This window comes from Monodelphis domestica, chromosome 1 (assembly GCF_027887165.1).
Source record: "Monodelphis domestica isolate mMonDom1 chromosome 1, mMonDom1.pri, whole genome shotgun sequence".
Lineage (NCBI taxonomy): Eukaryota > Metazoa > Chordata > Mammalia > Didelphimorphia > Didelphidae > Monodelphis > Monodelphis domestica.
The window spans coordinates 475,202,914-475,275,002 of record NC_077227.1 but is presented as its reverse complement, the minus strand read 5'-3'; the positions used below and the strand labels follow the sequence as shown (position 1 = coordinate 475,275,002).

General features: G+C 35.1%; 1 protein-coding gene across 1 annotated transcript; it reads left to right on the top strand.

Moving 5' to 3' along the window:
* Positions 1-38,277: 38,277 nt before the first annotated feature.
* Positions 38,278-47,958, top strand: LOC103095354 (trichosurin-like). Its single transcript, XM_007475351.3, has 7 exons — positions 38,278-39,069; positions 40,274-40,407; positions 43,725-43,795; positions 44,475-44,582; positions 45,903-46,004; positions 46,207-46,251; positions 47,748-47,958. Exons 1-6 carry the CDS (start codon positions 38,986-38,988, stop codon positions 46,227-46,229), a joined length of 522 nt encoding a protein of 173 aa, XP_007475413.1. The 5' UTR covers positions 38,278-38,985; the 3' UTR covers positions 46,230-46,251; positions 47,748-47,958.
* Positions 47,959-72,089: the final 24,131 nt, after the last annotated feature.

Below are 72,089 nucleotides of genomic sequence, written 5' to 3'. Positions count from 1 at the left end.
CAACAAGATTGAAAAGCATCCCCAAACTCTTATTCATCATAGCATGAACCCATAGACCAGTTTCTACATCTATAAAATACAGGGTTGAGCTGTATAATGACACAGAACTCTAACTTTAAAATGCTGAGATCGTGAGATGCTGTTCATTCAGACAGAAGCTTAAGCCCATAAATTACAATTCAAACCTATCCTCTCTGCTTCTGATTACAATAGTAAATGAGATGATGAATCCCAGACAGTTCCATTTTCTGACATCAAATCTGTCTATAGGATTCACATTGTAGTATGACAACTTTCATTCTGTACATGTGCTAAGATTAGATGCCACATGAATTCTGCCATGAGGAGTCAACTAATAACTAGACAGAGAAGAGAGAAAAAGAATCCCTCCAAACCACAAGTGATTAGAGTCAGAGAATGGACAAAAGTTTTTCATAAGAAATAAAAGAGAATTCCCATTAAGACCCAAATACAGAGCTTCCCTGCTCCTGTGGCAATTTCTCCCTGGTTCCTCAAATATTCACAGAAATTATAATTCATATTTAAGTTTAATATACATGTTAAAAATAAAGAAAATAATATTATCTCTAGGATAATGCCTGAAACACATAGTTCAAATATAATTTCACTATTTGGAGAGATGAGCAAACCAAGGCACTGAAAAGTTAAATAATTTGTCAAAGGTCTCAAAATGATTTAGTATCATAGCCAAAATCAGAACTCAAATTTCCTAACCTAGTCTTCTGATCTTTATTTTATACTATTGAAGATAATATAGGATCTACATAGGTTTGGAAGTAAGGATATAATTCACCTTTGATTCCTCATTTTCCTCACTTGTAAAATGAAGGATTTCAATGATGATCCTTCCTAAATCTAAAATACTTTAGGCCTATTTGACCAATGATTTCTTTTATTAATTTCCATCCAAACTCTTTTTACAGCTTTCTGGAGAGTGGTATACAGTTGCATTGTGTTCAAATGTGACATCTAAGATTGAGAAAGGAGGCAGCTTGAGGATATTTGTCAAAAATATTAGTGAACATGATAATATGTTAACTGCTATCTTATTGAAAAGGTAAGTGTTTCCTATGTTAGTTGGTAGATATAGAAGAGGGGACAAAACGTAGGCAATAGTTCTGGGATCCTTTAACTCATACAAGCTATCCCTAGAATTAATTAGCAACAAAATTCCTAGTATGTAGTTGGTTTTATGAACACTAAGAGCAACTCTTGAAGGAAAAAAAAATAGGCTATACACCCTTGAACTTTCTGTGAAAGGGTGAGAGAAGTATTGATTTAAAATATTTTATAAAAATTTTAGATCTTTTTAATCACCAGCTGGGATAACTGCTATTTCCTTTCTATTCCAAATCAACCTGTCAATAGTCTTCACTTTGAGTAGAATGAAGATGCTAAAAGTCTTTCTAAGAAGACAAAAATAAGATTGAGAAAAAGGCAATAAAGATATTCACTTCACTTTGACATTTTCTGTAGCTTATTTAGCTATTCCCCAATTGATGGGAATCAACATGATTACCATTTTTCCAACTACAAAAAATATTAAAATATTTTTCCATATGAAAGGGTCTTTCTTTAAATTATTGACCTCCTTAAGATATTAAGGACAAAGGGTATGGAGATTTAGCCATTTTCTGAATAGTTGTCATTTCCTCTATCTTTGCACAACTTTTAACCGAACTATTCCTGTTTCTTATCATCTTTGTCACATTATTAGGGATGAAGTGAATCCTCAGTTATATTAATTTTCATTTCTTTTATTATTAGTGATTTTGAGCATTCTTTCCCATGGTTGATAATAGTTTGTACTTTTTTTCTGACAATCTTTGTTAATGTTGGCAGGTAGAATTTTGAGTGGTTTAGGGGATGGAGTACTATGACAGGAATCAGGAAGTCCTAAGTTCAAAATTGATCTCAGACACTTAACAGCTATATGACCCTGGTCAAATCATTTTAACTCTGTTATTCAGTTTTCTTATCTGTAAAATTAAAATAATAATACTATTTCTCAATGTTGTTGTATGGATCAAATAAGATAACTTTTTAAAAGTAGCCAGCAGAATGCTGGTGCCTAGTAAATACTCTGTAAGTGTTAGCTCATTAATAATATGTTTTTATATCTTTCATTTATGAACCCATTGGTAAAAGACTTTGGGTCTTACATTAACATATTTCTGTTAGTTATCTTCATATCTTGGGCATCTTACAATTAAATATATTTGACCCAAGGGTTTTATTTTTATTTCCCAATGGAATCCTTCCCTTCTTATTCTCTTTCTATTCTATTTATTTTATTTTGTTCAAGCAAAAGGTTTTTTATTTAACATAATGGAAAATGTCCTCTTAGATATATTTGTGAAATGTGCTCAATATCATTTTAGTTCATTTTTAAAATTACCATTAATATTCAATCATATATCCCTTCTTCTCTCTGTTCATTAACAAAGTTCTTTTTTCAGGTCATTCATATTCTGATTCTTCCCTTTTCTGTCTTTTATCATGATCTATTTTTCTATATTTTAAAAGACAATTTCAAGTAGTTTAGATTAATTCCATCATATAGATTAGGTAGAGACAACTACCATTTGCTCATATCTTGAGATATTATGAGCTTAAATACAATAAAAATTGCTCATATTTACAGCTTTCAAATTAAAAGTGGCTATAGGTTTTCTCTACATTGAAAATTTTGAAAAAAAATGAACTCACTTTATTCCTTCTGAAATATCATGTCACCTCAAATCTGGTTTTGTTCATAATATTATTGTAAGATGAGAAAAATAATTTGTATAAATTTAGTGGACATAATTCAAATTAATAAGATAAAGGTAAAAGTGTTTTAGGGTAAATGTTTCTATGCAAATTCGGTGTTATCGTACTTCTAATTTTTATTTCCAGAGAAAATGGCAAATGTGTTCAGTTCTTGGTGACTACACAAACAGGAGATGACAGGCAAATGTACTTTATGCATAAGTATAAACGAGGATCTTGAAGTCTTTGAGTATAATATGAAATGAATTAATGGACACATTAATGAAAAAGGAAGTAGCTAATAATTAGACAGCAAACAATGTCTTTAAAGTAGAGGAAGGCCATCTTCAGTCTTCCACTGCCCTGTCTTAATTCCATCATGACTACACTGTGCAAAAACTAGATCAGATGCTCTGATCTTCTCACTAGTTCTTTACAAAGTTGTAGAAACCTGATTAACCCTTATGGGAATAAAATTGAAACTAACTCATTATATTACTTTGCACAAGTCTCCTTCCCTCTTCTGGCTAACCATAAAGTGAAGTAATTGGACTAGATGGCCTCCAAAATTCTGTTTCTAACATTTTTTAATGTAGAGGCATATTGCAGTAATGCTGACAAAAGTAGAGGCTTGTCAGTAAAATAGCAGTCTCACTGGAATGTCAGAGGTTATGATAGAATTGAAGTTTGCAGAAATCCCTGGGAATGTCTTTGGCAGAACATTCAAATACAAGTAGGTCTCTAATCCTTGAACTTGTTCCTATGGTATCAGAATTATGACCTGATCTTTTGATGCTTTCACAGATGATGGACTTAATGAATTCTCCCTTCAAAGCCTGGGCCCTAATTATGCTATATTTATGAACTATAATCACAAAGAAACTGTGACTGTTTGGGGAGAACTCTATGGTATGGATAATGTCCCAATTTTCTCCCCCTTCCCTTTTTATGATAAAAGAAGAGTTATGAAGGAAAAAATTTCATCACTGTAGCTTTGGGGGTGCTCCAAAGTTTGACTGTAATATACAATACCTGAGATCAGTGAAAATGACTCCCAGGACAGCAAACTGTCCATTCTGAACTTCCTTCAGGAACTTCGAAAGGCAGTTCTGATTCTTCAATAGAATTCAAGTTTTTTTGAGAGCCAGGTCCTTTATGATTTCTGCTTCATATCACCATTAGAATAGTATTTGGCATAAAGAAGTTGGTTAGAGAGAGTGAGACAGAGAGAGGTTCCAATGCAAATCTTTCTCTCTGCTCAGGAAAGTGGTAAATATTAATAAATAAGTCTATTTTGTTCACTTCCAAGGCTCTAAAGCTAAAAAAAGTTGGAGTAAGAGGTCGCTTGCCTGATATTGAATTATTAAATCTATTTCTCTTTGCACCTGGGTGCTCCGTTATTGTTGTTTAGTTCTGGACTCATTGAATGATTAATATAGATTAACAATGGAATGGCTAAATATGTTTCCCATAAAATCATATTTTAAAAACTGAGAAGCAGAAATCACAAATTTTCTAAGAAATAGAAATGGAGTTTGGGAAATATGCATTTTTCCTTGGAAGAGATAAAGCAATGTAGAGATGAGTACTCGCCAGTTTACATCTCAGGAGTTCCATCTGTCAGCAATGAAATCCTGTCCTATGTTTCTTTTCTTTTCATTGTTCTACCACGTGGTCCTGGCATCCTAGATTCACTCCTCAAGGCTTGCAGTCTCTCTCAATGTCTGCAATGACTTTTGGTCCTGGTGGCCCATCTCTCTCTGTATCTTCCATCTGCCTGGCATTTTTGGCTCTGACAAGCTATCTTTGTAAGGCTTCCATTAGCTAAGAAGGGGCTAACACATCAGTCACAGCACCCTCAGTAATGCTAAGAGAATTCTACACAAAAGGTTCTTCTCTTAGAGTATAATAGGGAAGGAAAATGTACATACATAAATATAACACAAGGCAAGATATGAATGTGCAAGAAACAAGATGTTCAATATATTCTGACAGTTCAGAGGAGAATTACCTATGACTGAAGGTATGAGGTGCTGTTTCATGGAAACGGTCACATCTGAACTTAACCTTGAAGGTAAAAATTGGAGGAACAGGTCTAGTAACAAGGGTGTACCAGGGGATGACTACAGTGTGAATCTAAAGACCAAACAGTGAATCATTCACAGACACAAATTAACAAAATAAAATAACTAATATCTATATAACATTTTGGCTACAATATCTCCTCTCATGCCAATAACAGGCATGTAAGAAAGGTGATTTAATTATTCACATTTTACAGATGAGGAAGCTGAGGAATATATATTAAGTGACTTGTCCAGTCACACAGCTACTTAAAATCAGTCCAGATTTGAACCAAGGTCCTTCTGTATCAAAGTCTAAGACTATATTCTCTAGAGTAGTTAATTTCCTTATGAAGAACTGGTTTCTGGTCATAACTAGTCAGAGGTCTTTTTTTCTGTTATCTTTTTGTTCTTTGTTGTAAGGGATGACTCCCTAAGTGAGTGAAGGACAAATATATTCAGAAATGAAGATAGTATCAAAATAGGAAGCAAATGACTTTTACAACATCATTAAAAATGCTTAATAATAGATCAAAAGGAGATGGTTAGGAGTGACTGTTTTTTCTCAGAATCTTGACTTTGCAGCATATGTATTATTCTAAAATCTGTATTCCTGGCTATTCTTTCTTCCTTAGTTATCCATGATACTTTCCTGCTATAGTACTTAATCTTCCTTATAGGGTCATTCTTCACATTGCATTGAAAATATGTTGCAGAATTTTCTCCTGGACCCTCTTCTCTTTTCTTCTTTCTGCTTCTCTCTATTTCTCTTTCTGTGTGTGTGTATATATGTATATATATAATCACATCCGTTTTCATTAAACTCAATAAGATATTTCATTATCTTTCCCCTTAAACCCACCCTCTCTATGTCTTTCAAGAACACCATCATTCTTCAATTCTTCTCAGTGCTGTATCCTTCAAAAGTACTTAATTCTTCTAAATCTTCTTACCCCTTTAAAGTTTCCCTTTGTTTTTATCTTGTATATTTTCTGTGTGAGCAGTGGTTGCACCTTGTAACACTAGGGAGTCACACTTGCATTTATTTATGTGTGAAAATGTTATTTCTATCCAGAAAATGTAAATTTCTTAAGAGAAAGAGCTAGCTTTCCTTTCTCTTTGCAGTACTCATAATACTTGGTTCATAGTAGGTGCTTAATAAATGCTTGTTAATTGACTTTTTTATCATCAACAAACACTTTCCTCTTTTATAACTTATTGCATCAAATCCTGGAGCACATGAGAATTTCACCCAGATCAGGTGGATAGGCACCTTACCCATGTTTCTCCATGTTACAATCATCTAAACACCCTCTTCTCTACATATTTTTGTAAATAATCTGCGAGACTCAGTGATCATTCTCACTCTCACCCTAACTAAATACAGGTCATACTCCAGACCTGCCAAATGACATAAAGGAGAAATTTGAGGAAATATGTGAAAAATTCAGAATTAGGAAGGATCAAATTATAGACCTGACCAATGATGGTAAGCTCTGCACCTCTCCTCTCTCTTATTCCCCATTTTTCCTGGGTGACTAGGAGAAAAGAATTCTATTGAATGGAAATACCCTCGGCTTGATTCCCTTTGTCCTCAACTAGACAGTGTTATTTCCCTTTCCTCTGGGTCAGATATAAAAATGTTCTGATAAGTATTCATTTCTGAGAACAACTGGTATTCTGTTTTGTCTCCACAGATCGATGTGAGAAACTTAGATAAGGAAGTTCACCATGGCATGAAGGTCTGTAAACTTTGATAATAGTATTTTTGCCTGAAAATCATGTTTCTTTAGTAAACCAGAGGGAGATGTTCTGGTGTTCTACTGCATAAAGTGATGTATATTTATATATTTATTATATTATTTTATATATATATATATATATATATATATATATATATATATATATATATATATATATATATATATATATATATATATATATATATATATAAGCTTGGGGAAACCATACTGGTTTTCAAATAATGTTAGACTTTTCAGCAGTGGCTGATCTCTCCTTGGTCATACTGACATTTCATGGTAAAGGACATGCTTAAAGTAAAGGAGTAAAAGTGCTTCACCTTCCTTTGCTATTAAGGGTTATTTTAATTTTGTCCCCTCCCTCTTTTACTATATTCTAAAAGTTGATGTATATTAAATTAATGAAAGCATATGGAATAGTCAGAAGTCAGAAGGCTAAATGGGATAAGGATGTAGAGGGGTATATATTATATATATATAATAAATATATATTGCATTACATGATAGAGAGAATACCCCAAGACCTGAGAGAAGAATAGCTCTAATCGGTAAAGAACTGGCGCGATATAACATCGACATTGCAGCCTTAAGCGAAACACGCTTACCAGAAGAGGGATCACTCAGTGAACCCACCACTGGATACACCTGCTTCTGGAAAGGTAGAGCCTCAAATGAAGACAGAATCCATGGTGTTGGTCTGGCCATCAAGACAAGTTTGCTGAAACCGCTGCCAGACTTGCCTGTGGGCATCAGCGAGAGGCTCATGAAGATCCGTTTGCCTCCCAACAACAACATTAGGGTTCACTGTAGATGAAACTGCACAAAGACAATAGTCATTCTCGATCACCGAGAGACTACCACTACTACTACTACTATAATAAATATATATATATATATGTAAATATATATATAAAATAATCTCTGTCTGGGTATCAGAGTTAAGCAATAGACAGAGGGTGTGGGTAAGGTTTTTGGGTGGAGGTGGAAGTGATATTGGATTTGTAATTCATTCAATCTAATTCATTTAATGAATCCAATTAATTTGAGGATTTTTCAATTTCTCAATCTCCTAAAAATAACTGTCCCTTTCCCCTAGACTAATAGTTATAGGAATAAGAAGCTTTGTTCTGCTTTTCATCCTTCTCATCAATTTACAATCGCAGTGGGCTTCCCACCTACTTCAGAAAAGATTATTGACTATTCTAAAGACTATTCTTCCTTAGCTACTTTTTCATGTGTCAAAATTACCTTTATGATATGAATTTTTCATCTTTGTTCCAAGTTCTACCCCCCCACACACAAGTTCCTAAGTCATTTTCTAAACATTATATAATCAAGATCTTTTAATTGTCTCACAGGAATTCCTAGAATGAAATAGCCTTATGCTTTGGGGAACTACATCTACTTATTCCAAAGCATTATTAATATGAATTATGAAAATTCCTACTGGATTTTTGTTCCTCTCTTCCAATCTGCTGGGGGATTTTTCCCTGTCACTGTGTTGCATCTTCACAGAGAAGAATATTGGGTGAGACCTTTACTGAAAATATCTAATAAATTATTAATCCATTAGACTGTATCCTAAATATTTTCAGGAATTTGTGAGGTATTGGAGAGATTTCAGAGCAGCAGTAAGAGGAAGTATTGTCATGTTTGTAATAATTCACATAGTCACTTCAACTAACTGATTTTTAGCTATAGATGATACTGATAGCTTTTTTAAAAACTAAAAACCCTTACCTTCCATCAGAGAATCAATACTGTGTATTTGTTTTAAGGCAGAAGAGTAGTAAGGGATAGGCAATAGGGGTTAAATGATTTGCCCAGGATCACACATCTAGGAAGTGTCTGAGGCCAGATATGAATCTAGAACCTCCTGTTTCTAGGCCTGGATCTCAGTCCACTGAGCTACCCAGATGCCCCTGATACTGATATCTTTTTAAAGAAATAATAGTTATTAATGGTTATCTTGTACTCCTCAACCTGATGGGTCTTTCTTTACTACAAAGTATATTATGCCCTTTAGGATATTTCCCCAAGTTATTACTAAAAGGACTTTAGGGCCTTGCCTTCCAGAGGTGGAGCTAAGATGGTGGCATAGTAGCAGGAACCTTCTGAATATCCTTCCAACCAATGCTTACAAAGTATCTCAAAAGGACAGTAATCAAAATAAGATGACTAAAGGGGCTTTCCCACTGGATGCAGCCTTAAAGGCAGACTATTTGGGGGGATGTCCATGCTATAAGGAGGCAAAAATACATTTATCAAAACACAAGCTGATCACCTCTCCCCCAAAACACCCACCACACAAGAATCAGAGCATGGGCAAGAGCAATCTCTAAATTCTCAGGAACTGGCTAAAAGCACCACAGATCCACAGATATACCCATGAGGGCAGTACAAGACCTTGGCAGTAAGATTAAAGACTCAATGCTGAAGAGTATGGAGCCTGAGCTTCAGAGCATGGAGTTTGGGCAGAAGATTGCAGCTGAGGCAGCTGGGACTAGCCTCAGAGCAAAACACTTTAATGCACACTACACAAAGAAGATGACAGATTTATGTGCCTTCATTCAGGCTTCTAACTGGGAAGGGAAGATACTACCAAAGCAAAATCCTACAAGACAGAAGTTAAGAAAGCAATATCCACCAACACATTGGAATTGAAATCCACAAGTAGCAAAAGAAATAAATAGCAACAGAAGGAAAATTTGGACCCTACATAATTTTTGAAAAAAAGAGCAAAATACAGAAGCAACAGAAGAGAGTGACAAGCAAACATGTCTAAACTTTCCCCCTCAAAATAGAAATTGATCACAAGCTCTCAAAGAACTCAAAAAGGAGTTCAAGAAACAAGTAAGAAAGATTGAAGAAAAATGGGGAAAAGAAATGCAAGTCATTTAAAAAGAAAATAATAGCTTAAGAGACAAAATTGCCCACACAGAAAAAGAGGCACAGCAATCAAATGAAATAATAAACAAATTGGTGACCCAAATTGACCTGCTACAAGCCATGAAAAGTAGGATAGACCAAACCAAAAAGAAAAATCATAGCTGAAAATCAGTCTTTAAAGATTAGAATTGGGCAAGTAGAAGCTAATTATCTCACAAGACAGTAAGAATTAATAAAGCAAAATCAAAAGAATGACAAAATAGAAAGAAACATGAAATACCCTTTTGAAAAGATAACTGACCTAGAAAACACATCCAGGAGAGACAATTTGAGAATTATTGGTCTACTGGAATACCTGGAACAAAATAAAAGCCCTGACATCATATTACATGAAATTATCCAAGAAAACTGTCCTTATATTTGTGAACAACAGGGCAAAATAAACATTAAAAGAATCCATAGATCATCCCCTACATTAAATTCCCAATAGATAACTCCCAGGAATGTTATAGCCAAATTCAAGAGCTTCCAGGCCATGGAGAAAATGTTGCAAGCATCCTGAAAGAGACAATTAAGATATCAAGGAGCAGCAATCAGGATTACACAGGTTCTGGCAGCCTCTACACTAAAGGACTGCAAAGCTTGGAATATGATATTTAGGAAGAGAATAGAATTGGGTATACAACCAAGAATCATCTTCCCATCAAAACTGATTAAATACTTTAAGGGGAAAGTATGGGCATTTAACAAAACAGAATATTTCTAAGCATTCCTAAAGAAAAGGACAGAACTAAATGGAAAATTTGATATCCAAATCAAAATTCAAGAGAACCATAAAAAGATAAATGAGAAAAAGGGGGGGGGGGTTAAGGATTTCTGTAAGGTCAAATTGATTAGATTCCTATATGGAAAAATACCTTCAACTCTTAAAAATTGTGTTCATTATCAGAGTAGAAAGAATATTATTCATAGGCAGAGAAAAAAGAAGGTAAAAATTGCATTCATAATATCTCACAAAGCCAAAGTAAAAATAGATCTGATTAAAAGAGATAAGGAAGATAATTCCATCCTGATAAAAGACAGTATACACAATGAGGAAGTATCAGTACTCAACATGTATGCACCAAATGGTATATCATACAAATTTTTAAAGAAGAAACTATTGGAACTTAAGGAGAAAATAGATAGTAACACTATACTAGTGGGGGCATCTCTAACTTCCTCTATCAGATCAAGATAAATTAAATTTTAAAAAAAGAAAGAAAGAAGAGATATGAAAAGAATCTTAGAAAAATTAGGGTCAATAGATATATGGAGAAAAGTAAATAGGGATGAAAAAATACTACATCTTCTTTTCAGCAGCACATGGTACATTCATAGAGATTGAGCATATACTAGGGCATAAAAACATTGCAAACAAAAAATAAAAGCAGAAAAAAAATCAATGCAACTTTTTCAAATTCTAATTCATTAAAATTATAATTAGTATAAGTACATAAAGAGGCAAATCAAAAATTAATTGGGAAAATAAATAATCTGATTCTTCAAAACTGGTTGGTTAAATAACAAATCATAGAAACAATTAATGATTTCATTGAAGAGAATGACAATGAAGAAACAACATATCAAAATGTTTGGGATGCTGCAAAAGCAGTGCTTAGGGAAAAATTTATATTCCTGAGTGCCCATATTAACATCCCCCCCAAAAAAAAGATAAAAAGGAGATAAACAAATTGGATAGGCAACAAAAAAACAACAACAACAACTAGAAAAAGAACACATTAAAAACCCTCAGATAAAGGCCAAATTGGAAATCCTAAAAATCAAAGGAGAAACTAATAAAATTGAAAGTAAAAGAACTACTGAACAAATAAATAAGACTAGGAGGTGGTGTTCTTAAAAATAGATAAAGTATTGACTAATCAAATTAAGAAAAGGAAAGAAGAGAAACAAATTAAAAGTATAATGAATGGAAAGGGTGATCTCATATCTAATGAAGGGGAAATTAAGGTAATTACTAAGAACTATTTTGTCCAATTATATGGTAATAAAAATTTTCATTCTAGGTGAAATTTGTGAATTTTTACAAAAATATAAATTGCCTAGATTAACAAAAGAGGAAATAGAATATTTAATAATCCCATATCAGGAAAAGAAATTGAAGAAGCCATCAAAGAACTCCCTAAGAAAAAATCACCAAGGCCAAATGGATTCACAAGTGAATTATGTCAAATATTCAAAGATTAAGTAATCCCAATACTCTACAAACTATTTGACAAAATAGGTAAAGAAACCAAAAATTTTTAATGATACAAATATGGTACTGATTCCCAAGCCACGAAGATGAAAAACAGAGAAGGAAAATTATAGAATAATATCCTTAATGAACATAGATGCAAAAATATTAAATAAAATACTAGCTAAAAGGCTATGACAAGTAATCACAAAAATTATTCCCTATGACCAGGGGTAATTCATACCAGGAATGCAAGGATGGTTTAATATTAGGGAAACCATCCACATAATTGACCACATCAACAACCAAACTAATAGAAATCACATGATTATCTCAATAATTGCAAAAAAAGACTTTGACAAAATATGACACCTATTCTATTGAAAACACTAGAAAGTATAGAAATAGAAGGGTCTTTCCTCAAAATAATAAACAGGATTTATTTAAAACCATCAGTAAGTATCATCTACAAAGGAGATAAGTCAGATGCCTTCCCAATAAGATCAGGAGTGAAGCAGGAATGCCCATTATCACCACTAGTATTTACTATTGTACTAGAAATTCTAGTAATAGTAATTAGAGACAAAAAAGAAATTGAATGGATCAAAGTAGGCAATGAGAAGACAAAACTATCACTCTTTGCAGATGACAAGATGGTATACCTAGATAATCCAAGAATCCAAAAATAACTAGTAGAAACAATCAATAACTTTAGCAAAGTTGCAGGGTAGAAATAAACTCATGTAAATCATCAGCATTCTTATACATTTTCAAATAAACCCAGCAGTAAGTTAGAATTAGAAACTCCATTTAAAATTACTCTTAAGCAAATGAAAAATGTTCTAAATCACTCCTGATTAGAGAAATTCAAATGTAAACAATTCTGACAAAGGACCTTATTCCAAGCAGACTGGCAATTATGATAGCAAAGGAAAGTGATAAATGTTGGAGATGTGGCAAAATTGGGACACTAATATTCTGTTGGTGGAATTTTGAACTAGTCCAACCATTTTGGAGGACAATTTGGAACAATACACAAAGGACTTTAAAAGAATGCCTACCCTTTCACTTGGCCATAGAACTGTTGGGCTTGTAACCCAAAGAGATAATAAGGAAAATGACATGTACAAAAAAAAAATTATAACCATGCTCTTTGTGGTGGTAAATAATTGAAAAATGAGGGAGTATCCACAAATTAGGGAATGGCTGAATAAATTGTGGTATATGATGGTTACGGAATATTATTGAGCTGAATGGAATGATGAACTGGAGGAATTCCATGTGAACTGGAATGACCTCCAGGAATTGATGCATAGTGAAAGGAGCAGAACCAGGAAAATACTGTATATTGTAAAAAATAGACTCGAATACAGGACTACAATCCCCATGAGCCTTTGCTCCACTTCCCCAGAATGCCTTGTAATCTCACCTGGGCCGAGATCGAGAAGGTATTTAAGTTGATTGATTCAAAGGCTTTGGAGGGCTCTCGGCTCTTTTGGACTTCCGTTTTGGAGCAGAGGCGTCTCTTCCATGATGTGAGGTTATTTTGTCTAGGCCTCTAGCCTAGGCACATGTTTCTTACTTGTATATTTTTTAATCTTTAACCTTTAATAAACCTCTAAAAAATATAATACTCCTTGCAGAGAGAAACTAATTTCTACCTGCCTCAGTCTCCCCATCTCCCCAAAATTTTAACTGTTACAGATGGCGACCACTAGATTGGATGAGAACTTCTCAAAATTTTTTTAGCCTAGAGAATTTTTTTTTAAAGCCAAGGTTCTCCGAGATGCTCTTTAGAAAACCATCTTGATCAGCTCCTGCCTGCGGCCCTCTCCAGCTCCTGCTTCTGCTCCTGGCCTCTCACCTGGTGCCTGAGCTGTGCTCCAGCTCCCGGCCGGACCCACCCCGGCGGTCAGTCTCTCACCCATCTGGCCTCCGACCTAGCTGACTCATCACCCAGATCCTCGGAGCAGATCGCTCAGGACTCATTGCCACCAGCTAGTAACAGTATTGGCCACGTGGGCAGAGGGGAGAGACGAGAGGGAAAGGAGAATGGGCAATTTTCCCTTAGGCTAAGCCTCCACGTGGCTGGGGGTATTGGCCACTGCGGGATCAGAGAGGGGAAAGAGAGAAAATCCTAGAGAGAAGAAGCAGACTTTTCAAACAGAAACCTAAAAAGCAATGGGCTGTTTAAAAGGATTTTTGACTCTTCTGACAATTTCATTGATTTTACCTGCCTGTCAGGGAGCAGACTCGGTCCAAAGATTCAACTTTAACTTTGGGGAGGAAAATGGGTGGCCCAGCGAACTGGAAGCCAGGCCCAGAGACGGGAGGTCTCTAGTTAAAATCTGGCCTCCGATGCTTCCCAGGTATGGGGCCCTGGACGGATCCCTTGAACCCCATAGCCTAGCCTTTACTACTCTGCCTTTGGACAATAGACATTTAAATGGATAATTAAAAACAAACAAACAAACAAAAACCCCAAGGAACTTTGAAGAGACTAAAGGCTATATTCTAAGGCATTTCAGACTCCAATGGTTTATAAAAATCTCTGTATTCTATTGCATTGCTTTGTTTAAGGTTTAACTTTGTGATTTTAAGTTCATATATTACTGGATTGAATATTATTCTGTGAACTGAAGGTTGATTGAATTTATTTTGAATGTACTGAGTTTTAAAATTCTGTTGTTTTTTCCCCTATGACGGTGTTGAACAAATATTATTGTGAATAAGCCCATATATGAAAAAAACAGCTTTTTTCTATTTTGCTGAGGATAGATGGACTTCAGAACTGGTTATAATTGTATTAACAACCTTTGGGATTTTAATGTGCTAAATACCTCAAATGATTTGATTTTAAGGGTTTTTTAAATATGATTTTTGGAATTTTTTTTAACAATCTAGTTATTTTTGCCTGCCCCTACCACGAGGTAAGGCCCATTATAGTAGCTGAAGTGAAATGTATTTTATAACCCCCAACCTTCCCACATGTGAATGGAAGTTGGGCAGTTAATCTCAGGGCATTTGTATCCCTATAAGCCTCCAAGAAAAAGGAGCACCCCTTTATTTATGCTCTTCAGCTCACTATTTTACTTCTACCAGAATGATATATAGATTTCTTGATTATGTTCTAAACCCAAGATGAGTTTTACTTTGTTTTAAAAAAAATATGTTTAAATACCAAGGTTGAAGGATTGCTATGTTTGTAAAAATTGTGACAAATGTCCATCAATTCATAGGTTTTAAAAATGTCATACAGCAACTTATGTGAAATATGAAAGTGTGTTTGTTTACTATTGTAATTAATTGGGCTATTGAGAATTTTGGGGATTTTGATATCTACATATTTGTACTACTATATTTTTAAAGATGAAAAAATTGTTAACCTTGTTCAATTCATTTGCCTTCTACTCACAGTGATCATGGCCAGATACAAAGAGGAAATGGATCTCATTCTTTGGTGAGAAAGCCTTGCATTTTATATTTTCTTAGCTGACACAGATTGTCAATGATTATAAGCTATATTTTTGAATTTTTTAAAGCTCTTTTATTATTATATTTTTCTTGCATGTGCAATATACTTTTTCAGTTTTTTTATTATTTTTTCTCTCCTTTTTATATTTGAAGCACATGTCACCAGTATTAAGATTTTCTTTAACCTTTTGATTTTCAGTGCTACAAGTTTAAGATACACTTGCTAATGCATGCCCTAAAAAGCTTGTGACTATAAAAATGATGCCACTAATTATTTAAATAAATTATGGGACTTTGCTTAATGATTCTGTCTGATTCCAGGACAAGAGATACACACAAGAGCCATTTCATAGGGCCAAAGAAAGGCCAATCTAGGATGGATTTATGCACTTCTAGGCCAATACAAAGGTCTTGAACCTAGTGTGAAGACTCGAGGTTACTATGTTTAACATGTGTTAAGACATAGGCTTTCCTTGTATCCACACTCACTCTGAAGATACTCACAGATGAGTATCCCCAAAACCTTGGCTCCTACTTGGCTTCTATAATCTGGTCCCTTTCTTTTCTGCCTCTCATAGTGTGGTACCTTTATGTAGTCCTGGCACTGACTGGGTAAATGCATCATTACTTAGATCATTTTGATTGGGCCCTGATTGAAGGACCTGTTATAGATTTATTTTTCTTCTACTTGGAATTTTTACACATAAGACTTTGATAGTCTATATTTTCATCCAGAAATTTTTCTTTCCTTTTGATTTTTCTGATGTCTTTTTAATATCTCTTGCCAATTGATTCATATACCTCATACCTCAGCCATGCATCCCTAAGTGATCCCTTTTTTTTTATATCACCCTCTTAACGGGGGGAATGTAAAAAATTATCATTATTTAAATTGCAAAGTTTAAATTCCTTTTGAGAAGAATTTTAGGTAAAGAAGATGCTACTTCCCTGAATTCAGAAACTGAACTGTTGGAGAAGCCATCATGAAGAAGCCTCCAGACCACGAACTGCACAAAATGAACTTTGGGTGTGGTTAATGAACATTTATTTGCATGCATACTTTCATGCCAAAGGGGACTGCCCCCTAACTGGCTTTCTGTCAATGCGTCCAGTAATTATTGGTTTTATTCTTTTCTTTCTCTTATCCTCAATTATTGTAATCTTTAAATTGATTATGTTTTCATGATCCTTTGGAAAAAAAATTAGTTTTTTGCAAACGATCATAGGGGGGAATGTAAAAAATAGACTCGAATACAGAACTACAATCCCCATGAGCCTTTGCTCCACTTCCCCAGAATGCCTTGTAATCTCACCTGGGCCGAGATCGAGAAGGTATTTAAGTTGATTGATTCAAAGGCTTTGGAGGGCTCTCGGCTCTTTTGGACTTCCATTTTGGAGCGGAGGCGTCTCTTCCATGATGTGAGGTTATTTTGTCTAGGCCTCTAGCCTAGGCACATGTTTCTTACTTGTATATTTTTTAATCTTTAACCTTTAATAAACCTCTAAAAAATATAATACTCCTTGCAGAGAGAAACTAATTTCTACCTGCCTCAGTCTCCCCATCTCCCCTAAATTTTAACTGTTACAATATAGAGACAGATACATTATGGCACAATTGGATGTAATAGACTTTTATACTAGCAGCAATGCAACAACCCAGGAAAATCCAGGTTAACTTATGAGAAAGAATGCCATCCACATCCAGAAAAAGAACTGTGGAAACAGAAATACAGAATAAGAACCTATGAACAATAATGTAGTTCAATAGGGATATGATTAGGGTTTTGATGTTAAAAGATCACTCTTCTGCAAATGTGAAATAGGTTTTGAACAATGATACATGTATAACCCAATAGAACTGCTTGTCAATTTTTTGGGGGGGAGGGAGAAAGAGTGGAGGGGGAAATTATGAATCATGTAACCATGGAAAAATATCCTAAATAAATTAAATTAAATTACACTCAACCAGATAAAATACCTGGGAATCTACTTGCCAAGTCAAATTCAGGAATTATATGAACATAACTACAAAACACTCCTCACACAAATAAAACTAGAACTAAACAAATGGAAAAGCATCAATTGCTCAGGGGTAGCATCAGCTAATATAATTAAAATGACCATCATATTGTAAAATTTAAATGAATATCCAGTAACTCCAAGTATTATATTTTATAAGATTTATTAATAATCACTTGAAGTAGAAGAAAGAAAATAACAAAAGCATGAAAGCCAAAGTAAATTCACATGAGAAAAATTCTCCTGCCTGGCTCTGCCCCAACCTACACCAACTGTGTTTCTGAGAAAAAAGAGTGAGCGGTGAGTTACATTAAAATATATCCTCCCTGTGTTAGCATGTAGCTAAACATGTAAATGGCATGCTGGGAAAGAAAGTTCTGGGGTATAAATTCTAATTACACAATCCCTCCTGTGATTCCATTGGGAAATGAGCATGTTGAAATCCCCCAGATTTACATGCCTAGTTTCCCTAATGAATCGGTACATATAACCAAAATATCTTTAAAGATCTTTAACTAGAGGTACATGCAATATTGTGCTTTCTAAGGGTAAATTACAATAACTTGGGGATAAAAGGGAAATAAAAGAGAAAGAGAAAAATACTAAAGATTGCTAAGTGCATTGATGAAAATCCAATAAGTGCATTCCCACTTTGCATAAGAGTGTATGTTCAAATCCCCACAGTTCAATTCACTATATCCCAAAATTCATTCTGGATCTTTTGGTGCAATGTGTGGTTTATGCAGGCTTTTTTATGCCACCTTCTCCAAACAATTCACTTTCTTGATTTGGAGAGATAGCAAGTTTCTTATCCTAAAATTACTCTCAAACAAGAAAAAATTTTATTAATCTAGAATTATATAACAATAATATAATCACCTCTGAGGAGCATGTTGATCTACACAGGATCACCCCAAGATACATGGCTGACTTATGAGGTATATCAACCAATTGTCAAAAGAAAATCAAAAACATTTTAAAAAATTAAAGAGAAAAAAGCAATCTCTGGATGAAACATAAAATATCAAAGTCTCATGTGTAAAAATTCTAAGTAAGGAAAAATAAGCCCATAACACATCCTTAAATCAGGGCCCAATTAAAGGGATTTATGTCCTACAAGCCTATAATAGAATTTGGGCATTTACCCAATCAGCAGTCAGGCCTACAGAAAATTGCCATACTATGAAAAAAAAGGAAAAGGACTATATTTTGAAGTAGAAGGGAAATATCATTCCTTGGTCTGACTTTACCTTTGCTTTCAGGGATAGGGGAGCCAAAAAGGCAGCCAAAGTGAAGTACTTGTTAGAAGTCTGGATCTGGCACAAGGGAATTCTGCATCTTATGTCAAACAGTCACTTCCTCAAATACCCATATAAATTCAGTCCCCCTTTCTTGGCACATAATCTCATCAATCCCACTGGGATTGGTTGGTCTCCTTGACCTTGTGCTTCTAGGCACTATGCAGTGGCTCCTTTGTGATCCTTTCTCCTAGAATAAGACATAAACATTAATCAAAGTTCCAAAATATTTATCAATCGACGGTAGGTTTTCATAGTCCAAAACTTTGGGGTATGCATTGAAATTAGAGCTAATAGACATTTTAAACTTATCCTAGTGCAAAATTAAAAAAAAATAATACTGGTAACATGTGCTTCAAGTACAAAAAATGAGAGAAAAAAGAAAACTCAAATACTCTATTGCATATACAAGGAAAAACAGTAATAATTTTTAAAATCAAAAACATATTCCATGACAAGGTGTAATCAAAGTAGAGGTACGATCCAAAGGTTTCTCACTCAAAAATGAGAACCATTTCCTTTTTAACATGGCTATGATCCACAGTGTGAGTGCACATGATTTTCACCAAGTAACAGCTTTTTAAAACAGTAGGACAGCAACTAATGCACATTCAAAGAAGTACCAAGATCCCCAAAATAAGAACACATCAATTTCTCCAAAGGTTACTAATACAGGCTTTATCCATATAGTTTATGGACTTTTATAATGGCATTTTCTCCCGTCCAGGCATAGAATGCTACAAATAAAGACAGTGCAATAGAATATATAGCTAATAGCCAAAACGCAGTAACAGAAAGTGACATCAGATAACAGAATATATTAGATTAAATTAATATGTCAACTTAAAAATCAAATTAAATCTTAAAACAAGCAAATCAGCAAATATAATGAGCGTGATATGATACAGTAACCCATTAGCTGTATAGAAAGATCTCTCTTTACATGTGAGCAATGGCTCCAAGAGTCATTTTCTCCAATTTTGATAGCTGTTGAAGTGTTTAACGGGACTTGAAATGGATCTTCCCAGGCAGACTGAACTCCTCCAGTGTTCTTAATATGTACCTTGTCACCTGGGTGTAATTCATGGAGAGAGAAATCTATAAGGCCTGCTTATACAGCAGCTCCATATTTATGGAGTTATTGCAATTTGATCTATAAATTCTTTATATATAAGACAAATAAGTATCTCCCCCTAGGAATGATGTGTATGAAGGAAATAAAGGTTTAGCTTTCATAGGGGGGTGTCCAAAAAAGCATCTCAAATGGTGAGATGTATAGATCTCCCCTGACCTTGCTTTGAAGATAAAAGAGGGCGAGAGGAAGAATTCCAGGCAATTTTAAATGGATCTCAGTGCATAATTTCCAATTATAGTTTTAAGATCTCTATTCATTCTCTCAACTTGATCTGAGTTCTGGAGATGGCATGGTACATGGAATTTAGGAGTTATCCCTAGACAAGAATAAATCTGAGACAAAATGGAATCAGTGAAATGAGTTCCTCTGTATGAATCGATATATGTTGGCAGGTAAAAGAGGAATAATCTCTTTTTTTTTCTTTTAAACATTATTTTATTTGGTCATTTTCAAACACTATTCATTAGAAACAAAGATTATTTTCTTTTCCTACCCCCCCTCACACCCCTTCCATTGGGGATGCATGATTCCACTGGGTATCACATGTGTCGTCAATCCAAACTCATTTGCATGTTATTGGTTTTTGTATTAGGGTGTTCATTTAGAGTTTTCCTCAATCATATATCCTCCACCTCTTTAGTCAAGCTGTTGATTTTCCTTGGGGTTTTTACTCCCACTGTTTTTCCTCTGCTTGTGGGTAGTGCTTTTTCTCCTTGATCCCTGCAGGTTGTTCAGGGACATTGCACTGACACTAATGGAAAAGTCCATTGTGTTCAATTGTACCACAGTGCATCAGTCTCTGTGTCCAATGTTCTTCTGGCCTCTGCTCCTTTCACTCTGCATCACTTCCTGGAGGTTGATCCAGTCTCCATGGAATTCCGCCTCTTTATTATTTTTTTGCACAATAGTATTCCATCACCAACCTATACCACAGTTTGTTCAGCCATTCCCAAATTGAAGGGCATCCCCTCATTTCCCAGTTTTTTGCCACCACAAAGAGAACAGCTATGAATATTCTTGTACAATACTTTTTCCTTATTATCTCTTTGGGATACAAACCCAGAAGTGCTATGGCTGGTTCAAAAGGCAGACAGTCTTTTATCGCTCTTTGGGCATAGTTCCAAATTTCCTTCCAGAATGGTTGGATCAATTCACAACTCCACCAGCAATGAATTAATGTCCCAACTTTTTCACATCCACTCCAACATTCAATACTTTTCTTTGTTGTCATGTTAGCCAATCTGCTAGGTGTGAGGTGATACCTCAGAGTTGTTTTGATTTGAATCTCTCTGATTATCAGAGATCTAAAGCACTTTTTCATGGGCTTATTAATAGTTTTGATTTCTTTAGCTGAAAACTGCCTATTCATGTCCCTTGCCCATTTATTAATTGGAGAATGATTTGATTTTTTTTTTGTACAATTGATTTAGCTCATTTTAAATTTGAGTAATTAGACATTTGTCAGAGGTTTTTGTCATGAAGATTATTTCCCAATTTGTTGTTTCCCTTCTAATTTTGATTACATTGGTTTTGTTTTTACAAAACCTTTTTAATTTGATGTAATCAAAATTATTTGTTTTGCATTTTGTGATTCTTTCTATGTCTTGTTTGATTTTAAAATCTTTCCCTTCCCAAAGGTCTGAAATGTAAACTATTATGTTCAGCTAATTTCCTTATAGTTTCCTTCTTTATGTTCAAGTCATTCACCCATTCGAGTTTATCTTGGTGTAGGGTTTGAGGTGTTGATCCAAACCTAATCTCTCCCACACTGTATTCCAGTTTTTCCAGCAGTTTTTGTCAAATAGTGGATTTTTGTCCCAAAAGCGGGGGTCTTTGGGTTTGCCATAGACTGTCTTGCTGAGGTCACTTACCCCAAGTCTATTCCACTGATCATCCTTTCTGTCTCTTAGCCAACACCAAATTGTTTTGATGACCACTGCTTTATAATATAGTTTGAGATCTGGGACTGCAAAGCCACCTTCCTTTGCATTTTTTTTTCATTATATCCTTGGATATCATTGATCTTTTGTTCTTCCAAATGAACTTTGTTATCTTTTTTTCTGATTCAGTAAAAAAAAAATTTTGGAAGTGCAATGGGTACAACACTAAATAGATATATAAGTTTGGGTAGGATGGTCATTTTTATTATATTATCTCATCCTACCCATGAGCAGTTAATGTTTTTTCCAATTGCTCAAGGCTAGTTTTAGTTGTGTGGAGAGTGTTTTGTAGTTGTGTTCATATAGTTCCTGTATTTGTCTCAGCAGATATATTCCTAAGTATTTTATTTTGTCTAAGGTGATTTTGAATGGGATTTCTCTTTCTAATTCTTGCTGCTGAAATGGGTTGTAAATATATAAAATGCTGATGACTTATGTGGGTTTATTTTGTATCCTGCAACTTTGCTAAAGTTATTGATTATTTCGACTAGCTTTTTGGTTGAATCTCTAGGATTCTTTAAGTAGACCATCATATCATCCACAAAGAGCAATAGCTTGGTCTCCTCATTGCCTATTTTAATACCTTCAATTTCTTTTTCTTCTCTAATTGTTACTGCTAGTGTTTCTAGTACAATGTTAAATAATAGAGGAGATAATGGGCATCCTTGTTTCACTCCTGATCTTATTGTGAATGCATCTAGTTTATCACCATTGCAGATGATGTTTGTTGATGGTTTTAGATATATACTGTTTATTATTTTTAGGAAAGACCCTTCTATTCCAATGTTTTCTAGTGTTTTTAATAGGAATGGGTGTTGTATTTTATCAAAGGCTTTTTCAGAATCTATTGAGATAATCATGTGATTTTTGTTGCTTTGTTTGTTGATATGGTCAATTATGTGGATGGTTTTCCTAATATTGAACCAGTCCTGCATTCCTGGTATAAATCCTACTTGATCATAGTGAGTGACCCTCCTGATCACTTGCTGGAGTCTTTTTGCTAGTATCCTATTTAAGATTTTTGCCTCTATGTTCATTAGGGAGATTGGTCTGTAGTTTTCTTTCTCTGTTTTTGACCTACCTGCTTTTGGAATCAGTACCATGTTTGTGTCATAAACGGAATTTGGAAGAACTCCCTCTTTGCTTATTATGTCAAATAGTTTGTATAGTATTGGGATTAGCTGTTCTTTGAATGTTTGATAGAAATCACGTGTGAATCCATCAGGCCCAGGTTATTTTTTCTTAGGGAGTTCTTTGATGGCCTGTTGGATTTCTTTTTCTGATATGGGATGATTTAAGAATTCTATTTCTTCTTCTGATAGTCTAGGCAATTTATATTTTGTAAATATTCATCCATATCACCTAGATTGGCATATTTATTGCCATATAATTGGGCAAAGAAGTTTTTAATGATTGCCTTAATTTCCTCTTCACTGGAGGTAAGGTCTTCCTTTTCATCTATGATACTGTTAATTTGCTTTTCTTCTCCCCTTTTTTTAATTAGATTGACCGGTACTTTGTCAAATTTGTTTGTTTTTTCAATGTACCAGCTTCTTGTCTTATTTATTAGTTCAATAGTTCTATCACTTTCAATTTTATTAATTTCTCCCTTAATTTTTAGGATTTCTAATTTGGTTTTCTCCTGGGGGTTTTTAATTTGTTTGCTTTCAAGTTTTTTGATTTGCATGTCCAATTCATTGATCTCTGCCCTCCCGAATTTGTTAATATATGCACTCAGGGATATGAATTTGCTCTGAGTACTGCTTTGGCTGCATCCCATAAGGTTTGGAAGAATATCTCACCATTGTCATGTTCTTCAATGAAATTATAAATTATTTTTATAATTTGTTCTCTAACTAAGCAATTCTGGAGCATCATATTATTTAATTCCCAATTGATTTTTTATTTTGCTCTCCATGTACACTTACTGATCATTATTTTTATTGCCTTATGATCTGAAAAGTTTGCATTAGTTTTTTCTGCTTTTCTGCATTTGTATGCCATGTTTTTATGACTTAGTGTATGATCTATTTTTGTGAATGTGCCATGTGGTGCTGAGAAGAAGGTGTATTCCTTTTTGTTCCTATTTATTTTTCTCCATATGTCTATTAACTCTAATTTTTTCTAAGATTTCCTTCACTTCTTTTACTTCTTTTTTATTTATTTTTTGGTTTGATTTATCTAAATTTGATAGTGGTTGGTTCAGATCTCCCACTTGTATAGTTTTATTATCTATTTTCTCCATCAGTTCTCCTAGTTTCTCCATTAGAAATTTGGGTGCTATACCATTTGGTTCATACATGTTGATTAGTGATATTTCCTCGTTGTCTATACTCCCTTTTATCAGGATGTATTTACCTTCCCTATCCCTTTTAATATGGCCTATTTTTGCTTTGGCTTTGTCAGAAACCATGATTGCAACTCCTGCCTTTTTTCTGTCAGTTGAGCCCCAATAGGTTTTACTCCAACCTTTAATTCTGACCTTGTAAGTATCTCCCCGCTTATGTGTGTTTCTTGAAGATAACATATGGTAGGATTTTGGAGTCTAATCAATTGTGGTATTTGTCTATGTTTTATAGGTGATTTCATCTCATTCACATTCAAAGTTATGATTGTCATTTGTGAATTCCCCAGCATTTTGATATCCTTCCCTAATTCTGACCTTTCTTCTTTTGTCATAACCTTTTAAACCAGTGGTTTACTTTAAATCAATCTCCCTAGCCCCCTTCCTTTTTTGCTTCCTTTCTGGACCCTCCCTTTTTGTTCTCTTGTCCTCCCCCCTCTCCTTCCTTCCCTTTTTCTACTACCTCCCCCCAGCCCTCATTTGTTTTCCCTTCTCCCTTACCCTGTTAGATTAGGTAGAATTCAAGATCCCTATGGATATAGATTCTCTTCCCTCTCAGAGTTCATTTCACTGAGAGTACGGTTTAAGTAATACCAATTAGCACTCTTTTCCTCTCCTTTTTATAAGAGAATTCTTCCCCTCCCCTTCCATTGTGTATCTTTGTGTGACAAAGATTATTCTATTTAATTTATTTCTATTTCTTCAAGTATATCTTAGTACCATCATTGGTTTCCTCCCTCCTTTTTTCATTCTTTTTGTTTTTTCCCTCCAAATCATGTTAATGCCCCAATCTTTCCATATGAGTGATTCTTCTGATGTGATTCTTCTGATTATCAATACATACAGTTTTTGAGAGTTATGTAGAACATTTCCCCCACATGTTAATATATATAATTTGATCTAATTGTAGCCCTTATAGAAGAGAACTTGAATAAAAGCAAAAAAAAATTTTTCTCCTTTTCCCTTTTTTGCATATTTACTTTTTCATGTTTCTCTTGCTCTTTGTGTTTGGATGTCAAGCTTTCCACTGAGTTCTGGTCTTTTCTTTACAAATACTTGGAAATCTTCTATTTTATTGAATGCCCATACTTTCCCTTGCAAGTATATAATCAGTTTTGATGGGTAGCTAATTCTTGGTTGAAGACCCAGTTCTCTTGCCTTTCTGAATATCGTGTTCCATTCTTTGTGGTCTTTTAGCTTGGCCACATCTAGGTCTTGTTTAATCCTTATTGGCACTCCTTTGTATCTAAAGTTTCTCTTTTTAGCTTTTTCTAAGATTTTCTCCTTAGCTTGGAAGCTCTTGAATTTGTCAATTACCTTCCTGGGGGTTGTTTTTTGGGGGGTTTAGTATAGAGGGTGTTCTATGAACAATTTCTATTTTGCCCCCTTGTTTGAAAACCTCAGGGCAATTCTCTTAGATTATTTCTTGTAGTGTGGCATTGAGATTTTTGTTTATCTCTGGTTTTTCAGGTAGACCAATGATTCTCAAATTGTCTTTCCTTCCTCTGTTTTCCTGGTCTGTCACCTTGTCAGTGAGATATTTTATGTTTTCTTCAAATTCATTAATTTTTTGTCTTTGCTTTATTAAATCTTGCTGTTTTGCAAATTCATTGTCTTCCAGTTGCTTAATTCTGATCTTTAATGAGTGGTTTTGCTTGTCAGTTTGGTCTGCCCTGCTGTTTAAGGCTTCCAGCTGTTTCTCTAATTGGGAGTTCTTGTCTATCAGACTGTAGACCTCTCTCTGAATTTTTCCCATTATTCTTGCCAGAATGTTTCCATCTTTTGAATGAGCTCCATTTTGAGTTCTTTCAGAGCTTGTGGACAATTTCCATTGTGGGGGAGGGGAGGTTTTGATTTTGTTTGAATTTCATCCTCTTTTTCTTCTGTAGCCTGGGTTTTCTCTCTGTAAAAGTTTTCAATAGTCACTTTTTTCCCTTTCTTCTTGGAGGGTTGATCTTGGGCACTATGAGCTATCCCTTTGGTGGTTTTCACTTTCCTTTTTAGTCAGAGGTCTAAGTGAGATGGGCGGGTTTTCTGTGGATTTAAGTGGTGGTGCTTTTGCCTCAGGCTGGTTCTTCCACAGCAGTCTCTGCAGTTTGTTAGCATGCCCACGCCCGTGTGGTCTGTTGTCTCTTCTCTGCCATGCGCAGGAGTCTCCTGTGAAATCGCTCTGGGGGGTAATTCCCTGATTGACCTTGTCAGTTCCCAAGGACTCTGGTGTGTCTCCCCTTCACTACAGTGAAGAGCAGAGCTTTTTCCTCAGGCAGTTTCTAGAGTCTCCCGGTGTTCACAGTTTATAAGAACCCCCGCAGTCTGTGCACTCTCCAGTAAACAGGGGTCTTCTATCAAAGAGCTCTGAGGGGTAGTTCCCTGGCAGTCCTGGTTAGATCCCAAGGACCTTGGTGTGCCCCCCCCCCAGTTACTACAGAGATCTTCCTCACTCACTTACTGTCTTTGGTGAGCGTGCTGGTCCCTACTCTGTTTCCAAATGTGAGGTAGGGGAAAGTAGTTCTTCATTGCTGTGCCATTCTTTAGAGTCCCTCTGTTCTTCCAAAGATGATTTTATGCTCTTTTGAGATTGTCTATTTCTTTGGGTGCTGGGGAGAGGAAGCGAATCACATCTAGATTGCAGCCCTGTTTATCCAGAAGGGAATAATCTTTTTAAAAGCACCTTGACAACAAAAGCTTTTGTGGCTTAAGTAGTAGGAAATGCTTCAGGCCTTCTGGTCAGCTGATCTGCTATGATCAAAGAAAATTTATACAGTTCAACTTTTGGCATTGTGATAAAATACATTTGTAGGTGTTCAAACCATGTGTAAACCAGAGGATACCCACCAAAAGCTTTGCCACTAAAGGAGTTTTGATGAAATGCGTGGCCTGCCATAAAAACTTTAGAAGCTATGGTAGTTAGGCCAGGGACTGTCCGCACTCTTTTAACAGAATCCACAATGCCCTGGGTACCAAAATGACCATTTTTGTGAATGGATTGGAAAATTTAGTGATAAAAAACTTCTAGGGAGTAGAGGTTTTCCTTCAGATGATATCCATACTCCATTCATCAATTTTGCTTTAAATTTATGCTTCTATTTTCCCACTACCTTTTCATTATAAGAAAGGAACAAATTTAAGTCATCACTAGTTGTTAATGGTAAAGTTAACTGACGACCTTCTAAGGCCACTAGCTTTGTAGCAGCATCTGCCTGGTCATTCCTCCTTAGAGACAGGGTCAGTTACACCTGTATGGGCAGGGCAATGAACTACAGCTAGTGCTTTAGGGAGCAGAAGGGCAGAAATAACTTCATTAACAATTTGTGCATCATGCTATACATTTTCCAGCTGATATTAAAAGTCCCCTTTGAAATCAAAGCATGCCCACTGCATGACATATTCCAAATGCATATATAGAGTCTGTGTAAATGGTTACCTTCATATCTTTGGGAAAATATATAGGTATGTTTTAGAGCTATCAGTTCTGCACCTTGAGGACTTATATTTGAGGGCAGTGAAACAAATTCCCCAACTATAGCAACTCCTGTGTAGTATATGCCATTCTTCATGAAAGAAGAACCATCAGTGAATTATACTAGATTTGGATTGGTTAAAGGAGTGTCCAGTAGATCATTTCAAGGTCTTCCAGTCATGGACACTAAAGATTCATAACTGTGCAAATGTTCTCCTAAAACTGGTAAATCAGGAAGAAAGGTTGCAGGATTTAGAATTGTACAGTGTTTCCAGGTAATATTTTCATTAACTAACAAGATTACCTCATACCTTGTAATTCTCTGATCAGAAAATGCCTGTGTTCTATGTCTTAGCAATAACGCTTCAACTTCATGTGGGTATTTATGGTTAAAGGGTATTCCAAGACTAAATCAGCATCTTTAGTTACTAATAAAGCTGTGACAGATATACCTTTAAGACATAGTGGTGCTCCTGAAGTTACTGGTTTCAGCCAGGCTGAATAATAAGCAACTGGACACTGAGCAGGTCCCAATGTTTGAGTTAAAACACCTGAAGGTACTCCTCTCTGTTCATGTACACACAAAATAAATGGCGTTTTGTAATCTAGAGCAGGGGCAGACAGGATAGTCTGTTTTAAGTTAGAAAGAGCTGACAGGTGTTCTGTTTCTAATTTAAGCATTTCAGGGACTGAATTTTTTGTCAGTGCTATAAGGGGTTTAGTGATTCCCCCATAGCAAGGGATCTACTGCCTACAAAATCCCATTGCTCCAAGAATAGCCCTCTTTCTTAGTGGAGAGGGCACTCAATTTCTGAATATCTTCAATGTATTTAGGGGAATAGAGCAGGCACCAGCAGTTAAAATAAACCCTAAATATTTTACTTTGGGGTGACACCACTGAGCCTTTGCCTTTGAGACCTTGTGGCCTCTCTAATGCAAAATTAAAAGGAGATGTTTGCTATCTTCCTGGAATACTGTGGCATTTGGTGAGGCCAAGAGCAAATCATCTACAAAATGTACCAAACAGCTCTCTTTAAACTTAATATTTGCTAAATCTTGGGTTAAAATCTATGAGAACAACATGGGCCTGTCCACATACTCTTGGGGCAAACAACACCAGGTTCATTCGGAACCTTTCCAGGTAAAGGCAAATATATTCCTGGAATTCTCATGAATAGGGATTGAGAAGAATGCTGAACACAAATCAGCACAGTAAGACATGTGGCTGTGCTGTGAATAGAGGAGATAATTGTGGTTGGGCAATTGAAAAACCACAGGATAGCTCTTTATGATATGATTATCTATAGTTCTTAAATCCTGGAAAAATCTATAGACAGTTTTCCCATTTGTGTCTAATTTTGGCTTTTTTGCTAGTAGGATGGGTGTTTTATATTCAGATGAGCATGGAATTATTATTTCTTGCTCAAATAATGAATCTATTACTAGGGTAATACTCTCAACTGCCTCTTTTGATTGAGGATACAAAGGAATGGAAGGAGGTGAACCACCTATTGTCCTAATTTGAACAGGAACAGCTGATTTAAGTAGGCCAACATCAGAAGATGATGTGGCCCAGAGAAACCCAGGTATATCAGCTGGGATTTCAAAGGTGGGAGGCTCCTTCATCTTCTGAATGCCAAAAAGAAGAACAGGGAAAAATTTAAGGATTCCTTAGGCAATTATAGTGACTGAGAGCCATCTGGAGATCAAGTTATCATGGCTTTAAGCTTGCATGAAAGATCTCTCCCTAGCAAATTTGTAGGGGAACTGGGTATTACAAGGAAAGAATGTTCTACCAATAAGGGTCCCACAGACACCATTCGAGGGCAAAGCTTTGGACCTTTAGGGGTCTCCTTGATACTCCAACTATATTTAGAGAGCCAGTGGAATTGCAATCAGAATCGGGTGTACTCATCAATACTGATCTGGAGGATCCAGTGTCTAAGAGACAATCATAATATGTATTTACAAATTTCAGGGTTCTATGACATTCATCACTATTGAGTGATAGAGAATGGACAGGAATAAGTGGTGTTAAGATATCAGGGTCTGGGAAATCAAAGGTTTCATTCTCTAATTCCAGGTCCCTTCCCCTCTCCCACATCTCCATAAAGATCTTTTGGTATTTTTCTGGGATCCCCCATGCTGAAGGGGATTTTCAACCTGAGAATAGCATGGATACACCCCACTTTGGGTATTTTGGTGTGAGTTATCATTTGCCTCATTTGGATTGTTATTTCTATAATTATTATTCTTATTTCTAAAGTTATTATTTCCATTCACCTGATTTCACTTCTTACAGTTCATTATTATGTGATTCCCTTTTCCACAAAAGTGACATGCTAATAATTGTTTTTTGGATTCCTGAAAAGGGGCAATGGTTGATTCGTTTTTCTTTTTCAAAATTTTCAGTTAAAGCCTTTATCTCCTTCCTTAATGTCTCTACTAATTCATTGGTGTCCTATTTTTTTCTGTTCATGACCTTTAGATACATAAAGTACAACTTTCTTCAATTCCTCAAGGTCCATATTAGTCCAGTTTGGGTAGTTAGTCTTAAAATAATATTTGACCACTTTGCAACAGTTATTTGAAAACTGCCTCCTAATTTGCCTGACATCTCTCTCTTTGAAGTATGAAAGCATAAATAAAGCCATGTGAGTAAAATTCTCCTGCCTGGCTCTCCCCCAAACTACACTAACCACATTCTTAGAAAAAAAATGAGGGGCAGGGTTATATTAAAATATATCCTCTCTATATTAACATGTATCTAAGCACGTAAATCAAATGCCGAGTAAGAGAGTCCTGGGGAGAAAATTCTAATTACATACTACCTAAATGAATTTACTTATTCAATACCTATCAAACTACAAAAACACTTTTTTTATAGAATTAGAAAAAAATTATTACAAAGTTCATCTGGAAAAACAAAAGGTCAAATAAAAAAAATGAAGATGGAGACTGAGCTTTACCAGATCTCAAACTATACTATAAAGGAGTGCTCATCAAAACTATATGTTACTGGCTTAGAAATAGAAGGTTTGAATCAATGGTAAGATTGGAATAAATGAAAATAGCAAAATAGCGTTTGATAAACCCAAAGATCCCAGTTTTGGGGACAAGAACCCATTATTTGACAAAAACTGCTAGGAGAATTAGAGAACAGTATGGGAGAAATTAGACTTAGTTCAACATCTTACACCCTATACCAAGTAAATGACTTAAATATAAAAAGGGAAACTGTGAGCAAATTAGGTGAACAAAGAATAGTATATTTGTCAGTTCTTTGGGGAAAAAGGAATTTAAGACCAAACAGGATATAGAGAACACTACAAAATGTAAAAGGAATGATTTTGATTATATTAAATTAAAAAGTTTCTGTACAAACAAAACCAATGCAATCCAGAAGGGAAACAACAAATTGGGAAAACATTTTATAACAAAAACCTCTGACAAAGGTCTCATTTCTCAAATTTACAAAGAGCTAAACCAATTGTACAAAAATTCAAACCATTATCCAATTGATAAATGGGCAAGGGACATGAATAGACAATTTTCAGTCAAAGAAATCAAAACTATTAATAAGCATATGAAAAAGTGTTCTAAATTTTTTATAATCAGAGAAATGCGAATCAAAACAACTCTGAGGTATCACCTCACACATAGCAGATTGGCTAACATGACAGCAATGGAAAATAATGAATGCTGGAGGGGATGTGGCAAAGTGGGGACATTAATGCATTGCTGGTGGAGTTGTGAATTGATCCAACCATTCTGGAGGGCAATTTGGAACTATGCCCAAAGGGCACTAAAGGACTGTCTTCCCTTTGATTCAGCCATAGCACTTCTGGGTTTGTACCCCAAAGAGATAATAAGGAAAAAGTATTGTACAAGAATATTCATAGCTGCGCTCTTTGTGGTGGCAAAAAAAAATTGGAAAATGAGGGGATGCTCTTCAATTGGATAATGGCTGAGTAAATTGTGGTATATGTTGGTGATGGAATACTATTGTGCTAAAAGGAATAATAAAGTGGAGGAACAACCTCCAGGAAGTGATGCAGAGCAAAAGGAGAAGAATCAGGAGAATATTGTACACAGAGACTGATACACTGTGGTATAATCGAATGTAATGGATTTCTCCATTAGTGGCAATGCAGTGTTCCTGAACAACTTGGAGGGATCTTTGATAAAGAACACTACCCACATTCAGAGGAAAAACTGTGGGAGTAGAAACACAGAAGTAAAACAACTGCTTGAATACATGGGTCGAGGGGATATGGTTGGGGATGTAGACTCTAAATTAACATCCTAGTGCAGACACCAACAACATGGAAATGGGTTCTGATCAAGGACACATGTAATACCCAGTGAAATTGTGCATTGGCTATGGGTGGAGTCGGGTTGGGGGAGGGGAAGGAGGAATAGAATATGATTTTTGCAACCAAGGAATAATGTTTGAAATTGACTAAATAAAATTTTTAAAAAAGTTCTCTTTCTATGTGTGTCATTTAAATTGGCTCCCTAAACCTACTCCCCTCTTCAAGACAGCTCCAACTTGTCAGTGGTAATTGTCTCTTGAATCCACAGTTAGTTCTCTTCATTGATGCCAGGGTTCACCTATTTTCTGCTTTGAACTGTTCAACTCAACGGATTTGTGAACTGGCAGCCTTAGCTTTTCAATAGCCACAAAGGCTATATTGAAAATCAATATTCAAGTCAGATAATTCAATCTCACCATTTGTGATATAATCAAAAAAATCTTTTATATAAAACATAAGCAAATTTATACTTTATTAATGTGTTAATACCTGGTTATCTCTATTATTTGCCCCTACTTTGTGTCAACTGAATTCTTGAGGGAAAGACAAATCCCCTATACTACCAAAGAAAACCATTAGGTAATCCACCTCTGACATCATTCCGCTCATACATTCCTTTACCCCTCTAGGGAAAATAGGGAGGTACATTTCCTCACAGCTTCTCTATGTCTAAGATTATTGACTACAATTATAGAGAGTTTGGTTTGCTTGTGATGTTCTTTTTATTTAATTATTATAATAATTGTCTCTATACTCCTAGTTTTTAATTCATTGTGTATTGTTTTGCCATTTTCAACCAATTCCTCACATATTTCATTTTGTTCCTTTAATGATATTTTATTATATTTCTAAACTACAATTTGTTCATTCATTTCCTAATTGAAAGGCATCATTTATTTCTAGTACCTACCACAAAAATTGTGGGTTTGTGAACTTCAATAATTATTATTGACCCTTCTTTCTCCTTGCTCAGAAAAAAATTTTGGTTTAAAATCTGTCTTTACTTGATGGTCAAATCCAAATAGTGGAATAGAAGCAAGGAAGTCCTGACCTCACACAAGTTCCTCTCCAAAAAAGAATCTAATAACTCCTTAGTGAATTCTTGAGTAGTAAAAGCAACAAACTGACAGTGACTTTTCTGCCTCTCAATGACTTGGAATTCGTGGAAAAGGTACATTTTACTGAGAAATAAGCACAGTCTGGACCACACCATACCCAGCATACCTTCAGTGAGACCCTGAGCAACTCAACAGTAAGACACCCTAACATCCCTTGATATTCTGAATGAAGGCATAATCCAGCAGTGAAGTCATGAATCCAGTGTGTTCAATTTCATACAAGCCAAAAGAAGGTTTTGGAGGAGCCTGAGTCAGTGGTTGGTGGTTGTTTATAGAGATCTCAGCCAAAGGCATTAAAGGGTTCCAAAAACTGATCAGGAAACTGGAGGTGATGCTTTGCTGGCACTAGGTGCAGGACTGTGCAAGGTTCTGAGCTCAATCCTGGGGAAAGGAGGAGAACGAACAGAACATGGGACTGAGATCACAGTTCCTGGATGGAAAGAAACACTTGTGATGAGTCACAAATCAGAATATAGACAAGGAGTGCATTGGACACTCCTTGTCTTAGATCAAACCAACTTGGAAGAACTAAAAATGCCAGACATCCAAAACTAGCACAAGCACTGCCCCCCTCACTTGGGCAGTGCTAGGCAAATTGAGAAACTGAAATTGGTTCCTGTAAATAGGGGGAGAGTCATTAAGTGACATGGAAAAGGGGTTATAAAAGAAGAGACCAATATGGTCTGGTCTCTCTTTCTTTCCTTGGCTTTTGAAGAGACTCTTCCCTTGGATTCTGTGTCAGTGAGTAGAACTGAAGAGACACACTTTTCCTTGGAGTCATTCTGCAATGGTGGAACTCTGGCTAAAAACACCACCAGGATTTCTGGCAGAAGACACCATTGGGATTTCCACATGGAGACTGGACTTGAAGGAGCGCCTGCCAGGGGCTGAGCCAGACTTCACGGGAGCAGCACTTAGAGAGGTAGGCTAAACAAGGCTCTGCCTTCTTCCTACATTTCCCACCTTCAATATCTCTACCTTGTAAATAAAAGCTGCTAACAATCATTTTGACTTAGGGGCTAATAGTTTATAAATGGCAACCAATTTTATAACTCTCATACTGAGCCAGACCTAAATTTAATTGTTACAACCTAAAACCATAAGCAAGTATTATTAGTGGGGACAAACTAGAAGCCTTCTCAATAAGATCAGAAGTGAAACAAGTATGCTCATTATCACCAATATTAGTTAATGTATTAGAAATGCTAGCAATACCAATATGAAAAAAGAAATTGAAGGAATCATAGTGGGCAAAGCGGTAATAAACTATCTCTGTTTGCAGATGACATGATTGTATACATGGAAAATCCTACATCCTCAACTAAAAAGTTAGTTCCAATTATCAAAACTTTGGCAAATAGTAGCAGGATATAAAATAAACCTACACAAATCATTAGTATTTTATATATTACTAACAAAGAAGAGATAGAGCTATTTATTTTAAAATAACCACACATAGGAATGATCAAATGTGATAGACTATGCTACTATCAGCAATACAATGATCAAGGACAATTATGAAGGAGTTATGAAAAAGAATGCTATCCACCTCCAGAGAAATAACTATTGGAGTAGGAATACAGATAAAAGCATGATTTATCACTTGTTTATTTGAATAAATGTCTTGGTGTTTTGGTTTTATAAGATTATTTACTTATAAAAGTGAATAATATGAAATATGTTTTACCTGATAGTACATGTATAACCTAAATTGAATTTCTTGCCAGTTCTGGGAGTGGGAAAGGAAGAAGAAAGGGAGAAAATTTGGATCATATAACTTCAGAAAACTTAAATTTGTTATTAAAATATAAATAAATAAATAAAATAACCACAGATAGAATAAAATGCATGATAATAAGACTCCCAAAAGAAACCCAAGATCTTTTTAACTGCTTTAAAAAAATAAAGTCAGATTTAAATAATTGTAGAAATATTAATTGTTCATGAATGAACAGTGGCAATACTAAAATTCGTCTTAAACTAATCTATTTAGTTAATGCTGTCCCAATAAAATTACAAAAACAATTTATCTTATTGACCTAGAAAAAAAAATAACAAAATTCATTCTGAAGAACGAAAGATAAAGAATATCAAAAGAATTAATAAAAAACTGCAATGGAAGGAAGCATAGTGGTACCGGTTTTTATGTTGTATTATAAAATAACAATTATCAAAACTATCTAGTACTGGCTAAGAAATAGAAAGGTCAGTGAAACAGGACAGACATACATCAAATAGTAGTATCTTGTATTTGACAAAAGCATAGATCAAGGATTTGGGGATAAGAAATCACTTTAAAAATTTCTGGGACAACTGAGAAGCAGTGTGACCAAAACTAGATATAAACCAATATCTTACACCATTAACTAAGATCAAAATGGGTACATGATCTAAACATAAAAGGAGATATCATGAATAAATTAGAAGAATAGGGAACATGTTACCAATCATATTTATGAATGGAAGAGAATTTACAAGTAAACTAGAGTTGGAAAGCATTGTGATATATAATATGGATAATTTCGAGTAAAACATTTTTATGTTTTTTTATTTTATCATGTACTTACTAACCATCAACAAAAAATTCATATATGCAAGTGAAAAAAAATTATGTGCAAAACCATAGACTCCATATTGTTTACCATTTGTTTAAAAATATGTGGCTGAGGTGTCAGGGAAGCCTCAAAACATCTATAAACTTTCTCCTCGCCTTGTGTCCATGGGGCCTCTGACAGAAGAACACTCATTCTTCCTCTAATATAAACTCAGAACCACAATATCTTGCTTTCAAAATTACTCCTTCTTTTTACAATTACTTGAGGATTTTGTCTTTATTCCCAGTTGTTCTTCTTGAAAATCAGGAGATAAAAGATCATTCTTTTGAAATTTCAGCAGACATCCCTGAATATCTCTGAACATCTTCCTTTTCTGACATAGTCCTGCTTAAATCAAACAAAAAAGTTATGAAATAACTCCTCTCTGCCCCTAAAATACCTGGAACCTTAACTATTATTCATTGCTCTTCCTATATGAGAGCACTGATCCTGTCTCAAGAAGAAATCAGCAGGTATATATTGTAGCTAAGTTTGTAGCCTTTGAAGGCCCTGAGTTAATTTTTAATTTTTACTCACATCTAGTGATCTATCAGACCGAAAAAAGAAGAAAATATGAAATATCTGATAGGAAAAACAACTGCCCCAGAATCTAGGTTAAGGAGAGATAGTGTAAGCATCATTGGACTATCTAAAAGCCATAAACAGAGAATGAAGCAGTTAGCACTTTGGAGAATAATTTACAACATGAGAAAACCATGTAAACAGGAAAAAATGATAACAACGAACAAAAACCAAATGCTCCAAAATTGTAATTGAATATAGTTCCAAGAAGAGATTTGAGAAGGGAACTCTTGACTTCTTTGTAGAAATGTCCTTCTATTAGAGTGGTACATCTTACTCACTTGTCCTTAACATGTAGGATAGTGGGAGAGTAGGAAGAGGGAGAGCAGGTATATGTTGGGAAATGGTGACATTTGTGATACGCAAAACAGAAGTACAATCAACGCAAGTAGTAAAAAAAGTTAGCTTCTTCCATCAGGAGGAAAATATTTCATTACACAGTGAATTAGATAACCTGGTCTAGCCCTGTCCCCTCCCCTAACTCTCTTTTGGCTCTCTAGTCTTGGGCCAAGGCTAGCTTGAACATCCCACCTGCACCCACTCTGACAAGGGTCATAAGGGCAGTGACTAAGATCCTACTACTTGTCTCTCAAGATATAACTTTAATGTGGAGGGGGTAGGGAATATACTCCTCTCATGTTCCACTGTAGCTCCAGAGCCCCCACCTATGTATTTCCCATTTAAATAAATCAGCTAATGATAACACTATTAATTATTAAAAATGCTCATTTGCTAATCCAAAGGATAAAAACAATAGAAATCATAACAAACCTTTTACTTAATGGAAAGCAAAAGTAAGGACAACTTAAAAATAAATAAATCCACTTAAATCTGGGTGACAATTACCAGAACTATCAAGGACTATAGAGGAGAGTAAGCATACAATACAGAAACCTAACAGCCGGGACTACAAATTTGGGGTTCTGATTGCCCAGTGGTTTTTTTTTTTTTAATTGCAGTACTTAACGACATTGTTTGTTTTTAGGAAATTGTGTGGACCAGGCTTCATCTGCTCCTTTTCTTCTTCTCCACTCTTCTGTTAAATGAAACTGCTACTCTTTTCTTTCTGCAATTTTTTCTGAGACTCTACAGCTACCTAAGTAGTTAAGTTATTTTGGAAAAGCAGCTATAGCTTTTCACTGATAGCGCAACCCTAAGCATGGGGTCTACAACTACCTAGATCAGATCCCTTGGATGGGCTGTAAAACAGTTCTAAAACTTCTCCTGTGAAAACCTTTTCAATAATTCAGAGAACTGGCTTCGAAGTTCCTCAGCTCTCTTGACACTGAGGAATTTGTCCTTCTCAAGCCAGGAAGGGTGGTAGAGGGCAATGCATTCAAGCCCTTGAGAGGTTTCCCCCTGGCTCTAGTTGTATATAGCACAAAAAAACCATATTAGCTTATTACAACAGCAATGGGATTCTGCTTGCCTTCAAATAATTGCAAGGCTTTATGTTCCTCCAAAAATTTTCAGTCTTTACACGGAAATAAATAAGATCAGTCAACTCTTTACACAATAGGAGGGTGGCACCTGCTTCAGCGAGATTTCAGCGTGTACAGAGACTTCTGGACTTTAGTCAGCTCTCTCAGTTCAGTGAACGGTCCCCCAATACCCCAGTCCCATGATGTCAGTGGTCAGGGGATAAAATATACAGACTTTCTTCTGCAGTTGTCATTTAAATCTCTCCACGTTCTGTATCAGAGTACTCCTTTTCACATGCTCTCCATTCTAATCACAATGGACTACTACTTATTCATTATATGGGACACAGTTTTCTAATACTTTGCTTTCAAAAAAGTACTTTCTCTCTCCTTGTGGTTGCTTCAAAGCACAGATCATCCTATGTGAGGACAGATTATATGAGGTATGATCCCCCTACTAATAATTAGAGTTACTCACTCATTCTCTAGAAATTCTTTATATAAGTTTTTATATGTATATATGCATGAATAAGTACATAAACATATATGCACACAATTTATTTACTTTTTTATATACAAAGCATAAACTTTTTTTCAGTCAAATGAAAGTTCCTTGGCAGCAAGGATGATTTTCTTGGTCTTTTTATCCCTGTCATCTATTGTTATGCCTTGAACACAACAGATAACAGATAATAGAATAAATGTCCTTCAAACTTAGTAAGATTTGCAAGGCAAATTGAAATTGGGTTGCCAGATCAAGGCCTCTGACATATAATAGTACAGTGACCTCGCACAAATCTTTTAACCTCTCAGTATGTCAGATAACTATTTAAGATGATAAATTGTCCACAAGTTATTGAGCTACACTAGTAGAAGCAGTTTCACCACTGAGAGTCCATTATACCTATAATTTAAAAGATTAAAACCAAAAGAATTATGCCTTTTGGGTAATTTATCTATGTGTGTACTAGAAAATAGATACCACAAAGGAGATCAAGTCCAAATATTTATTTGGCCAGTTCCTAAAACTGTGCTTTCTACACAGCAGGCATTTAATTGTTATTGAATTTCTACAACTAGATAGAAAGCTCTGAGACAGCACTGATATATATTTCTTTGTTTGGACTTTTTTTCCACATTGTCTAAGACAATACTTCATGTTCCTTAGGTGGTTGGTAGACAAATGTTAATTGTCTGACTGCCACAAAGATAAAGAACATAGGAAATGTATTCCTTATTCTTAGGACAGAGGCAGAGTTGATGCCAGGTCATTGGCCCAACCTAACACTGGCTATTAATCTTGGACATTTGAATTTCAGACTTGTCAATTTTGTTGTCAAAAAGCACATTGCTAATCTGCCCCTGGAATCTTTGGTCAGCAGTTAATCATTGGCTAGTGACTGAATAAAGTATATTTTGAGAGATTAGGGTCCTCAAAGTGCCACATCATCAGGAATTCCTGCCCCAGGAAGAGGTATAAAGGCAGCTGATCACACAGGCTGGAGTATTCACAGAATCCTCACAAATTCAGCTGCTGCTGAAGCATCAGAGTATAACTGAGAAGATGAAAATTCTAGTGCTGATCATGGAACTAGCCCTTATCTGTGGCCTTCAAGCTGATATCAAATTGGGGAACATTGCATCACAGGTAAGTGAGCAAGAATAAGAACAGGTGGAAAGAATAGTCTCACAAAGGTTTGAGGGTATGAGTAAGGAAAATGGAAGTTCTTTGTACAAAAGAGAACAAATATGGGGTTTGCATCAAAAAGGAAAATGCATTTGTATCTTCTCATTCAAAATTGTCTTCCCCAATGATTGTGTCGTCTACCAGTGATTGGAGTCAATACAAAATATGAAATTACATATGATTGTGTGCTCGTGGTGTATTGCTTTTAAATAACTAGACTGAAAAATAACCCTATACTCTCATTCATCACACCATAGGCCCATAGAACAGTTTCTGCAATTATCAAATGAAGGGTTAGACTGGATGATTTAATAGAACTCTCACTCTAAAATGCTGAAATCCTGAGTTGCCAGTCTTGCAAAAATGAAGCTAAATCCCCCAAGCTGCAATTTAAAACTGCCCTTTCTTTTTCTGACTGCAATCGTGAGATGAAAAAATCTATGCCAGTCTCATTTTCTATGACTTGCTTTTTAAACCAAATCTGCCAAGAGTATTCAGAATGTAGGTAAGGGGCTTTATTTCTGTATATGTGCTAGGATTAGATGCTATGTGAATTGTGCCATAGGGAGTTATCTCAGACCTAGGTAGAGAAGAAGGAAAGAGAATGCCCCAGGACTACAAGTGATTAGGGTCAGAGAATGAACATAAGTCATTTGTAAATAATAAAAGAGAATTACTGTTAAGGCCTCAGTATAGAGCTTCTCAGCTCTTGTGTCAATCTCTTTTCTACTAACCAAATAATTGCAGAAATTACCAATCATATCTAAGTCCAAGAAACATAGTAAGAAGAAGGAAAATAATATTATCTCTAGGATAATGTCTGAAACACAGAAGACATACATAATTCTTCTCATTGGAGAGATAATCAAACCAAGACAAGGAAAGGTTAAATAATTTATCATAAGTCTCAGAGTGAGTCAGAATCAGAGACAAGATCAAAACTCAAATTTTCTAATTCCTAATTCTGATCTTTATGTTATTTTAGGAGGATACTATATGAATTATGTAGAATTGGGGTTATGATATACTTCATCTATAATTCCTTCATTTTCTTACTTGTAAAATGAGGGATTTGGATTATGGTCTTTCTCAATTCTAATTTATCCTGGACCTATGTGACTAGGAACATATTTTTTTCAATTTTCCTCCAAACTCTTTTCCACAGCTTACTGGAGAGTGGTTCACTATTGCATTGGGCTCAAATGTGACACAAAAGATTGAAGAAGGAGGGAGCTTGAGGTTATTTATCAAAAATATCGGTGAACAAAATGGTATAATAAAAGGAACCTTCTTTAAAAGGTAAGTGTTCAAAGCTATTTATAACTATACTCAAAATGCACTAAATCGTTGACTAGAGAAATGCAAATCAAAATAACCCTGAGATATCATCTCACACATATCATATGGGCTAAAATGATAAAAGGGCAAAATGACAAATGTTGAAAGTGATGTGAGAAAACACTAATACTTTGTTAGTGGACTGATCCAACCATTCAAGAGAATCATGTGGAATTATACTCAGAGAGATATGAATCTGTGTATACCTTTTGACTCAATGACTATTATGTTTTATTTCCTAAGGTGAACAAAGAAAAAGGATAAAAACTATACGTTCTAAAATATTTATAGCTAAATATAAATATAATATAACATATTTATAACATATAACATTTAAAGCATGTAGCTTTTTTTGTGGTGGCCAAGAACTGGAAACTAAAGGGATGTCCATCTATTGGGGAATGACTAAAGAAGTTGTGGTATATAATTGTAACAGTGTCATAAGAGAAGGCAAGCAATATGATCACACACACACACACACACACACAAACCTGGAAAGACTAATATGAAGTGATGCAAAGTGAAGTTAGTAGAGCCAGGAGAATGTTGTATGTACTAACAATAACATATGATGATCAATATGGAATGACTTAACTATTACAAGGCAAGAATTCAGAACAAATAAAAGGGACTCATGATGAGAAAGGATATCCACTGCCACAGAAGGAATAGGTGAATTCTGAATGCAGATTGAAACATACCATTCTTCATTTATTTCCTCCACAAAATTTTCTCTAGTGTAAGCAAAATGTATCTTGTTTTACAATATGACTGCCAGGGAAATACGTATTATATGATAATATATCTATAACCTTTTTCATATTGCCTACTTTCTTGAAGAGGGGGAAATTGTACAAGGAAGGGGGAAAAGAATGAGACATAGATTTTTGGACATAGCCAACGTGATAATGTATTTCTCTTGGATAAGGATACTTATTATAATTTATTACATATTTATAACAAATCTTAAGTACTATATTGTTATATTACATATTATATTAAAAAATAAAAGTAAATTATGACTCATTTTTTTAAAAAAGGTAAGTGTTACTTGAGTGAGTTAGCAGATATAAAAGAAGGGGACAAAACCTAAACAATAATTTGGGGATCCTGTAACCTAAACAAGCTAATTTTATGAACATCAAGGGCAACTGTGAAAGGGAAAAGGAATATTTATTATAATATTGATATAATAATATAATTACAAAAGGAAACACATACATGAAGCTTTTGCATAAAGAAAGAGGGCAGTACTGCTTTATTTTTATATGAAATTTTAATCTTTTTAGTCACCACCTGGGGGAACTACTAGTTTCTTTCTGTTCCCTGTCACCAGTCTGCATTCTGAGGTAGAGATAGCATTCTTGAAAATCCTATTAAGGAGACATAAAGAAGAGTGAAAGAGAGGAAAGAAATATACTTGCTTCTCTGACATTTGATATAGCTTATTTAGTCATTCCCTAAATGATGAGTATCAACTTTGCTTATAATTCATTCCAAACTATCAATATTTTTCTCTATTAAAGGGCTATTATTTCAATCATTGACCTCTTGGAGATATATAGGTCAAAGAGTATAGACAATGAAGCCATTTTCTTAACATAATTTTAAATGGTTTTCTAGAATAATTAGACCAATTTGCAATTCCAGCAAAAATCCATTTGCTCTATCCTCTCACAATCATTCTAACACTGACTGTTCTTTTTTATTGTCATCTTTCTCACTTTTCTGGATAAGGTATGAATCCCCAGAGATTGTTTTAATTTGCATTTTTATTATTATTTATGATTTTGAGGGTTCTTTATCATGATGTTAATACTTTACATTTTTTCTAACAACTTTTCTATATATTCATACTTGAACCATCTAGGAGGTTCACTGGATAGAGCACTATGCCTGGAGTCAGAAAGAACTGAGTTCAAATTTGACCTTGGGCTCTTACTCACTGTGTGATCCTGGAAAAGTCATTTCACTTGTGTTTGTATAAATTTCCTTAAATGTGAAATGGGAATAATAATAGTACCTACTTATCAAAGAGTTGTGAGTATCGAACAATAAAATATTTCTAGTGTTGAGCACAGTCACATATTAATCACTCCAAAGATATTATTATTACATCCTTCAAGTATTTATCTATTAGAAAAATTCTTTGAGTTTTATATATTTTTATTAATTAACTATTATCTTGGATACCTCATATTTAGATGTATTTGATAGAGGTTTTTTTTTCTTTCCCAGTTGAATGCTTCTTTTCTAATTCTAACTATTTTATTTTGTTCAAGTAATTGCTTTTCAACTTTATATAACAGAAAACATCATCCTATGTATTTTTGTGGAAAGTGCTTGATGTTATTTTCTACTTATTTTGATGACCATTGACATTCAGTCAAATATCCCTTTGAGTTATGGTGTAAACTTAAGGGGATAATATATTATCTTAAATCTACCTTCTTCCAGACCAGTTTCTTTTTTCTCAATAGTTATTGTCAAATACAATGTTCTTTATCATGTCATTTATTTTCTCAGGATGACCAAAATCTGATTCTTCCTTTTCCTGTCTTTTCACTTACTATATTTTTCTATCTTTTTTTAGATAAGTATCAAATAGTTTAGATTATTTCAGCTTTGTTGATTTGATAGGGATAATTAATGTTTGTTCAACTCCTGAGATGATGTGTGTAAAATATAGTGACAAATAGTTCATATTCATGTAGTTCTTTCAGGTTAAAAGAGAATGTATGTCTTTTCCATAATAAGCCTATAAGAAAAAAGAAGAATATTATTATCCATATTTTGTAGATAAGAACACTCAAAAGGTGAAAAGACTTACTTGCCCAAGGTTACAGAATTAGTAAGGGGAAGATCCAAATTTGAACACAGATCTTCTGATTACAACTTTACTTATAAAAAGCCCCATGATTATCCCAAAGTATTTTTCATCCAGAACAACTAAACAGGGGACTTTTCTGTCTAATCAAATATTCTGGCTAATTGCGTATCATCATATCCACAGTAGAAATTATAGATTTTCAAAGAATTCTAATTGAATTTTAAATATCCAACAATTTTTTTAAATGGGGAACCCAGTTTATTCCTCTCTGAGAAGTTAGAAGTCACCTTGGATTCAACATTGTTTATAATATTAGTATAAGAAGGGGGAAAGTTGTACAAATCTTCTAGGCAACATTACAATTAATAAAATAAATGCAAAAGGGTGTTTTGTAGTAAATTTTTCTATGCAAAATATGAGGTCTTATAATCCTATTCTTTATTTCCAGGGAAAATGGAAAATGTGTTCAGTTCTCTGTGTCTACTAAAACAGAGATGGGAAGTCCAAAGCAAATCGAATGTAAGTATAAATGAAGATCTCAATTCTTTTCATTTATTCTGAAAAGAATTAAAGGACCTATTGATTAACAAAGTGACTAATTGTCAAAGAGTATACAAAACAATGCCTTCTAGGGTAGTGGAAGAATATTTTGAGCCTTTTATTTCCTGGACTTAATTCCATCATGCCTGCACTATGCAAAACCTAAGTCAGACCCTCTGACCATCTCACTTCCTCTTTACAGAGCTATAGAGAACTGCATAGCCATTATGGGAATGAAATGGAAACTAAATCATTGTTTAATTCTGTATAAGTCTTTTGATCCCTGTGGCCTTAGGAACCACCTCTGTAAAATGATGTGATTGGACTAGATGATCTCCAAAGTTCCTTCCATTTATAACATTCTGTGACTGCATAGGCAGATAAGAAGAATGCTGGGGAAAAAAGTAAATGTTGGTCAATAGAATAGAATAGAATAGAATAGAATAGAATAGAATAGAATAGAATAGAATAGAATAGAATAGAATAGAATAGAATAGAAAAGAAGTTTTATTGGAATTCTAAAGGTTATGATGGAATTGAAGTTTACAGAAATCCCTGAGAAAAGTCTCTGTAGGATGTTCAACTATCAATAAGTCTCCAGACAGCAATTGTTTCCATAGTATAAGAATTCTGACCTAACTTTTTAATGGATTCACAGATGATGGACTTAATGAGGTCTCCCTTCAAAGCATAGACTCTGTACATGCCATATTTGTCTTTCATAATTCCAACAATGGGAAAGTGACTACTTGGGCAGAACTCTATGGTATGTATCCTATGACTTTCTCCTAATACACTTCCCCTTTCCTTTTTCATGATGAGAAGTTATAAAAGCGGGGGTGGGGGTGGGAGGGGAGTAGTGTATGAATTCTAAAACAGAAGAGCAGCAAGGGCTAGCAATTGGGTGGGGTTAAGTGACTTAATCAGGTCAAGCAGCTGGGAAAAGTCTGACACCAGATTCAAACCTAGGTGCTCCCGGTTCTAAGCCTAGAACTCTATTTAATTCCCTATTACTTTCAAGGACACCACCATTTTTCAAGTCTTGCAGTCTAACAATGTAGAAATCATCCTTCACTCTTCACTTTACTCATCTCACATATCCAATCAGTTTCTAATTCCTTTCACCATTTCTCTCACCTTGTCAACATTTCTACTTAACAACATTTATCTCATCTCTTTTCTCTACACGTACCAAAACCACTTGAGTATAAGCCTTCATCACTTCTTAGAGTACTATAATAACTTACTGACTTGACTTCTTTCATCTGTCCTCTCCCTTTTACAAACTATCTTCTGTGAAAATACTAAAATAATATCCCTAAAATGCTAGCCTGTCCATGATAATATAATGCTCAAGAAACTCCAGTGACTTTCTAATTTATCTTTCAGGATTGATAACAGAGCCTCCTCTCATATACTATCTGTCCCAGACTAACTGATCCATTTTCTTGCATAAGTCATCTATCTCTGAAATCTATGCCTTTAAAACATCATACTGGGTTGCTCTACCTCCTCATTTTTACTCCTTGCATTCTCCAGCTCCATTTATGACTCATCTTTAGTGCTATCTCCCTCAAAAGGTTTTCTCTAATTCTCCCAGATGATAGTTGTCCCCCCTAAATTAGTTTTCATTTATCTTATATATGTTTTGTATAATCTATGTTTGAACCTTTTACCACTAGGAGTTCATACCTGCATGTCCTTATTTGTGAAATTATTGTTCCTTTCCAGGAGAATATAAACTTTTTGAGAGAAAGATCTAGCTTTCCTTTGTCTTTATATCATTAATGACTCACATAATACTTGGCACATAGTAGGTGTTTAATAAATGCTTGTTAATTGATATATTGATATCAAAAGGGAATCCTCTGTCCTCCTTTATAACTGGTTGCAATAAATCCATGGGTACATGAGAATTCCAGTACCCAGAGTTATTAGTTCAGTCACCCAGATCACAGATATAGGCACAATCTCCATGCCCCTCAACTCCACAAATATCTAAATATTCCCTTCCCTATATTTTGTTCCTAAAAGACTGTAACAGAGACTCAACAACCATTCTAACTTTCATCCTAACTAACTACAGGCCGGACTCCAGACCTGCCAAATGAAATGAAGAAGAAATTTGAGAAAATATGTGAAAAATTTGGGATTAGGAGGGATCAAATTATAGACATGAGCACTGATGGTAAGCTCTACTCCTCTATCTCTTATTCCCCACTTATTCCTGTATGGTTGGGAAGAGAAAATTCCATAGAATGAAAACATCCCCAGCTTGAATTATCTTGTCCTTATCCACAGTCTTATTTCCCTTTCCTCTGAGATAGTGATAAAAAGTTTGATAAAAATTCATGTCTAAGACCCATTGGTATCCTGCTTTGTCTCCACAGATCGATGTTCGAACCTTAGATAAAGAAGTTTATGCTGACATACAGGTCTGTAAATAGTGACCATGGGATTATTGCCTAATAGTCATGTCTCTTTAGAAAACCAGAGTAGAGAGCTTTGGTGTTTCACTGCATAAAAAAGGAAAATACTGATTTCAGGTGCTGTTCAAGTCCTCAGTAATGCTTTATCTCTCCTTGGTCATCCTAACATTTTCTGGTAAAGCAAGTGCTTAAAGTGGAAGAGCAAGGGTGATTCACATTCCCTTTCCACTAAGGGATGTTTTAATTCTGTCCCTTCCATCTTTCTCTATCTCCCAAAAAATTGATGTATATAATATTAATATGATAATGTGGAATGGTCAGACACATGAGGCTTGAAGGGAAGATCTAGAAAAAAAAGATCAAACCTAGGAATTGAGATGAGGTTGCAGAGGGAAAAGGTAAGTGGGGTTCTGGGGTGGGAATTGGAGTGACAATTTAGATTCACAATCCATTGAATGAATCCATCTAATTTAAGAAAGATTTTACTTTTTCCTCTACCTCCAAAAGATGTTCTTCCCTGTTTCCTAGCCTGAGGGTTATAGAAATAAAGGATTTTTAAAATTTTCTTTCTTAAATTAAAAAAAAATGTCCATGGTTACATGATTCCTGTTGTCTCCCTCTCCTCTTCCCTTCCCCCTCCCAGAGCTGACAAGCAATTTCCCTGGGTTATACATATATTATTACTCAAAACCTATTTTTATATTATTCATTTTTATAATAATCTTTCAATACCAAAACCCCAACTCATATACACATATAAACAAGTGATACATGATATACTTTCTTTTGGATTTCTACTTCTACAGTTCTTTCTCTAGCTGTGGATAGCATTCTTTCTCATAAGTCCCCCAGAATTATCCTGGATCACTGAATTGCTTTTAGTAGCAAAGTCAATTACATTTGATCATACCACAATGTTTCAGTTACTGGATATAATGTTCTGGTTTTGCTTATTTCACTCCACATCAGTTCATGTAGGTCTTTCCAGTTATTATAGAAGTCCATCGATTCATCATTCCTTATAGCACAATAGTATTACAGCACCATCATATGTCACAATTTGTTCAGCCTTTCCCCAAACAAGGGACATGCCCTCACTTTCCAATTTTTTGCCACCAGAAAAAGTGCAGCTATCAATATTTTTGTACAAACAGAACCTTTCCCATTTTTAAAATCTTTTTAGGATACAGACCTAATAGTGATATTGGTGGATTAAAGGGCATAGATTCTTTTAAATATTTTTGGGCATAAAGAAATAATAATTTTTATTGTGTTGTTTTTATCCTTCTCTTCAAATTCCATTCTCGGTGGAATCCCGACTAACCTCAGACAATATCATTGAATCTCCTGAAGTCTGTGCTTCCCTAGCTACTTTCTGATGTTTCAAAATTACTTTCAGGGAGTGAATTTTTCACTATTGTTCCAAGTTTCATCCTACTACTACCAATTCCTAAGTTACTTTATGTCATTATATAATCAAGATCCCTTCAATTGTTTCACAGGAACTCCTTTACTGAAACAACTTTGTGTTTATGGAAATGACTTCTACTTTCTCTAAAGAACTGCTAATATGGATTATGAAAATTTTCACTACTTTTCTGTTTCCTCCTCTGGCCTGCTGGAGAATTCCCCATCCCTGTTCTGCCTTTTCATGGGCAGGACTCTTGGGTGAGACCTTTTCCTGTAAATGTCTAATAAATAATTAATCCAGTACATTGTGTCCCAAATATGTTCAGGAATATGAGGGAGGTTGGGAGGGATTTCCAAGCAGCAGGAGGAAGAGATCATTTCAGGTTTGTGAGAATTCACCCAGTCACTTCAACCAACTGATTTTTATCTGTAGATTATTATCAATACTTTTAATTTTTATATGTTAGCAATGCATATAAAGTGCCCTTGTATCCCGTGAATCCTTCTTTAGAACAAAGTATAGGAACTCCTCTAGGCTACCTTCCCAGCTGACCAAACAGAACTTCAGGTAGGGTCCTCAGGGATATGATTACTCTCAAAGTACTAAGAGGTATTCTGTAGAACCATTCGCCCAAAATTAGTTTTAAAATCTTCACTGGTTTCCCTATACTTCTTAGCCAAGAGACATAATTAACAGAAAGCAAAGTTTAAATTCTTCTCTAAGAAGAGCACCTATTAAACATTCTCCCAAGAAACCTGGTTTTAATCATCTCATAAATGCACATGGCATCACTCAGAAGAGTTCGCATATACTTCTGAGATACATATAGTGATGTACCTCTAGGGAACTCATGTGATCAAGGCAATTCCCACCTTTAATACTGCAAGATTCGAGCGTTCTTTCTGGGCACCTAGGTGACCCAATGGATCAGGAAGACTCATTTTTCTGAATTTAAATCTAGCCTCAGATACCTACAAGTAGTATTACCCTGGCCAAGCCTCTTAACCTTGTTTGCCTTAGTTTCTTCATCTGCAAAATGGTCTAGAGAAGGAAATGATAAACCAGTTCTGTATCTTTGCCAAGAAAACTTGAAATGTAGTCACAAAGAGTCAGACATGAGTGAAAGATCAGTTGAAGAACAACAAATGTCCTTTCTCTTCCTGTGGTATACTTGTAAACATCTCTTGTTGTGCATATTACTCAGTTTGGTTCTCTGGGACTGCTCCTTCCTGCAAATCCGCTCTCAGCTGTCAATGGTAATTCTCCTTTGAAATTACAGTTGGCTCTCTTCCTTGTTGCCAAAAGTCATGGTTCCTTAAAGTTGCTTTCTTCTTTGAGCTATTCAATTAGATTGACAGACTTTGCTTTCCAATACCTACCAAAGATGTGACCAATCTTAAGCCAGCTAATTCAAACTTACCTTCAAATTCAGAAATATTTTCACACAATCCACAAAGAAACATTATACTTCATTGATGCTTTAATACTTGCTTATTTCTGTTTTCTGCCCTTACTTTCTGTCAACTGAGTTCTGGGGAGAAAGTCAAACCCATTAGACTGCAAAATAAAAAGAGTTAAAAAAAACTACACCTAATATGAATCTGCTTGTACTTTTCTTTGTGACTAGAAAAATGAAGGAGGTATATTTCCTCATTTTTTCCTGAGGCTAAGATTTGTCACTACAATTATAGAGAGGTTGGCTTACCTGTAGTATTATTTTTATTTATATTATTGTAATCATTGCCTATTTTCTTCTCATAATTCTTACTTTACTCTATATTGTTCATATAAATTTTATCATCCCTCCAAATTCCCGATATTTTTCATTTTGTATAGTGTGATGATATTCCATTACATTTCTAAACTACTGTTTGTCCAGTTGGTTCTCAATTGAAAGACATCATTTATTTCCAATTGCTACCATAGAAACTGTTGCTTTGTGAACTTCAATAAACAGTTTTGACTCTTACTCAGATAAATTTTAGTTTAAAGTCATCCTTTTTCTACCCTTTGCTTGTCCAACATTTTATGCTAAGTAACACAGTTTTGTGGTTCCCTACATAGTTCTTTTTTTTACTACCCCATCTAAGGCTGTATTCTGAATTCCATCTCTTCTTAGTGTGCTATATACTTGGGGTTTTTTTTAATTTTTGTTTTTTCTTAGTGAAAATATAGTGCTTCTGGGAAAAAAATTCAGCTCCTTCTCCTATCCCATACTATGCATGTATCACCACTTATATGTCTTTCATTTTCTCTCTATATGCCTAATTTTATCCCTGTGTGTATCTATGTCTCTATTTCTCAGTCTCTTTATATCCTCCTCTTACTTCTCCTCCTCCTCCAAGAAATACAATGGTAAACATATTGTTTTTATTGTGACTTTCTGAAGAATTTCTATTTATTATTCTGTCTTTCTTTAGGAAGCAAAAGTTTAATTAACCTAATTAGAAGCTGTCATCTCAAGTTGTCACCTTCTTTCTTGACGTTTTTGTTTCTTTTTCATCCCATACAACACCCACAATTCATCTCTGATATTTTGTCTCAGACAGTCCTCCTCATAGTTTGGAAACTCCTCTTTTTATTGTCATGATGTTCATAAATATCCTGAAGCTCACTAGCCTCAGCCTTCTTAAGTTGGAGACCATGAAAACCTAGTTAGTTCCCTGCCTCCTATGAAAACTTCTAGGAGAAACTGACCACAGGTTTATTGACCTCTTTTTCATAGGGATGAAAACATCTTCCCATTTAACCAGATCTTCACTGCCCCATCTTTGCCGCATCACAGAATTGCACTCCCTTTTGGTCAAATGGCTGAATAGGAATGGTGTTTTCCACTGTTAAGAGTTTGTGGTATTGGGGAAGAAAGGGAATTCACTTTGAAACATTGTTTCAAAAGCACTAGGTAGAAGGCACCATAACCAGATCTTAAAATATGAATGAGTCAGGTTACTTGTATTGACTGTTTTTGGAACACAGGAGAAAGATAGAGTTGGGGTAGTTAGGATAACTAAAAGAAAGCACAAGATAGTTTGACTGTCTGATATTTTTACTAAAAGGTTTATACTTTGGATGAATTATTTTTGTCTACTCTAATCTTGATGTAGATATAATTATTTTAGATTTGGGTTGTTTTGTTTTTTTTATTTTGTTGAGGATGTAGTGGTATAAAATTTCAGGCAAGGTATCCAGAGCTCTTTGAAGACAGAGAGTCTCCATTTTTGTTCTTGTATTTCCAGCATTTAGTACAATAAAGTGCTATAGTAAGTTCTTAATGAATGATTTTTAAATGTAGTTGTTAAAAGTCTTATCCTTACTATATAGATTCTATGTTTTTCCAATAGGTGTTATTTTTGAGGTGACACCCAGGGTTGCATTGTTTAAGAAATCTTTATCTACATAGAAGTATAAATTCTCAGATTGCACGGCATATAAAATCATAGAATTACCAAATTGGGTAGATGGAAAATTTCTCACTAGGCAATATTGTCTAAGCTATTCATGAAACGAATCTCCACTAAAATATGCCTGAAAATTGGCCATGCAACCTTTACTTAATGACCTCAAGGAGAGAAACTCTGCCATTTATTGAGGCAACTAGTTATACTTTGGGTGTCTCTAAATGGCAGGAAGCATTTCTTAACATCAAGCCTAAATTTCCTCTTTATAAATCTTTTTGTTCCTGGTTTTTACCTCTATGGCCAAACAGAAGGAATAAAATCTTCATATGACAGCTCTTTGAATACTTGAAACATACAGACATTTTTCCAGAACAAATGTACATATTTCACATGGAACTAAGTTTTGCATAATCACACATATAATTAATAAGCACATGAAAAAGTGTTTTAAATCTCTTCTAATCAAAGAGATGCAAATCAAAACAACTCCTTGTACCACCTCGTAACAGTTAAATTAGTTTCTCTACAAAAAGTATTATATTTTAGAGGTTTGTTAAAGATTATTAGAAAAAAAGGATAAAGAAATACAAAATAAGAAAAGCACGTGCCTAGGGCACATTAGCCCATTCACAACCTACACATTACATCTTGTTGCAATCTCTGAGTAGAGGAAGAGGCTCTTGGGAGGCAGAGAGCCCATTAAATACTAAATTCTGTTCTCACCCAGGTGGAGACCCAGGTGAGAATTATGGGAAGTACCAAGAACTTCTGGGGATTGAAGTCTGGGGTTCAAATCTCCATTTTTATATCCCCCTCTTTGATCATTATTGGGAAACCAGTTTCCCCAAAAGGATCATGAAAACATAATCAATTTAAAGATTACAATAATTTGAGGATAAGAGGATAAAAGAACAAAACCAATAATTGCTAGACACATTGACAAAAAACCAGTTAGAGGGAAGTCTCCTTTGGTATGAAAGTATATATACAAATAAACGTTCAATCAACCACACCCAAAGTTCATTCCTGATCTTCTCGTGTAGCTTGTGGTCTGTAGGCATCTTCATGGTGTCTTCTCCAAAGAGTTTAGTTTCTGGATTCAGATAGGTAGCATGTTTCTTAACCTAAAATTCTTCTCAAAAGGAATTTAAACTTTGCAATTTAAAATAATAATATTTTTACATTCCCCCCTTGAAGAGGGTGATTGAAAAACACAGGGATCATTTAAGAATGTATGACTGAGTTATGAGGTATATGAATCAATTGGCAAGAGAAATTAAAAAGACATCAGAAAAATCCAAATAAAAAAGATAATCTCGGGGTGAAATATAGACTATCAAAGTCTTATGTGTAAAAATTGTAAGTAAAGGAAAAATAAATCTATAACAGGCCCTTGAATCAGGGCACAATTAAAATGATATAAGCAATGAAGCATTTATCCAGTCAGTATCCAGGACTACAGAAAGTTTGCCACACTGTGAAAGACAGAAAAGGGACTAGATTATAGGAGCCAGGTAGGAGCCAAATTAGGGATACTCGTCTGTAAGTATTTTCAGAGTGTGGATAAAAGGAAGGCCTACATCTTAACGTATGCCAAGCGTTGCAACCTTGAGTCTTCACACTAGGTTCAAGTCCTTTGTATTGGCTTAGAATTACATTAATCCTTCCTGGATTGGTTTCTTTGACCCAGTGAAATGGCTCTTTTGTAAAACTTGTCCTGGAATCAGACAGAATCATTAAGCAAAATCCCATAATTTTTTTAATTAGTGACATCAATTAGTGGTATCATTTTTATAGTCTCAAGCTTTTGGGGCATGCATTGACATTATAGCAAATGTATTTTAAACTTACATTACTGCTAAATCAAAAAAGGTAAAGAAAATCTTAAAACTGGTGACATGTGCTTCAAATATAAAATAGAGAGAAAAAATGAAAGACTGAAATAGTATATTGTACATTCAGGAAAAATATAATAATAAAAGAGTTTTAAATATAAAAACATAGCTTATAATCATTGACACACTGTGTCAGCTAAGAAAATATAGAATACAAGGCTTTCTCACCAAAAATGAGATCCATTTCCTCTTCATATCTGGCCATGATCCACTGTGAGTACAAGCAAATGAATTTTACAAAGTAACAGTTTTCTTTATAAAGAACAGAACAGTAGTACAAATATGTAGGCATAAATATCCCCAAAATTCTCAATAGTCCTGTTAATTACAATAGCAAACAAACCCATTATCATATTTCACATAAGTTTCTGTATGGCATTTTTAAAGCCTATGAACTGGTTTGTCACAATTTTCACAAATGTAGCAACTCTTTCAACCTTGGCAAATATATTTTTAAACAAAGTAAAACTCATTTTGGGTCTAGAATATCATCAAGAAATCTAGATATCATTACAAAAATGTGGCAGAGGAGTCTAGGAAAAACTCAAACCTCTGTACTGTTGATGTTGGGTAAAGTGAGCTGAAGAGTTATAAATGGGAGATGCTCCTTTTTTGGGAGTGCTATATGCCCTGGGATTAACTTCCCAGCTCCTTGGTATGAGACTGTGATGTCCCAACTGTTCACATTGTTATAAATGTGGGAGTTGGGGATTATAATTGTATTTCATTTCAGCTACTAAAATGAACCTTATCTCCTGTAAGGGGCAGGCAAAATGACCAGAGATTGTTTTAAAAATTCTAAAAATCATGTATCAAGACCCCTTAAAATCAATTTGAGATATTTAGCTCATTAAATTTTCCAAATGTTGTTATACAATTGTAGCAATGTTCTAATGGAGTCCATCTATCCTCTATATGACAATATAAAAAGTCAAAACAGAAAAACTGTTTTTATATGGGCTTCTTCAATAATGTTTGCTCAGTAAAGTTATAGTGGAAAAGCAACAAAATAAAACAGTAGTTAAAACCCAGTACATTAAAATGATTCAGTGTAACAGAATAGTATTGAACACATTAATATATGAACTTAAAACCAACAAAATTAAATCTTAAACAAAACAATCAGCAAAATGCAATAGAATACAGAGATTTTTATAAAACATTGGAGTCTGAAATGCCTTAAAAATATAACCTCCAGTCTCTTTAAAGTTCATTGATTTGTTGTTGTTGTTTTTCTTAATTATCCATCTAGATGCCTATTGTCAGAAGGCAGAAGATTGGTAAGGGCTAGGCAATGCGGGTCAAGTGACTTACCCAGGGTCACACAGCCTTCAGGAAGTCTCTTAGGCCAGATTTCAACCCAGGTCCTCCCATCTTTAGGCCTGGATCTCAATCCACTGAGCCACTGAGCTGCCTCCCCATAGTGAGGCTGGGTTTTTGAAATCTCAAATTGGGGCAAAAATTTGCAGGGAGCTGAATTTTTCCCCTGAATCTCAGGTGATATAAATAAAAGAATCAATGCACTCAAAAGATATCCTTTTAAATACCCCATGCTTGTAATCAACTTCCTGTTTGTAAAAATCTCTTCCTTCTCCTCTTTCTCCCCTCCCCCTGGTTTTTCCAACTGGTGGAAGTGAGTCCTGGGCCTGGGATGATGAGGGATCTGCTCGGAGGCCAGAGTTGCAGGGCCAGGTGGGTCAGGACCAGGAGAGTGGATCTGGGTCAAACAGGTCCAGATTACCGGAGCGCAGGAGCAGGCAGCAGTATCCAGGCCAGGTGGGCAGGACTGGGACCAGGTGAGCAATCTGAATCAAGAAAGTCCGAAGTGGATGGCTGCAGGTAGGAGCGCAGGCAAGCAGGCTCAAGCTGATTCAAGAGGCTTTGCTAAAAAGCCTTGGAGAAACGTGGCTTAGAAATCATTATCCAGGCTATCTTAAAAAAAAAGATTTGATAAGTTCTCATCCAATGTAGTGGTTGCCATTAACTGTAATAGTTAAATTAGATTCTCTACTAAAAGTATTATATGTTTAGAGGTTTATTAAAGATTATTAGAAATCAAGGATAAAGAAATACAAAATAAGAAAAGCATGTGCCTAGGGCACATTAGCCCATTCACAACCTACTCACTACATCTTGTTGTAATCTCTGAGTAGAGAAAGAGGCTCTTGGGAGGCAGAGAGCCCGTTAAATACTAAATTCTGTTCTTGCCCAGGTGGAGACCCAGGTGAGATTATAGGGAATACTGGGAAGTACCAAGGATTTCTGGGGATTGAAGTCTGGGATTCAAATCTCCATTTTTACAACCTCACACCTGGAAGATTGACTAACATGACAGCAAAGGAAAGTAATGAATGCTGGAGGGGATATGGCAAAGTTGGAATATTAATTCATTGCTGGTGAAGTTGTGAATTGGTCCAACCATTCTGGAGGGCAATTTGGAACTATGCCCAAAGGGTGCTAAAAGAGTATCTGCCCTTTGATCCAGCCATAGCACTGCTGGGTTTGTATCTCAAAGAGATAATAAGGAAGAAGACATGTACAAGAATATTCATAGCTGCAATCTTTGTGGTGGCAAAAAATGGAAAATGAGGGGATGCCCTTCAGTTGGGGAATGGCTGAACAAAATTGTGGTATATGTTGGTGGTTGAATACTATTGTGGTCAAAGGAATAATACACTGTAGGAATTCCATGTGAACTGGAAAGACCTCCAAGAATTGATTCAGAGTGAGAGGAGCAGAACCAGGAGATCATTATACACAGAGACTGATACACTGTGGTACAATCAAATGTAATGGACTTCTCCATTAGTGGCAATGCAGTGATCCTGAACAACTTGGAGGGATCTACCATAAAGAACACTATCCACATTCAGAGGAAATACTGTGGGAGTAGAAACATCGAACAAAAATAACTGCTTGATTACATGGGTGGAGAGGGATTGATTGGGGATGTAGACTCTATATGAACATTCTAGTGCAAACATCAACAACATGGAAATGGATTCTAATCAGGGATACATGTAATACCGAGTGGAATTGAGTGTAGGCTATGGAAACGGTGGTGTGGAGAGGAGAGAGGGAAAAATATGATTCTTTTAACCAAAGAATAATGTTCTAAATTGACTAAATAAAATAAAAAATAATAATCACACACACACACACACACACACACACACACACACACACACATATATATATATATATATATATATATATATACATATATATATATATATATATAACCTATAGCAAATTACTTACTGTTTCAGAGAGGGGAAGAAAGAGAAGGGAGGGAGAGAATTTGGAACTTCATGTTTTGAAAAACAAATGTTAAATTTTTTTATATGGAATCAGAAAAATAAAATATTATTAACAAAAAATAATAACTGATGTACTCCTATACCTCCCCATTTTATATTTGTGAACTTGACTTTTATACCCAAATGTAAGTTTGCTTTTTCCCTAGAATTTTGGTTCTTGTCATTTATTATGTTAATTCCCTCTCCTGCACTTATATCTTCAAATTTATGAACACATCACCTAAAGTTCTATCATTGTTATTAATAAAAATGTTAAATGGTACAGATGTCTGGGATGCTCCAGTGTAGACCTCCTGCCATATTAACATTAAGCCCTTAATAACTGCTCTTTGAATTCAGCTAACTACTTCTGAATCAATCAGATTATATCCAAAATATAACTTTCCTTCTTCTCTATAAGCATAGTGTGGTGTCCTTTTCCTAAAATCTAGTTGAACTATACCAATGCAATCTCTTCATCTAGAAGATTGGTAATCATGTCAAAAACAAAATGAGTTTAGTCTGGCATGACCTGTTCTTGAGGAAGCCATACTGGCTTTTTGTAGTTGGTGCTTCGCTTTCTAGATATTCACCAGCCATCTTTTTAATGATATGTTCTTGAAATTTCCCAGGAATCTAAGTCACACTCTAAAATTGCAGGCTCTATTCTTTTCCTGTTTGAGAATATAAGAGCATTTGTCCTTCTTGACAATTCTGCAATTTTCTATATTCTTTCAAATATCACCATCAGTATTCCAGCAATCACATCTGTCAATTCTTTCAGAACCTGAGGATATAGTTCTTTTAGGATGGATGGCCTAATTGCATGAAGAATAGTTAGATAGCTTTTTAAAACTCATCTTTTATTTATCTATATTGTCAATTCCCTAGGTGCACAGTAGAAAAGAGTTCTAAGCCTAGAGTCAGAAAGAATTGAGTTCAAATTCAGTCTCAGATTCTCACTAGATGGATTAACCTGGACCAGTCACTTACTTTTTGTCTAATTCAACTTCCTAACCTGTAAAATTGGGATAATAACTCCCTAAAAAGGTTTTTGGTGCTTAGTAGACACTGTATACATACTTATTACCTTTTCTGTTCATCATTTTACTATATTACTACTATATTATTACTATAATCTCCACTACTTGAAAGTCAATTTAAAAACTACTTTGCAGACAATACAAACAAAACAAACTAATTGTTCTTTAAATATTTTATATAATTTGTAAATCCATATGGTCTTTGTTGTTTTGGTTTGCTAGTTTAGAAGGAGAGTTAATTTCTGTCCCTAATCTAAAGGAGCTTACATTTTATAAGGGACAGTGTTTTGTGAAACTGGTTAGCCAGGAAGCCAAGACCATAGAGGGAAGGCAATAAAGCCAGAGGAAGGGTAAAGTATGAGAACTGAATGACATTATGATGGGAAGAACTCTTTTAAGAAATTGCAGATTAGCCTGGAGGCTGGTTTGCTTCAGCACCATGGATTTCACCTATATGATATAAGTGGATAACATAAATCTTGGGGTGGGTCCTATCTCTTCTTATGGTCTTTTAAGATCCTTTTAGTTTTTTTCTACTTTTTTTGGTCATTTGCCTTCACTAAAACCTTCCTTCTCTCTCTTATCATATTACGGAAATGACTGTACATATTTAAAATCCATTCCAGCAGATCATGCTGACTGGAAAAAGCTTGGATTACAATGTCAGTGTTGGACTGAGTACCTATTTTGAAAGGATCATTATGTACATCCATAATGTAGCCTAGCTAACTTCAGAAAGGCTTTATCACCTGAAAGCTGGCTCTCTGGAGATGATTATTTTCATTATAGCAACTGCTAAATCATGCATCTTTTAAATCTACATGAGTGGAGGGAGTATTGTGTCAAAAGGATAAAACCTTTAGGGTTTCAAATTAAATTTATTTTTAAAGTGCCACATAATAATAGAATCCTAGAGATTGTCATTATACAATCCAAAAACATATTGTAAGCTTACACTAGAGATAGCAGTTGGAAAAATGCATCACTTTCAGTAGTGAGATCTAGGGTCATAATGAGAATGACATTATAAAGAACATAGTTTCATAGAAGCAAGAGATGAATGTAAATGTTTCTGTGTTGCTAGAATTCAGGTTATTGAAGTTTAAATTGTGTTTTTATAGGGCCAAGGACTACATACTCTTTCTTATAAAGAAATGCCAAAATTCCTTTCTCCATGCTGACTAGAGGCAGTGCAATATATTCAAAAGCACACTGATGATGTCAGAAGACCTAAGTTAAAATCCCACTTCTGATGTTTATTATTTGGACAAATCACTTAAGATTCTTAGACCTCACTTTCTTCTTCTGACTGAGGAAGTAATTCATAAAATCACTGTTCAAGGGCTATAAAAGACCATCGAGGCTTTCATTTTACAGATGTAAACCTTAAAATTTCTTAGACTTATGAATGTTGGAAATTTCCCCATTGGGAAATTTCATACTGGGAAAAATGTCCTACTGATAGTAACAATTCTATTGGAATGTGAAACCCCTTGGCATGGGAGGATCCTTCTCCTCCCTATTTAAGACTACTTTAGGACAGAAACCTTTTGCTAAAAAATGGAAAGGGTTTTGGCCTATGCTTAAGCATAGAACAGGAAGTTCTTTGAGTCATGATTGATTTTAGAATTTATACAATAGAGATACTTGGAGTGACAGAACCAGGTCTTGGAAAATACAATCTCCACCCTACTTAGAGTAACAGGATTTAGGAAGGGCTGCAGCAAAGGATCAAGATTTAATTATTTGAGAATATGACCTTCAACAGACATGTGCAAAGCCACAGACCTCTGGGTGGTCCTGAGTTAAACTAGAGCCACCATTGGCACAGGGGAGACATCGACAGTGATTGGTAGATGTGAGAACTGAGGGGAGGGAACTTAGATGGGTTCCTTACCGATAGCAGGGTCTGAGGACAGAGGGAGGAGGTTTTGCTCTGAGAGAGTTTTTTGCTCTGAGAGGTTTTGCTCTGAGAGGGTTTGCTCTGAGAGGGTTTGCTCTGAGAGGGTTTGCTCTGAAGGAGTCTGAGAGGAGAGAGGTCCTGGAGGGAGAGCTCCTGGAGAGGTCTGAGAGGAGGGCTTGCTCTGAAGGAGGCTGGAGGTGGAGGCCCCTGAGACTGTTTCTCCATTTTGGTCACATGAGTGATAGGGACTGATCTCTTTTCTTTGCCTCAGCTATCTAAGGGCTTGGGCCTTTGGCCCAGCCTAAACAGAGGGGGTATTTAAGCCCTATTCCCTTCTCTCCCCTTTCTCTCTCTCTCTCTCTCTCTCTCTCTCTCTCTCTCTCTCTCTCTCTCTCTCTCTCTCTCTCTCTCTCTCTCTCTCTCTCTCTCTTCTCTCTCTCTCTAATACCTTTCTTCCTCCTGTTTGTAATTAAAAACTCCATAAAAGGTTGACTGCTGACTTGAGTTTTCATTTAGGAATTACATAGCTGAATTCCTGGCGATCTTAAATTAATATATATATATCAGTCTTTTAAAGTGATTTCCATGTCACACAGATGAAGAACTAAGACCCACAGAGGTTGTGATTTTTCTGTGATCATATAAGTAATAAAGAGAAAAGTCAGGTTTTGAACTGATATCTTCCTTTTGGAAAAAATAATATTTAATTTTAACATTCTTTTTTATCTGTAATATTTTCCCCTAATTATTTGTAAAAATAATTTTAACATTCATTTTCTAACACTTTGAGTTCCAAATTCTCTCATTCATCATATTGTAGAAGACACACCACACAATCACACACACACACACACACACACATCTTGCTTATCATTTCTTATAACACAATTATTCCATTACAATCATATAACACAACTTGTCCAGCCATTCCCCAAATGATAGATATCCTCTCAATTTCCAATTCTTTGTCACCATAAAAAGAGCTGCCTAAATAGTTTTGTACAGATAGCTTATTTTCTCTTTTATAAAAATCTCTTTTGGGATACAGACCTCATAGTCATATTGCTGGATCAAATGATATGCACAGTTTTATAGTCTTTGGCAACTAAGAGATCATTAATAACTTTGGAAGGAATTTTTTTCCTCTGAACACTGATGTTAAAGACAGCAGAAAGTTAAGAAAAAATTAGAAGAAATGCAATGGGGTTACTGATTGAAGATTGCTTTTTCTCAATTCAGCTACAGGAAAGCAAGGAGAAATATAAGGTGATGCATATTAGGAATAAAGGGACCAAGTAAGGTAGATTTTGAAGGATAAGGAAAACATAGTTATGTTTACAGGAATTAGGGAAGTACACAGTATAAAAGAAAAGATTTAAGAAGAATAAGAGTGGGAATAAGAGAAAGAAATCTGCTGGAAAAGACAGATGGAATGTGATCATTTGTGCATGTGGAGGAGTTTGCCTTTGAAAGGAAAAGGGCTACCTCTACATGTGAAAAAGAAATAGTAATAGAAAGCATCTGACTAATGTGAAATTAAGATGGAGGGGACGTGGGATCTCTTAGCAGATAGCCTTAATTTTTTCATTAAAAGAAGAGGTGGGGGGGGGGGTCAAGGTGATGGTTTAGTAGCAGCAGGAACTGAAACCACTCTATCTTTTCATATCAATCTGTAAAAAGTGCTTCAAGAAGACAGGAACCCAAACTCAACAACAAGATAGGGTCATGGGGCTCTCCTGCTGAACACAACTTGAAAGTAAGCAGAGAAAGTTGATTTTCCACAGGCTATGGGAGACAGGAAATAAAACTGCACACAGAATAGTGCTGGCCAAACACCACGAGTACCCCTACTTAACTGATTGGGTTCTGTGAGGTGGAAAGTAACTTTAGGATCCACGGATGGGGGCTGTACCAGAGGAGGACCACCTCAGATCCTACCCTTGAGGTCCCAGGCCCTGACAGCACCTGGCAGAGAGTATTGGGGGTCCATCTTGCTGGGTATTTTGGGGTCCTCAGTTTGCTGGCTAAATTGAAGCCCCAGGGAATATTAGATCAGCCAGCCTAATAAAGTAAACCAGCAGAGAAAAGAGAAAAATCCCAATAAAACAAAAGGCTGAGAAACTGAGTAAACAATGGAAAAAGAGAGTAACTATAGAAAGCTTCTATGGGGGAGAAAGAGCAGAGAACAGAACCAACAGAGGATGATGGGATACAATGAACTACAAACAAAATCTAAAAATCCTGGAAATTAGGCTAACACTCTGGAAGAACTCAAAAAGGAATTAAAAAGTCATACAATACAGGTTGAAAAAATAGGGGAAAAACCCAATAGCTTAAAAAGCAAAATTGGTCATTTGGGAAAAGAGGCAAAAAAAATCCAATGAAGAAATAGTGACATGAAAAGAACATCAGAAAAGGACAAAAATGTTTTTTTTCATTCAACCTCTCTTCTTTAAAGGCTACAATTAGATCAAATTATATATATATATATATATATATATATATATATATATATATATGTATGTATATATATATATATACATAAATATATGAGGAAAATGTTATTTGTAACTCTCAAAATGTTTTCATTATTAAAGTAAATAGAAGAATCATTCATAGGAAAAGATTGGAGCATTAAAGGCTATAAAATGATATGCAAAAAAGAAAAAGGGTGGGAGGAATCAATGATGGTACTAAGAGATACTTGAAGAAATAAAATAGAGTAATCTTTGTCACACAAAGATACACATGGGAAGGGGAGGGGAAGAATACTCATAAGAAGGAGAGGAAGAGAGTGCTAATAGATAATACTCAAATATTACTCTCAGTGAAATCAATTCTGTGAGGGAAGAGCATCTAGATCCATTAGGATCTTGAAGTCTATCGTATCCTACAGGGTAAAGAAGAAAGGAAAACTAAGGGGGGTATGGGGGAGGGAATTCAAAAAAAAGGGAGGGAAGGAGAGGGAGGAGGGAACTTAACAGACCCTAAAAAAAAAACCAAAAAGGGAACAAAAAGGGAGGGGCCAGAAAGGGAAGCATATTAAGGGAGGGGAATAGGGGGATTGACTAAAAGTAAACCACTGGTTTAGAAGGATATAGCAAAAGAAGAAAAGTCAGAACTAGGAGAGGATATCAAAGGCTAGGGAATTCAAAAGTGGCAATCATATCTTTGACTATGAATGGGATGAACTCACCCATAAAACGTAGATGAATAGGAGAGTGGATTAGAATCCAGAATCCTACCATATGTTGTCTACAAGAAACACACATGAGGTGAGTAGATACTCATAAGGTCAGAATTAAAGGGTGGAGCAAGACCTATTGGCCCTCAACTGACAGAAAGAAGGCAGGAGTTGCAATCATGATATCTGACAAAGCCAAAGTAAAAGTAGACATGATTAAAAGGGATAGTGAAGGTAAATATATCCTGATAAAAGGGAGTATAGATAATGAGGAAATATCACTAATCAACATGTATGCACCAAATTGTATAGCACCCAAATTTCTTTTTTTTTATCTCTAAAACATGGATTTTTATTTTTGTCAAAAACAAAATTCTCATAAACTTTAACAACTGATTTTTGTATGTCTTTTCTGTTGCATGGATCTATATTTCTATTTCTTAGCAAGTACCATATAGTTTTAATTTAATTTTTGTAAACATAGTTCATTTGAACAATTACATAGCAATCATCCACATAAGTTTTTTGAAGTTATAAACTCCAAACTCCCTCCTTCCCTTCACTCTCCTTATCATATAATTTTAATAATTACTATTTTATGATAGTGTTTGAACTGGTACTTCTAGATCTCCTTCCTTTACATTTTTTGTTCATTCCTTTCATCATTTCTTAATTTTTTAAATATTATTTAATTTGGTCATTTCCAAACATTATTCATTGGAGAAAGAGATCATTTTCTTTTCCTTCCCCCCTCCCCACCTCTCCCATAGACAGCACGCGATTCCACTGGGGCACATGTGTTATTGATCAGAACCCATTTCCATGTTGTTGGTATTTGCATTAGAGTGTTCATTTAGAGTCTCTCCTCAGTCATATCCCCTCATCCCCTATAGTCAAGCAGTTGCTTTTCCACAGTGTTTTTACTCCCACAATTTGTCCTCTGCATGTTGATAGTGTTTTTTCTCCTAGATCCCTGCAGATTGTTCAGGGACATTGCATTGACACTAATAGAGAAGTCCATTTCCTTCAATTGTACCACAGTGTATCAGTCTCTGTGTAGAATGTTTTCCTGGTTCTGCTCCTCTCACCCTGCATCACTTCCTAGAGGTTGTTCCAGTCTCCATGGAATTCCTCCACTTTATTGTCCCTTTTAGCACAATAGTATTCTATCGCCAACATATACCACAATTTGTTCAGCCATTCTCCAATTGAAGGTCATCCCCTCATTTTCCAATTTTTGGCCACCAGAAAGAGCGCTGCTATAAATATTCTTGTAAAAGACTGTTGCCTTATTGACTCTTTGGGGTACAAACCCAGCAGTACTATGGCTGGATCAAAGGGCAGGCAGTCTTTTATTGCCATTTGGGCATAGTTCCAAATTGCCCTTCAGAATGGTTGGATCAATTCACAACCCCACCAGCAATGAATTAACGTCCCTACTTTGCCACATCCCCTGCAGCATTCATCACTTTCCTTTGCTGTCATGTTAGCCTATCTGCTAGATGTGAGGAGATACCTCAGAGTTGTTTTGATTTGCATCTCTTTGTTTATAAGAATTTAGAACAGTTTTTCATGTGCTTATTAATAGTTTTGATTTTTTTGGCTGAGAACTGCCTTACCCATTTATCAATTGGAGAATGGCTTGATTTTTTGTACAATTGATTTAGCTCTTTGTAAATTTGAGTAATTAAACCTTTGTCAGAGGTTTTTGTTATGAAGATTATTTCCCAATTTGTTGCTTCCCTTCTGATTTTAGTTACATTGTATTTTTTTGTACAAAAACTTTTTAATTTGATGTAGTCCAAATTATTTATTTTACATTTTGTGACTCTTACTAAGTCTTGCTTGGTTTTAAAATCTTTCCCTTCCCAAAGGTCTGATGTGTATACTATTCTGTGTTTGCATAATTTACTTATTGTTTAATTCTTTACTTTCAAGTCGTTCACCCATTCTGAGTTTAATTTGGTGTAGGATGTAAGGTGTTGATCCAAACCTAATCTCTCCCACACTGTCTTCCAATTTTCCCAGCAGTTTTTATCAAACAGTGGATTTTTGTCCCAAAAGCTGGGTTCTTTGGGTTTATCATAGATTGTCTTGCTGAGGTCATTTACCCCAAGTCTATTCTACTGATCCTCCTTTCTGTCTCTTAGCCAGTACCAAATTGTTTTGATGACCACTGCTTTATAATATATTTTGAGATCTGGGACTGCAAGACCACCTTCCTTTGTATTTTTTTTTCATTATTTCCCTGTATATCCTTGATCCTTTGTTCTTCCAAATGAACTTTATGTTTTTTTTCTAAATCAGTAAAAAAGAAATTTGGGAGTTCAGTGGGTATGGCACTAAATAGATAGATAAGTTTGGGTAGGATGGTCATTTTTATTATATTAGCTCATCCTACCCATGAGCAGTTAATGTTTTTCCAATTGCTCAAGTCTAGTTTAGGTTGTGTGAAGAGTGTTTTGTAGTTGTGTTCATATATTTCCTGTGTTTGTCTCGGCAGATAGATTCCTAAGAATTTTATTTTGTCTAAGGTGATTTTGAATGGGATTTCTATTTCTAATTCTTGCTGCTGAGATGTGTTGGAAATGTATAGGAATGCTGATGACTTGTACAGGTTTATTTTGTATCCTGCAACTTTGCTAAAGTTGTTGATTATTTCAACTAGCTTTTTAGTTGAATGTCTAGGATTCTTTAGGTAGACCATCATATCATCCACAAAGAGAGATAACTTGGTCTCCTCCTGGCCCATTTTAATGCCTTCAATTTCTTTTTCTTCTCTAGTGTTTCTAGTATAATGTCAAATAATAGAGGAGATAATGGGCATCCTTGTTTCACTTCTGATCTTATTGGGAATGCATCTAGTTTATCCCCATTGCAGATGATGTTAGCTGATGGTTTTAGATATATGCTGCTTATTATTTTTAGGAACCCAAATTTCTAAAGGAGAAACTAGTAGAATTGAAAGAGTAAATAGTAAGACTATAATAGTGGGAGACCTGAAACTGCCACTATCAAATTTAGATAAATGAAATAAATAAGAAAGAGGTAAAAGAGGTGAATGAAAGATTAGAAAATTTAGAGTTAGTAGAAATATGGAGAAAAATAAATAGGGGAAAAAAGGATCACACCATTTTTTCAATACCACATAGCACATTCACAAAGATTGACCATATACTATGTCATAAAAACATGGCATACAACTTCAGGAAAGCAGAAATAATAAACACAACCTTTTCAGATTATAAGGCAATAAAAAATTATCAGTAGGGGTTCATGGAGAGCCAAATCAAAAATTAATTGGAAATTAAATAATATGATTCTCCAAAATCGACTAGTCAGAAACAAATCATAGAAACAATAATTTCATTGCAGAAAATGACAATGATGAGACATCCTTTCATACTCTATGGGATGCAGCCAAAGCAGTACTCAGGGGGAAATTTACTCATAATAACAATCTTCATGTGCATATATTAACACATTTGTGAGGGCAGAGGTCAATGAATTGGACATGCAAATGAAAAAACCTGAAAGCAAACAAATTAAAAACCCCCAGGAGAAAACCAAATTAAAGATCTTAAAAATTAAGGGAGAAATCAATAAAATGGAAAGTGATAGAACTATTGAAGTAATAAATAAGACTAGAAGCTGGTACTTTGAAAAAGCAAACAAAATAGACAAAATATTGGTCAGTCTAATAAAAAAGAGGAAAAAAGAAAATCAAATTAACAGTATCAAGGATGAAAAGGGAAAACTCACCTTCAATGAAGAGGAAATTAAGGCAATCATTAAAAAGTATTTTGCCTAATTATATGGCAATAAATATGCTAATCTAGGTGATATGGATGAATATTTACAAAAATATAAATTGCCTAGATTAACAGAAGAAGAAATAGAATTCTTATATAATCCCATATCAGAAAAAGAAATTGAACAAGCCATCAAAGAACTACCCAAGAAAATTCCCCGGGGCCTGATGGATTTACAAGTGAATTCTATCAAACACTCAAAGAACAGCTAAGCCCAATACTATACAAACTATTTGACATAATAAGCAAAGAAGGAGTTCTACCAAATTCATTTTACCACACAAATATGGCACTGATCCCAAAGCCAGGCGGGCCAAAAGTGGAGAAAGGAAACTAACAACCAATCTCCTCAATGAACATAGATGCAAAAATCTTAAACAGGATACTAGCAAAAAGACTCCAGCAAGTCATCACGAGTGTTATTCACTATGATCCAGTGGGTTTTATACCAGGAATGCAAGGATGGTTCAATATCATGAAAACCATCCACATAATTGACCATATCAACAAGCAAACCAACAAAAATCACATGATTATCTCAATAGATGCAGAAAAAGCTTTTGACAAAATACAACACTCATTCCTATTGAAAAAACACTACAAAGTATAATAAAAGAAGGGTCTTTCCTAAAAATAATAAACAGTATCTATCTAAAACCATCAACCAACATCATCCTCAATAGGGATAAACTAGATGAATTCCCAATAAGATCAGGAGTGAAACAAGGATGCCCATTATCATCTTTATTATTCAGCATTGTACTAAAAACACTAGCAGGAGCAATTAGAGAGGAAAAAGAAGTTGAGGGTATTAAAATTGGCAATGAGGAGACCAAGCAATCACTCTTTGCGAATGACATGATGGTCTATTTAAAGAATCATAAAGAAATAAAAAGCTAGTTGAAATTATCAACAACTTTAGCAAAGTTGCAGGATATAAAATAAACCCACATAAATCATCAGAATTTCAATATATCTCCAACATATCTCAGCAGCTGGAATTAGAAAGAGAAATCCCATTCAAAATCACCTTTGACAAAATAAAATACTTAGGAATCTATCTGCCGAGACAAACACAGGAAATGTATGAACACAACTACAAAACACTTTCCACACAACTAAAGCTAGATTTGAGCAATTGGAAAAACATTAACTGCTCATGGGTAGCATGAGCCAATATAATAAAAATGACCATCCTATCCAAACTTATCTATCTATTTAGTGCCATCCCCAAAAACTTTTTTACTGAATTAGAAAAAACCATAACAAAGTTCATTTGGAAGTACAAAAGATCAAGGATATCCAGGGAAATAATGAAAAAAAAAATACAAAGGAAGGTGGTCTTGCAGTCCCAGATCACAAAATATATTATAAAGCAGTGGTCATCAAAACAATTTGGTACTGGCTAAGAGACAGAAAGGAGGATCAGTGGAATAGACTTGGGGTAAATGACCTCAGCAAGACAATCTATGATAAACCCAAAGAACCCAGCTTTTGGGACAAAAATCCACTGTTTGATAAAAACTGCTGGGAAAATTGACAGACAGTGTGGGAGAGACTAGGTTTGGATCAACACCTCACATCCTACACCAAGATAAACTCAGAATGGGTGAACGATTTGAAAGTAAAGAAGGAAACAATAAGTAAATTATGTGAACACAGAATAGTATTCATGTCAGACCTTTGGGGAGTGAAAGATTTCAAATCCAAGCAAGACTTAGAATGAGTCACAAAAATGTAAAATAAATAATTTGGACTACATCAAATTAAAAAGTTTTTGTACAAAAAAATACAATGTAACTAAAATCAGAAGGGAAGCAATAAATTGGGAAACAATCTTCATAACAAAAACCTCTGACAATGGTTTATTTACTTAAATTTACAAAGAGCTAAATCAATTGTACAAAAAATCAAGCTTTTCTCCAATTGATTAATGGGCAAGGGAAATGAATAGGCAATTTTCAGTCAAAGAAATCAAAATGAATAATAAGCACATTAAAAAGTGTTCTAAATCTCTTATAATCAGAGAGATGCAAATCAAAACAACCCTGAGGTATCACCTCACACCTAGAAAATTGGCTAACATGACAGTAAGGGAAAGTAATGAATGATGGAGGGAATTTGGCAAAGTAAGGACATTTATTCATTGCTGGTGGGGTTGTGAATTGATCCAACCATTCTGAAGGGCAATTTGGAACTATGCCCAAAGTGCGCTAAAAGATTGACTACCTTTTGACCCAGCCATAGCACTGCTGGGTTGGTACCCCAAAGAGATAATAAGGAAAAAGACTTGTACAAGAATATTCATAGCTGTGCTCTTTGTAGTGACAAAAAACTGGAAAATGAGGGGATGCCCTTCAATTGCGGAATGGCTGAACAAATTGTGGTATATGTTGGTGATGGAGTACTATTGTGCTAAAAGGAATAATAAAGTGGAAGAATTCCATGGGGACTGGAATAACCACCAGGAAATGATGCAAAGCGAAAGGAGCAGAACCAGGAGAACATTGTACACAGAGACTGATACACTGTAATACAATCAAACATAATGGCCTTCTCCATTAGTGTCAATGCAATGTCCCTGAACAATCTGCAGGGATCTAGGAGAAATACCACTATCCACAAGTAGAGGACAAACTGTGGGAGTAAAAACATTGAGGAAAGGCAACTGCTTGACTACAGGGGCCGAGGGTATATGATTGGGGATGTAGACTCTAAATGAACATCCCAGTGCAAATGCCAACAATGTGGAAATGGGTTCGAATCAAGGACACATGTGATACCCAGTAGAATCATGCATTGACTATGGGAGGGGTGGAGGAAAAGAAAATGATTTTTGTTTCCAATGAATAATGTTTGAAATTGACCAAATAAAAATAATGTTTGAAAAAAATTATGGGAAACAGCCTGGAAAATAAAAAACAAAGAAAGAAAATTACAGACCAATTTTATTAATGAACATAAATGCAAAAAAAAAATCTTAAATAAAATAGTAGCAAAAATACTACAACAAAATATTTCGAGGATTATAACCCAGTGGGATTTATACCAGGAATGGAAGACAAGCTGAATATTAGGGAAACCATCACCATAATTGACCATATGAATAGTCAAACTAATAGAAATCAAATAATTATCTCAATAGATACTGAAAAACCTTTTGACAAAATACATACATCCTTACTGAAAAAACTAAAAAGTATAGGAATAAAAAGCTGGACCTTTTCAAAATAATAAGCAGTGTTTTTTATTTGACAAAAATTGTTGGAAAAGAGTATGGCAAAAATTAGATTTAGATGAATATCTCACACCCTATACCAAGATAAGTTTAATTTTAGTTTATGACTTAAACATAAAGATTGATATTCTGAGTAAATTAGGTGAATGTAGAATAGCATATTTTCAGATTTATAAAGAAGGGAAGAATTTAACACCAAATAAGTGATAAAGAACATTATAAGATATAAAATTAATAATTTTGATTATATTAAATTTAAAAGGTTTTATATAAAGAAAAGCAGTACAACTATCATTCAAAGGGAAGCAACAAATTGGTGGGAATTTTTATAACAAATTTCTCTAATAAATATCTAATTTCTCAAATAAGTATATAAATTATGTTAATTTAAATGTTTTTGTTTTATTTTTATGTTTTTTATTTAATTAATTTGGAATGTTTTTCCATGGTTGCATGATTCATGTTCTTTCCCTTCCCTCCTCACAACGCCCTCCCATAGCCACTAAGCAATTCCACTCGGTTTTACATGTCATTGATCATGACCTATTTCCATGTTATTAATGTTTGTACTAGAGTGATCATTTAGAGTCTATATCCTCAATCATCTTCCCATCAAATCATGTGATCAAACAGTTGTTTTTGTTCTGTATTTCTACTCCCACAGTTCTTTCTCTGAATGTGGATAGAGGTCGTTCTCATAAGTCCCTCAAAATTGTCCTGGATCATTGCATTGCCACTATTAGAGAAGTCAATTATATTCAGTTGTGCCACAGTCTATCCATCTCTGTATATATTGTTCTCCTGGTTCTGTTCCTTTCACTCTGCATCAAATCCTGGAGGTTGTTCCAGTTTACATGAAATTCCTCCAGTTCATTATTCCTTTGAGCACAATGGTATTCCATCACCAACAGTTACCAAAATTTGTTAAGCCATTCTACAATTGAGAGGTATTCCCTCATTTTTTAGTTTTTTTTTGCCACCATAAAGAGTGTGACTATTAATATTTTTGTTCAAGTCTTTTTCCTTATTATCTCTTTGGGATATAAATCCAGCAGGGGTATAGCTGGATCATAGGGCAGGCAGTCCTTTAGCGCCCTTTGGGCATAGTTACAAATTTCCATCCAGAATCACTGGATAAATTCACAACTCTACCAGCAATGTATTAATGTCCCAATTTTTGCCGCATTCCCTCCAACATTTATTACTTTCCTTTGCTGCCATATTAGTCAATCTGCTAGGTGTGAGGTGATACCTCAGTTATCTTGATTTGCATTTCTCTAACTATAAAAGATTTAGCACACTTTTTCATGTGCTTATTGATATATAGAGATTCTTCCAGCGGTCTCTCTTAGAGTCCAAGGGTATCTCTGTCTAGATATGATGATACAGTCAAATAATGGAGATGAGAAACACTATGTGTTCAAAACTACTTATGCAGACATCACACACAGTGCTCTGCCATAGTGCCATGGTTCGTTTATTATATAGGTTTTCAGGTACATATTTCTTTGACACACAATCAATTTTCTACATATGTAACATTCTGCATTCTGATTGGATATTATCAAATCACCTAAACAACACTCTTGTGATGTTACTACAACAAAGAATTCATTGTAGTAAAAAAAAAAAGTCATTTACTACATTTTTACAACACTCTGTGATATATATATATGAATAATGTGAATAAAGTTGTTTGTAGGTTAGTATCCCTTGACCTGCTGAGAGGATCATTGTGCTTTTGACTGGCTTTCACTATCAATCACAATTGCTTGGGAGATGAATAACAAAACATCTTCATATCTAGGTGTAAAGTTAAAATGTGACTTGAAGCAGATCAGTTTTGGGGGTTTTCCTCAATTTACAAGTTCTATTTTTCTTGTGTTGCTTTGAAGTGCCTAGCAATGCTGCCTGGTTTCTATTCATCAACAAATTCATTGGAGTGTGATGACTGTAGAGAAGGATTTATTATAGTGCTCAAGCATTTGGTCAGTGTTTATTGTAGGGTGTTGGAGAATATCTTGTGCTTGAGAAAGGGGGGGTATGGGCAATAATCTTTGGGCTTCAACTCTGTAATTACAATCTTTCTTGGGATAATAATCTAGGGGGATTAAAGTGGGATATATATATATATATATGTACATATATAGAGAGGAGAGATAGATCCTATAAGTATTTGCTCTCATATTATTTCTCCTATTTTGGGAAGAGATTAATAATCATAACAAGTCCATTAGTGGGGGAAGTTGGAGAGAGAAGTCACAGAAAAGGGGTTTGTGGGGGGATTTTTATTCTATGGGGGCTACTTTGCAGCTTCAGGCTTCCCATCATGACCATGTCAAGCAGTGGGTGGTCTGTTGATCCCCTTCATTGATAGTTTTTATTTCATCCTGTGAAAAATGTCTATTCATGTTCCTTGCCCATTTATCAACTGGGGAATGGATTCATTTTTTCTACAATTGATTTACTTCCTTATAAATCTGAGCAATTAGATCTTTGTCAGAGGTTTATGTTATAAAAATTTTCATCCAATTTGTTGTTTCCTTTTTAATATTGGCTGCATTGATTTTGTTTGTATAAAAACTCTTTAACTTCATGTAATCAAATTTATTCATTTTATATTTTCTAATATTCTCTATCTCTTGCTTGGTCTTAAAAATC

Bases quoted from the DNA above. Each gene is read 5' to 3' on its own strand.
- LOC103095354 (XM_007475351.3), top strand. From the start codon at position 38,986: ATGAAAATTCTAGTGCTGATCATGGAACTAGCCCTTATCTGTGGCCTT. The intron at 44,583-45,902 runs GTATGTATCCTA...AACTAACTACAG, and splicing joins TACTTGGGCAGAACTCTATG to GCCGGACTCCAGACCTGCCA. The intron at 46,005-46,206 runs GTAAGCTCTACT...TTGTCTCCACAG, and splicing joins TATAGACATGAGCACTGATG to ATCGATGTTCGAACCTTAGA.